This window comes from Mobula birostris, chromosome 7 (assembly GCF_030028105.1).
Source record: "Mobula birostris isolate sMobBir1 chromosome 7, sMobBir1.hap1, whole genome shotgun sequence".
Taxonomy (NCBI): domain Eukaryota; kingdom Metazoa; phylum Chordata; class Chondrichthyes; order Myliobatiformes; family Myliobatidae; genus Mobula; species Mobula birostris.
Genome location: NC_092376.1, coordinates 15,263,532 through 15,335,620, shown reverse-complemented (window position 1 = coordinate 15,335,620; position 72,089 = coordinate 15,263,532).

Sequence of the window (72,089 nt, the reverse complement as noted above, 5' to 3'; positions counted from 1 at the left end):
CCAGCAGCAAAATGAAAAGTTGATCTTTGATGTTAAATGGAGCATTAATGCAAACATTCTCCTTGCATCGCAAGAGTTTGAAATGTTATACTTACTCATTTTGAGAATCCTTGGCTGAGTATAAACTTACTGCTTTCATCACAGCTGGAGGCAGTTACCTTAATTCTGTGGTACCTCTGCATTTGATAGGCATCCCATAATTATCCTATGGTTGCTCTTCAATTGCGAACAATAGTCAGCCTTATAATCATAAGACCCATGTTTCAATCTGTTAATCAAAGCAAGATTGTGCAGTCTCAGCACATGAAACTTTTTGTGCCCTGAAATAGCTTTATTCTTATTCAAGACCCAAGATTCAAGATTGTTTAATGTCTTTTCCAGTACACAAGTTTAAAGTTCAAAGAAAATTTATTAACAAAATACATATATGCCACCAAATACAACCCAGAGATTAATTTTCTTGTGGACATACTCAATAAATCCATAATAATATAATAACCATAATAGAATCAATGAAAGTTTGCACCAACTTGGGCATTCAACCAGTGTGTGCTCATTAGGATTTTGAGGAGAGTTGGTATGTCACCAGACTCCATCAAGTTTCTATAGATGTTCTGTGGAGAGCATTCTGACTGGTTGCATCACCGAATGGTATGGAGAAATCAATGCAAAGGATCAGAAAAAAAGCTGCTGAGGGTTATAAATGCTGCCTGCTCCATCATGGGCACTAGCCTCCTTACCAATGAGGACATCTTCAGAAAGCAATGCCCCAGAAAAGCAGCACTCATCATTACGGACCCCCACCACCCAGGACAGGCCCCCTTCTCATTACTACCTTCAGGGAGGAAGTACAGGAGCCTGAAGACACACACTCAGCATTTGGATTTCTGAACGGTCCATGAACCTGTGAACACTACCTCACTCACCAGCGCACATGAAATACAGGAGGAACTCAGCATGTCAGGCAGCATCTCTAGGAAAGAGTAAACAGTCAACGCTTCAGGCAACAGGACATCTTGGCCCGAAGCATCGACTGTTTACTCTTTCCCGCAGATGCTGCCTGGCCTGCTGAGTTCCTCCAGCATTTCCCATGTGTTGCTCTGGATTTCCAGCATCTGCAGATTTTCTTATGTTCGGCACACTACCTCACTATTTTGCATTTTTCTTGCACAGCTGTTTTATTTTATACATATTTCTTATTGTAATTTATGGAATATCTTTATGTATTGCTGCCAAAAAACAACAAGTTTCACAACATCAGTCAGTGATAATGAACCCCATTCTGATTCTAAACTGAAGAGTCAAATCAGCATCTCGGGGTTGCAACTGGTCTACTTTGAACTTTGACCAAATCACTCAAAATGTTGCTCTCTTTAAATAGTGGACGGTGTAGTAAATTATCCGTAGGTCCTTCATACCTTCAAAGCATGGTTCAATCTTCAATTGAGGTTCTGTGCCCTACAGCTATTTTGCAAGCTAATTCACTTAGAATATGAGAAGCCCTAAACACATTCTAAAAATCTACCTCAAATTTGTCTCATCACATCAGGATGTGGAAAGCTCAATCTGCAGAAGATATTACAGACTTCAGGAAAAGGATTAGCTGTGGAGGCTCCAGAAACCTTTGGAGTGGATAAACAATTTGCTGAATGCCAATCAATTTGGGGAAAACTAGTTTTATTGATGGAGAGTTACAAAAATCCACAAGAGCAAAGTTCAAAAGGTCAAAGTAATTTTATTAGCAAAGAACGTATATGTTACCCTGAGATTCATTTTTATGCAGATATTCACAGTAGAACAAAGAAATGCAATAGAATCATTGAGAAACTAAACACAAACACTGACAATCAATGTGCAAAAGAAGGTAAATTGCAAATACAGAAAAAACAAGTAATAATAATTAATTAATAGCATTTATGAAACATGTCAGTTTAAAATGTCAATGTAAATATACTCACTACCAATATGAGAAATTAATAACCCAAGACAAGATTGAGGAGCTTGCCTCAGGTTGGAACAGATTTCAGAATAAGAAAAAAAAATTGAATGTTCAGAATAAGAGAGAGAGGAAAATAACAGGTCAAACTTTACTGTTAAAGAGACACACAGCTAAAGGCACTCGCAGTTATTTTTGCACAGTTGTATTGCAACTTCAAGAAAATTTGTAGGTGTAAATGTGGAAATCTGAAACTTATTTGTTACTCTACTGTGAGTTTTGTAAAAATAACGGCTTGTCGTATGAAGAGCATTTTATGGCTCTGGGCCTGTACACTGATATTCAGAAGAATGAGGGGTGACCTAATTGAAACCTATCGAATTTTGAAAGGCCTTGATAGAGTGGATGTGGGGAAGATTCCTATGGTTGGGGAGTTAAGGACCAGAGGACACAGCCTCAGAATAGAGGAGCATCCTTTTAGAATGGAGATGAAGAGGAATTTCTTCAGCCAGAGAGTGATGAATCTGTAGAATTCTTTACCACAGGCAGTTGTGGAGGCCAAGTATTTATATAGATTTAAGGTAGAGGTTGATAGATTCTTGATTGGGCAGAGCACGAAGGGATACGGGGAGAAGGCAGGAGATTGACGCTGAGAGAGAAAATGGACCAGCCTTGATGAAATGATACAAATGGCCTAATTCTGCTCCCTATATCTTATGGTCTTATAACATTACCTTTTCGCTGTCTCATTATAAGGAATTGAATAGGAATGTAATCATGACTGATTTTGAATGAGCTTGCTGTTGAAGGTTAAAGTTTGCCAGACCACCTCACAAATAGTTCCTCTCCTCATTTCATCAGACACCACCTATCCCATCTATAGAATCTGTGATTCCCACTTATCCTCCTCTGCCACTTCACAACCAATAAAATCTGAGTGAATGTAAAACAGAAACACGAGATTCTGGAGATGTTGAAAATCATGAACAACGCACACAAGATGCTGGAAGAACTCAGTAGATCGGGCAGCATCTATGGAGAGGAATGAACAGTTGACATTTCAGGCCAAGACCCTTCATCAGGACTAGAAAAGAAGGGGGAAGTAGCCAGAATAGGAAAGTGGGGGAACCTCTCTCCCTTCATTCCATAGTCTACTGTCCTCTCCTATCAGATTCATTCTTCTTCAGCCCTTTACCTCTACGAACTCTCAGCTCCCAGCTTCTCACATCATTCCCCCTCATTCCTTACCCCCAGTTACCGCCCTTCCTCTCACCTGAATTCACCTATCACCTTCCAACTTGTACTCCTTTCCTCCCCCAACCTTCTTATTCTGGTTTCTCCCCCTTCCTTTCCAGTCTCAATGAATGGTCTCGGCCCAAAACTGTACTCCATAGATGCTGCCTGACCTGCTGAGCTCCTCCAATATTTTCTATGCATGTGAATTGAATTGACTTTATTTCTTACATCCTTCACCTACATCAGGAGTCAAAATCTTTATGTTATGTCTCCAACTAAATGTGCAATGTGCTATCATAGTAATTTATAATAATTTATAATAAATAGAACAGTCAATGTAACATAGAATACACTCAAATCAGCATGAGCTCATCAGTCTGATGGCCTGGTGGAAGAAGCTGTCCCGGAGCCTGTTGGTCCTGGCTCTTATACTGCAGTACCGTTTCCCGGATGGTAGCAGCTGGAATAGATGGTGGCTGGGCTGACTTGTGTCCCCAATGATCCTACGGGCCCTTTTTACACACCTGTCTTTGTAAATGTCCTGAATCATGGGAAGTTCACAACTACAGATGCGCTGGGTTTTCCGCACCACTCTCTGTAGAGTCCTGCAATTAAGGGAGGTACAGTTCCCATAACAGGCAGTGATGCAGCCAGTCAGGATGCTCACAATTGTGCCCCTGTAGAAAGTTCTTAGAATTTAGGGGCCCATACCAAACTTCCTCAACTGTCTGAGGAACTTAAAGTTGCTTACCCTCTCAACCCCGGATCCACTAAAGTCAATATAGGTTAGCCTGTCTCCATTCCTCCTGTAATCCAAAACCAACTCCTTTCTTTTTGCAACATTGAGAGAGGTTGTTTTCTTGACACCACTGCGTCAGAGAGATGACTTCTTCCCTGTAGGCCACCTCATTATTGTTTGAGATAGGGCCAATCAATGTAGTGTCGACAGCAAATTTAATTAGAAGATTAGAGCTGTGGGTGCTGACGTAGTCATGGGTAGAGAGGGAATAAAGGAGGGGACTTAGTACACAGTTGTGAGGGGCTCCTGTATTGAGAGTCAGAGGGGCGGAGGTGAGGGAGCTCACTCTTATCAACTACCGGCGATCTGACAGAAAGAGCAGGATCTGCTACACCAGGCAGGGTGAAGGCTGAAGTCTCTGAGCTTTTTGTTGAGCCTGTATGGAACTATGGTGTTGAGTCCAAGAAAATCATTCTTACGTAAGCATCCCTCTTCTCCAGATCTGTAAGGACGGTATGTAGAGCAGTAGCATTGTCTGTCGATCGGTTGTGTTGGTAGGCAAATTGTAGGGGGTCCAGTTTGGGTGGTAGCAAGCTGCAGATGTAATCCTTGACCAGCCTCTCAAAGCATTTGCTTATTATTGAGGTGAGTGCGACAGGTCGCCAGTCGTTCAGGCAGGTTACCTTGGTCGTTTTTGGTACAAGGACAATGGTGGATAATTTGACGTTTCTTCCCTTGGGATTGTAATCATGCAGCGACTTCTCCTATGATCATCTCTCCTGTCCCATCAGATTCAGTTTTCAGCCCTTTACCTTTTCCACCTATCACCTCCCAGTTTGTCACTCCCCCACCAAACTACTTTCCTCCTCACCTGGTTTCATCTGTCATTTCATAACTTGTACTCCTTCCTCCTCCCCCCTTCTGATTCTATATTTATTTACTTAGAGATACAAAGTAGTACAGGCCTTTCCAGTCCAAAGAGCTGTGTCACCCAGTAACCCTAGCCTAATCATTTATTGTAGATCAAGATTATTTGATATCATTTCTTTTACACAAATGTGGGAGAAAACCACAGCACACAGTGGAAACCTGGTCATAGGGAGAATGTACAAACTCCTTACAGACAGTGCCGAAGATGAACTCCGAACACCGACATCCCAGACTGTAACAACGTTACGCTAACTGCTACACTGCCATGGATGAGTCAATTGGCCTGCACCGTGGTCACTGGTCTGATTCTAGCTTCTTCCCCTTTTTTTCCACTCTTGATGAAGGGTTTTGGTCTAAAACTTCTTCTTGGGCCCTTAACTCCCAAAGGCTAACCCTACGTCGCCGTCGTGAAAGGTAGAAAAGGGTAAGGTTGGCCAACAGGCATATCCCTTCATAAACCAGAGAAAATCTGCAGATGCTGAAAATCCAAGCAACACACACAAAATGCTGGAGGAACTCAGCAGGCCAGGCAGCATCAATGGAAAGGAGTACAGTTGATGTTTGGGCCGAGACCCTTCGGCGGGACTGGAGAACAAAAAACTGAGGAGTAGATTTAAAAGGTGGTGGGGAGGAGGAGAGAGAAAGAAACACAAGATGATTGGTGAAACCTGAAGGAGGAGGGATGAAGTGAAGAGCGATGATTGTACTTTTTTCCATAGATGCTGACTGGCCCGCTGAGTTCTTCTAGCATTTTGTGTGTGTTGCTAGGCATATCCCCTGTGGAGTGGATACAATGGATGACAGAAACATTGATGAACTCCAACCATATCATTGACTTTGGACGATGGAGACGGGAGGTCATCAATGGCCTGTGCTTGGCCCAAAACGTCAACTGTTTATTCCCCACTGTAGATGCTGCCTGACCTGATGAGATCCTCCAGCATTTTGTGTGCCTTGCTATGAAAATCAATAATTTCCCTGGGTTACTATGTACTATGTGTTGTTGCGTGAATGAAGTCACTGGAGAAAAGTATTGTTGAAAGTACTTTATTCGCCAAAGTGAGAGACAACAGGCAACAGATGGAGACCCTCTCGGTTGGAAAAAGGTCTGCCTGGCCCAACATCACACGACATTTTATGTGCTAAAGATCAAATAAAAATCAGGACAATTTAACCAAATCCGTTTTTGAGCTACACCTGTGACAATTTCAAATGCCTGGATCTTCCCACCATCACATCCAAAATAAAGTGTTAATTACTGTTGCATCCATGCAGTGGGATGTTGATTGGAATCATGCATATGTGGACAATCAGTTAAGTGTACAGTATGTTTCCTGGTCTGTCTGCTCTGCATTTTAAATGTAATCTTCAATACATATTCGAATCTGAAGGCTAGTGGTTGAAGGCGGTTAAATTAATTGCCGCACGTGCTAACCACAAAAATTGTTCGAACAATATGTATTGTCATGGTGACGATAAATACAACTCACTCTACAGTTCAATTTGGAAAGTACCAACCATGTTACATAATATAGAACAAATATTTATTTAGTACAGTGTTGTTTCATGTCAATGTGAAGTCATTTCTGTTGACGGTAAGTTGGACTTCCTAAGATAAACATCATTATATGCAATGTACCTACTTGATAATAATTGGCTCCAGAGCCAAACACTTCAGGTTAAATTACTTAAATTACTTCTAACACAGAAACCTATAAGTCATTGAGTTGGGTTTCCCAATCCGTATTTCAAATTAGCGCCCACATCCACAAGGATTTCCCTTGCCTTCTTCATCCTTCGAGCCTGCCAGCTATTGTGTGTGTGCTTTGCTCCCTGGTTAGTCCTCTCTGCTTACTGCTAATTGGAATGTCTCACGAGCAGAAGAGATGACTGTGTAAAACAGGAATAATGACTGACTTGGGTATTTAAAATCTTTTCTATTATTGAGTGGCGACACAGATGGCTAAGAATGTTTATGGTATGCTTGCCTTTATCAGTCGAGGCATTGACTTCAAAAGTCAGACAGTTACGCTGCACCTTTACAAAACTCTAGTTAGGCGGCATCTGGAATATTGCATAGAGTTCTGGTTTCCCTGCAGTTGGTGAGCCTGCAGTTCGAGCCTGGAGTTTAGATTATGAGGACACTCAGTCCTCGTTTATTGTCATTTAGAAATGCATGCATTAAAAATGATACAATGTTTCTCCAGTATGATATCACAGAAACACAAGACAGACCAAGACTAAAACTGACAAGAACCACATAATTAGAACATATAGTTACAACAGCGAAAAGCAATACCGTAATTTGATAAGAGCAGACCATGGGCACGGTAAAAAAAAAAGGTCTCGAAGTCCCGATAGTCCCATCATCTCATGCAGACGGTAGAAGGGAGAAACTCTCCCTGCCATGAGCTCCCAGCGCCGCAAACTTGCCGATGCAGCATCCTGGAAGCACCCGACCACAGCCGACTCTGAGTCCATCCGAAAACTTCGAGCCTCCGACCAGCCCACCAACACCGAGCACCGAGCACCATCTCTGCCGAGCGCTTCAACCCTGACCCCAGCCGCCAAGCAACAGGCAAAGCTGAGGATTCGGGGCCTTCCCCTCCGGAGATTTTGGATCACATGGTAGTGGCGGCAGCGAAACAGGCATTTCAGAAGTTTCACCAGATGTTCCTCCGTGCTCTCACGACTGCCTCCATCAAATCAGAATTGTGCATGACCTCCTACTTGACAGATAACAAATATCATCACCGGAGAGGCCACGTGCCCTGCGTTGCGCTGCTATCTTCTCCCGCCGATTGTTTATGGTAAAATCATGGGTTAGTCTAAGGATCGATACTGAAGATCAAAGTCTGAAAGTCAACCAGAAGTTTAGAAACACACACAAAAAATGCTGGTGAACGCAGCAGGCCAGGCAACATCTATAGGAAGAAGTACAGTCGACGTTTCGGGCCAAGACCCTTCGACAGGGCTTAATTCTTTCAGTTAGCCCTGATGAAGGGTCTCGGCCCGAAACGTGGAATGTACCTTTTCCTATAGATGCTGCCTGGCCTGCTGCATTTACCAGCATTTTTTGTGTGTGTTGCTTGAATTTCCAGCATCTGCAGATTTCCTCATGTTTGCAGAAGTTTAGGAATCAAAGTTGGGTGGCCAAAGCCTGGAGAATAGAGACTGAAGGCCTGTGCTGGAGAGGGAGGACTGTCCTTGTGTGTGGGATGGGAAGAAAGGGTCTTGCTTTGCTGTTGTTGTTTTGTTGCTTGTTGTGTTCAGCTTCGTGGTGTTCTGTGTTGTTCTGCCGAGCATTCTGGGTATTCTATGTTGGGACCTGAATGTGTGACGACACCAGTGGGCTGCCCCAAGCATACCTTTAAGCATGTTGGTTGTAAACACAAATGATAAGTTTCAATTTACATATGATAAATAAATCTGAAATTGAATCTGAATGGACATCATTGTCAGGTTCATGGTGAATGACATTCCAAATCCTTGAATGGGCATCATCACCCACCAGTGTTCTGTTTCCCAGGGAAGCTTGCATTTGTATGGGTACAACTTCAAGGCTGCTCATGATGACCATGGTCAGTAATAGGATAAGGGACTAGTTATAGAACTGGTGAGCAACAATGAAAAGATTTTATTACCATTGTAGATCAGCCTAGATCTACGCACTGAAAGTGGAAACAAGAACTCACCATCCTTCTTGGGCAGGGTCTCACAACATGGGGTCGACGGACCCCGAGGTTAATGGTAGAGGTCCAAGGCATAAAGAAGGTTGGGAACACCTGCGCTCGGGGGAATTCCTGCCAGAACCAAATTGGAATCAATGGGATGAACGGAAGGCTGATCTGCCTAACCTAAGCGGAAAGGTAGAACATTGAATATAGAGCAGTACAGCGCTGGAATGGCTCTGGCCATTAAACTAAATCTCTTCTGCCTGAACATCCATATTCCTCCATTCCCTGGATGTACAAAAGTAGATTTATTATCAAAGTACATACATATCCCTGAGTTTTGCTTTCTCATGGGCCTGATCAGTAAATCCAAGAAATATAATAGAAACAATGAAAGACTGCACCCAACAAGGTGGACAAACAACCAATGTGCAAAATTCAACAAATTATGCAAATACAAAAGGAAAAAAAAAGCAATAAATATTGAGAGCATGAGATGAAGAATACTTGAAAGTGTATTCATAGTCTGTGGGAAGATTTCAGAGACGGGGCAAGTGAAATTGCGTGGAATTTTCTCCTTTGGTTCAAGTGCATAATGGTTGAGGGGTAATAACTGTTCCTGAACCTGGTGTGTGAATTCCTGAGACTCCTATATCCTCTTTCTGATTGCAGCAGCAAGAAGAAAGCAAAGCCTGGGTGGTGGGGGTCCTAGACCATGGATGCAGTTTTCCATCTGGCTAACAGCCTGTCAAACTCCACTGTTGTATCTGCCTCTACCACTACCCCTGGCAACACATTCCAGGCTTCCTTCAGTTTTTGTATTAAAAACCTGCTCCGCACATTCTAAACATTCCCACTTTCACCATAACTGTGTGTCTTCTAGTGATCAAGAGGTCTACCCTGGGAAAGAGATCCTGACTGTCTACCCTACTTAATGCCCCTCATAATATTATGAAATACTTTCAGGTCTCTTCTCAGCTTCTGGTGGTTCCAGAAAAAACAATTCTAGGCAATTAGGGATGGCTATAGATGCCTATATTTGTACAAATAAAAACTCAATTCTGGAAGCCAGATTTGAGGTGAGGTGAGGAGATGAGGAGGAATTCTTTAGACAAAAGGTAAAGGGAGAGGAGGAGAAATTTCTTTAGCCAGAGGGTGGTGAATCCATGGAATTCTTTGCCACCAGCGGCTGTGGAGGCCAGGTCATTTGGTATATTTAAAGCAGAGGTTGATAGAGTCTTGATTAGTAAGAGCAACAAAAGTTATTGGAGAAGACTGGAGAATGGGATTGAGAAGGAAAATGAAACAACCATGACTGAATGGCGGAGCAGACTCGAAAGGACTGAAGACTAAATTCTGCTCCTACGTCTGATGGTCTTACATGTGACAATAGGTTTCAATAGATATCAGAGACTTCAATTTAATGTCAGAGAAATGTATACAATATACGAGGGGGTGATTGATAAGTTTGTGGTCTAAGGTAGAAGGAGTCAATTTTAGAAAACCTAGCACATTTATTTTTCAACATAGTCCCCTCCTACATTTACACACTTAGTCCAGTGGTCGTGGAGCATACCGATCCTTTCTTTGTAGAAGTTGGCGTCTTGGACCTCCAGAAAATGGTCCACAGCAGGGGTGATTGATACGTTTGTGGCCTAAGGTAGAAGGAGATGAGTTATCAACTTCAAACTAGGTTTTCTAAAATTGACTCCTCCTACCTTAGGCCACGAACATATCAACCACCCTTCGTACATCCTGAAATTTTTTTTCTTCGCAAACTTCTGCAGAAACTGAGGGGTGCCCCAAAGAATGAATGACAGTTAAACTTTAGAATCCCCCAACTCCCCCCCCCCACACACAAGCAGCAACAAGGCAACGACCCCCCCACCTTTCCCAGCAGCAAAAAAGCATCTGCACCCTCCTCCAAGCACTCAAACGTGCAGCAAAGCATCAATAAAGACACAGACTTGCAGTACCCCAAAAACTACTTGTTCACCCAGTAATTTGACATACTACAGACTCTCTCTACCTACACACATCAAAGTTGCTGGTGAATGCAGCAGGCCAGGCAGCATCTCTAGGAAGAGGTACAGTTGACTAGGTGTCTTGACGAAGGGTCTCGGCCTGAAACGTCGACTGTACCTCTTCCTAGAGATGCTGCCTGGCCTGCTGCGTTCACTAGCAACTTTGATGTGTGTTGCTTGAATTTCCAGCATCTGAAGAATTCCTGTTGTTTGCCTCTCTCTACCTAATAAGGGAAAAAGAGATGTCCCTGTTTCACAGTGAGAGGGGAGACATAACAAACAACTCACTGGTTTATGACGTTAAAAGTCTGTTGCATTGCTTTTTCTGAGTTCTGCGCCCAGAGAGTTGGCACCAGAAAGGCACAGCTCTCTGGACACAGAGCTCATGGCAGCTAACCCACTGCTCCTGACGTTCCATGTTCTCCCATGATGCCTCATTCAGGGACACCGGCCTGTATCAGCCTGTCTCCAGAGCCACGAAAATCCGGCACTCTGAAGGCACGCTAGTCTTCCAGGCCGCGCCCTTGGGATATCAAAAAGTGGCCTGTTGTGAAGCCCTGAGAGCGGGTCCCATTCCCACAAGGAACCAAAGTCAACATGTAACTCCAGGTCAGGGTCTTCTTGAAAAGGAAAAAAAGAGATATCAAAGATGGAAATAGAGCTGTTCTGAAGATGCAAGCAAAGGAGTCGCCATTTAGCGCCATCATCACTTCACTCCGCCCCTTTGCATTAGTAAACCCACTTCAATACCAATGTCAACTAGTTTTCTCTCCTCTAGCATTCACTTCAGGGCTAGAAGTGAAACATAGGGCCAAACATAGGCAGATAGGACAAGCTCACTGGGCAACCTGGTCAGGTTGGATGGGTTAGGCCGAAACATCTGTTTCCATCCATTGCATGATTAAAACTTAAGTTATGGAGAGAAGAGGCACACAAGATTCTGCAAATGCTGGAACTCTGGAGAAACACACATAAAATGCTGGAGGAACTCAGCAGGTCAACACCTTCCGAGGGAAATAAACAGGTAATATTTTGGGCCTCCTCCAAGAGGACCACAACTTTGTCAGTGGGTTTGTAGGCATGTATGCCTTGATGACCCGGAGAGCTATGTATGTTGGCTGGAGTCAGGGCCTTGTGCTTTTGCTCTTGGTAGGGTCACCCATGCCAAACAGGTTAAACACTTGAGGACAGACTAAGAGTAATCCACTGGTCTACCAGTTTGAGGGGTTCCCCTCAGGGCTAACAAACCTGACTGGCCAAAAAACAATTGTTATGGTAACAGCAATGAAGAATACTTCTATACAGACAGAGATGGAGGACATTCATTGCTGTCCTAAACGCCAGTGACATAAAGGGCAGTAGGTAAGTGTGGGGAGAATGCAAGAGAATGGGGTTGAGAAGAATCATAAATCAACCACGATGGAATGGCAGAACAATTCAATGGGCCAAATAGTCCATTTCTGCTCCTACGTCTTACAACCTTATGGTCTTATTTTCTGCAATCTTATTGAAAGGACAAGTAATAAGAGAACATAATATCCCTTAATGGTCAGTGTAGCTGTCAGATGGTGTTTACTTGGAATTATTATATCAGCAAAAAAAAAATGCTTTTAGGAGAAATCAGGAAGGATAGGGAAGCCCTCAGTGGAAAAGGTTAAAAATAGAATTTTTAACAGCAACCTTCAAAGACGGAAGTGGCAAAGCAAACAATCCCAGTGAAAGCTTCAGTTCAAACCATTCATGCTGCAAATGAGTGTTCAGGCTGACTGGTGTTCCTGGCCAAGTTATTAGCTTTGTTCAGTCTTCCGTCCACTCACCAAATCAATGCCTCTTTGTCCGGTACTGTTTGCAGTGGGGTTCATTTGAAGCATTTATTGATGTCAACAGGAGTTCATTTGTTCAAGAGTGAGTGAACTCAGCCATTCACTTTCTGCCCGATGACAAATGGATTTGAAAGACTTTTTTTGTCCATTGTTGATGAACTTGTTCTTAACATTTAAAGGGATTCTCTTCCTCCTGCACTGACTATGCCTGGCACAGAGTTCCAAGTTTTTGCAAATACCAGGTTACAAGTGGACTAAAACAGGATTAATATGCAGTGGAGTAACACACAGAAAATGCTGGTGGAACTCAGTGGTTCAGGTAGCATCTATGGACATGACTAAACAGTCAATGTTCTGGATTGAGGCTCCTTTCATGTCTGGAAAGGAAGAGTGAAGACACTAGAATAAAATGGTGGGGGGAGGAGAAAGAGGATAGCGAGAAGGTGATAGGCAAAGCTCCGTGGGCAGAAAAGGTAAAGGTCTGGAAAGGAACTTTGAAGTGGATGGGCTACTGCAACAGAACACCACTAATGGCTGATGTTCTATACTTGGATTTTTCAGAAGGCCTTTGACAAGGTCCCACACATGAGGGTGCTTAATAAGCTATGAGTCCATGGTATGACAGGAAAGATTCTATCCTGGATAAAGCAGTAGCTGATTGGCAGGAGGCAAAGAGTGGGAATAAAGAGAGCATTTTCTGTTTGGCTGCCAGTGACTAGTGGTGTTCCACAGGGGTTTGTATTGGGAATGATTCTTTTTACGTTATATTTCAATGATTTGGATGATGGAATTGATGGCTTTGTTGCCAAGTTTGGAGACAATACAAAGGTAGGTAGAGGGACAGGTAGTTTTGAGGAAGTAGAGAGGCTACAGAAGAACTTAAACAGATTAGAAGGATGGGCAAATATATGGCAGATGGTATACAGTACCGGGAAGTGTATGGTCATGCATTTTGGTAGCTGAAATGAAAGGGATGACTGTTTTCCACATGGAGAGAAAATACAAAAAAGCTGAGACACAAAGGGACTTGGGAGCCCTTGTGCAGGATTCCCTAAAGGTTAATTTGCAGGTTGAGTCTGTGGTGCAATGTTAGCACTCATTTCAAGAGGACTAGAATATAAAAGCAAGGATATAATGTTGAGACTTTATAAAGCTGTAGTGAGGCCTCACTTGGAGTATTGTGAACAGTTTTTGGCACCTTTTCTTAAAAATGATGTGTTGAAACTGGAGAGGATTCAAAGAAGCTTCACAAAAATGATTCCAGGATTGAACGGCTTGTCATATGAAGATGTCTGATGTCTCTGGATTTGCATTCACTGGAATTCAGAAAAATGAGGGGTGACCACATTGAAACCTATCGAATGTTTTTTTTTAGCGTGTCGCACCAGACAGTCAGCCATCCTTGTCTGGCGTGTGGTGTCAGGATCGGTCTCCTTTCAGATTTACTGGGTCACGATATGAACGTTCCTGACTCGACCCCTTTTTTTTTATGAGTCCGAGTGGCTAGCTGGACGCTCAACCCGGCATGGATGGAAAGCGTGCTCGGGGGGTGGCCCGACTTGGATTCGAACTCGGGAGCCTTTGCTCCGGAGTCCGGCACTGATGCCATTGAATGGTGAAAGGCCTCGATAGAGTTGATGCGGAGAGGATGTCTTCTGTAGTGGGAGAGTCTAAGACAAGAGGACATAGCCTCAGAATAGAGGGGCATCCTTTTAGAATGGAGTTAAGGAGGAATTTCTTTAGTGAATCTATGGAACTCTTTGCCACAGGCAACTGTGGAGGCCAAGTCTTTAAGGCAGAGGTTGATAGATTCTTGATCGGTCGGGGCATGAAAGGATTTGGGGAGAAGGCAAATGATTGGGGATGAGAGGAAAACTGGATCAGCCATGATGAAATGGAGAAGCAAACTTGTTGGGCCAAATGGCTTAATTCTGCTCCTATATCCTATGGTCTTATGGTCTTTATTAGGTACAAAAGACACTTAATAATGTGGCCACTGAGTATAAGTGACTTGGATTGTACACAGGAAATTAAACACTCCCCAGCACTTTTAGAAGATAGTATTTTCTAGCAAGAGTTAGGCAGGTGAGGAGATACAGCAGTCCTGATGATGGATCTTATGTCATGGTCCGGTCAGTGAAGTCCGCATTCCGGTTCACGGTCAGGACTCCGGGTCTTCCAGCTGTTCCTTGTTTGAGTTAATTATTGGCACCTGATTCCCATCTTTGGGCTTGCAATATAAGTAGCCTTGGGATTAAGTATGGGCTGCTGGTTTGTCTTGTTAGTCCCCCTTGGAGCAATCTGCTGCTGCTGGAAGGCTAGTGAAACCATTTGTGATCTCTAGGCCTGGTTGGAAGACCACTGCTTCATGGAACCTTGTTGCCACTTGCTGGAGTGGTCTTTGCAGTATGGATTTGGCTGTTTCCTGGGCCAGCTGAGTGGCTACCAGCCACTCTGAGCTAGGTAGGGATCTGGCTGTTTCTGTAGCCAGCTGAGGTACTGGCTGAACTGAGACTTGGAAGTTCCCTGGAGCAGAGATAGAACTGTCTGTTGTTTTCTGGTGTTTGTCTCTTCTTGTCCTTGCCTCTATGGGGTAAGTCAGGCTGTCTTGCCATTGCCCTCTGGGGGGTTCCCAAGCCAAGCTCAAGTCCCAAGACCCCAGCCTGCAGCCAAGCTCCAGGCTCAGGACCCCAGACCCCGAGGACGCCAAGCTCCAGGCTCAGGACCCCAGACCCCGAGGACGCCAAGCTCCAGGCTCAGGACCCCAGACCCCGAGGACGCCAAGCTCCAGGCTCAGGACCCCAGACCCCGAGGACGCCAAGCTCCAGGCTCAGGACCCCAGACCCCGAGCCCTGAGGATCCCAAGCCAACTCAGGACCCCAGACCCGAAGCCTCAATCCATGTCATGTCCTTGCCTGGTGTTGGGGTCTGAGCCCGAGGCAAGACCCAGCTTCTGGGTCCTTGTCCAGTCTCGGGCTTGGAGTCTGTGCCTTGTCTTGTCTCCAAGCTCAGGCCTCTAGACCCCAGCCACATCCTGTCCTGAAGCCATGTCATGTCCTTGCCTGGTTCTGGGGTCTGAGCCCAAGGCAAGACCTAGGTTCTGGGTCCTTGTCCAGTCTTGGGCTCAGTCCAAGTCTTGTCTCCTAGTCCATGATTCCTAGTCCTGGTCCCACTTTCCCTCGCCCAAGTCTGCGTTCTTGTCCCTGCTCCTTGCCTGAATCCTGTCACGTTCCTACTCTAGTCAAGTCCTGTTCCTTGTACTTCAGTGTCTGTGTCTTGTATTTGGGTCCATTCTCAGCATCCCATTGTGACATCTTAGCTTGTAACTTTGACTCTTTACTTCCTTCATAGATGCTGCCTGACCAACTGAGCTCCTCCAGCATTTTGAGTTTGTTACTCTGGATTTCCAACATCTATAGAAACTCATGAGTTTATTGGTTTACAGCATCATCTTGAAATCTTCAAGGGGTGGTTCTTCATGAAGCCAGCATCCATCTCTGAGAACCCTCACCATCTGGACATGTCCTCTTCTTGTGACTACAATCAGCAAAGAGGTACAGGAAGACCCACATTCAACAATCCTGAAGCAGCTTCCTCCCCCCGCCATCAAATTTTTGACTGGTTCGCAAAACCATGAACACAACCTTGTTATTTCTTCTTTTAACACTTTTCTGGTTGGGCTGATAGGTTCTCCGATCTTGGCAATATACTTGCAAATGTGTCGTCGTTGTTGGTGGTGGTCTGGAACTTTGCACTAAGTTTGCCACACAGCCAATCAGTGACGAGGTTTCATCCCCACATCACAAGTGAGTCTCTGAAGTGATGTCCAATCAACTGACTGTAAAGTGTATAAAGGCTGAACATTCAGAGGGCACACCACAATCAACAGTGCACTGATGTCTCCTGACATGGTGACCAAACATTTGCAAGTAAATTGCCAAGATTGGAGAATTCAACCCAACCGTCAACCATTCGAGCTACAGTAAACATCTTCCAAATTATTTCCAACTATTTATTTCTTTTGTAACTTGTAGTAATTTTACATTCAGTGGCCACTTTATTAGTTACCTCCACTACCTAATAACGTGGCCACTGAATGGATCTCTTTGCACTGTGTGGCTGCCACAGAACAAGTTTCATGCCATTTAATGCCAATACTTCTGATTCTATTTTTATTTCTGATCTTTGACTTTAGCAACAGTGTACATGTATTTTCATTGGTGGGTGGAATGGGTGGAGATTTTTTCAGCCCATCGGAACTGGTAATTATTTTATTATTGTCACATATACTGAGATACGTTGAAAAACTTTTGCTTTGCATGTCATCCAGACAGATCATGCTGATGTAACGATAAATGGCATGATCTGTAACTATACAAGCAGAATATAGTGTTGTAGTTACAGGAAAAAATGCAGTCCAGATAGACAAATTAAGTGCAAGTATCACAAGTATGTGTTGGAAACCACTTTTTTGTTGAATAGTACTTTTTATAAGATTTGTACTTTTTAACAATCTCATGTATTTTTCACCATATGTTGCAGTTCACCACTCACTGACAGGAAGTGGTAAACCAGCTAAACTAACAGTTTATCACCTTTCTTATTTTCATTGGCTAAGTATAAGCACATTTCTCATGTCATGTAATAGTTTCAATTATGTAATTTATTAACTAGTTTATTCCTATCTAAGGAATTTCTTATTTTACGTATAGAAGTGATGGATTTTTCAGAGGCACCTTCTTATTCTTGTCAATCTTTTGACTTTGCATTCTTAGCATCACCTCTCAGTTCTTTATTTAGTTTGCTTAGTATTTGTATGTGTGTACTCTGAAATAAACAATTATAAGAATTATGACTGCCTCTCGTTCTTGACTCGTGGAAAAACCCCAAGGATCAGAAAATGAACAGAGATCCAACAGAGGTAAACTGAGATGTTCAAAGTAAATTTATTATTCAAGTACGTATACCACATACAACACTGAAATTCATTTTCTGAGACACCCATGGGAAAATGGATTCCACTGCATTTCTTCATTTTTTAAATAAAAACCAAAAAAAATCACACATACAGAGGCAGAATCCCTGAAGGTGAGTCAAGAGTTTATCATTTTGTGTATGAGAGGTCTCTTCAGGGGGTTGAGGCTCATAACAGTGGGATAGAAACTGTCCTTGAGTCTGCTGGTTCATGAACTCAAACATTTGTATTGTCTGCCTGGTGGGAGAGAGGAAAAGAAAGCATGCCTGAGGTGGGAGGGTTCCTTGGTTACGTTGGCTGTTTTCTCAGGGCAGTAAACAAGTTCAGCAGAGAAGAGGCTGGTCTGCCAGATAGGCAGGACTCTGTTCACAGCTCTGCACTTTCTTGGCCTATGGTTTGGCAGGTTAATAAAAGATTAGCTTTATTTGCCACACACATCCAAACATCGAAACATACAGTGAAATGCATTGTTCTCGTTAATGACCACTCACAGTCTGAGGATTATACTGGAGCAGCCCAGCAAGTGTGGCCACGCTTCCAATGCCAACATAGCATACCCACAAGTCACTAACCCTTATTGTAAATCCTTGGAATGTGAGAGGAAACCCACACTGTCATGAGGAGAGCATACAAACTACTCATCGACTGTGGTGGGAATCGAGGTATTAGTCTGGTAGACATCTGAATTGTTTCCAATATATTAAATAAGGAGACCAAAGTTATTCGTGTAGTCCAGATGTGGTTACATTAGAGTCCTATAAACTTGAAGCATAACCCACCTATTTCTGTATTTAATTCCCAGGCACTAAACAATAATGTTTTATTAATTTTCCTAGTTACTGGCTGTAAATTCATACCAGCCTATTGTGAATCATGCACCAGGACTCCCCAGTCCCTCTTCATCTCAGTTATTATGAGGCTGTGATGCTGCTGTATGTAAGTTTTTCATTGCATCTGTGCATACGTGGACTTGTGAATGTGACAAAAAACATCTTTGACTTTGACTTTCAGTTCTGTAGTCTTTCATAGTTCATACAGTAGGCTTTTAGAATCAAAATCAGGTTCATTATTACTGATAAATGTCACAGGAAAGCAGCATCCATTATCAGGGACCCCTACGACCCAGGTCATGCTCTCTTCTCGGTGCTGCCATCAGTAAGAAAGTACTGGAGCCTCATGTCTCACACTATCAAGTTCAGGAACAGTTATCACCCCTCAGCCTTCAGGTTCTTGAACCGAAGAGGATAACTTCACTTATCTTCACTCACCCTATCACTGAACTGTTCTCACAACCTATGGACGTCTGAAATTTTCATTTTTTTTTCCTCCAACGGCGTTCAGAGAGGCGGGACTGCGCAGTCGTGTGACGTCTGGCGGTGCAGCGCGGCAGATTTAAAAGGAACAGAGACTCATACAGTGGGCAGCGTAGTTTGCGGGCGGCGGAGTGAGCCGGGAGCAGAGTGAAGGCTTAAGAGCTTCGGTGAAACGGGCGGGGTGAGGAAGGTTTGGTATTCATTTTCTGTTGTTATTTGAGGAGAGGGGCAGTATGAGCGTGAGGGCAGTTTGTTGTTCTCGGTGTCGGATGTGGGAGGCCCTGGAGTCTCCAAGCCTCCCGGATGTCTACATCTGCGCCAAGTGCATCGAGATGCAGCTCCTAAGGGACCGCGTTACGGAACTGGAGCTGCAGCTCGGTGACCTTCGTCTGGTCAGGGAGAGTGAGGAGTTGATAGAGAGGAGTTGCAGGCAGGTGGTCACGCCGGGGCGATGGGAGGCAGACAAGTGGGTCACGGTTAGGAGGGGGAAGGGGAAGAGTCAGGTAATAGAGAGTACCCCGGTGGCTGTGCCCCTTAACAATAGGTACTCTGTTTGAGTACTGTTGGGGGGGACAGCTTACCTGGGGGAAGCGACAGTGGCCGTGCCTCTGGCACAGAATCTGGCCCTGTAGCTCAGAAGGGTAGGGCAAGGAAGAGGAGGGCAGTTGTGATAGGGGACTCGATAGTAAGGGGGTCAGATAGGCGACTCTGTGGACGCAGTCCAGAGACCCGGATGGTAGTTTGCCTCCCTGGTGCCAGGGTCCAGGATATTTCTGATCGTGTTCAAGATATCCTGAAGTGGGAGGGTGAGGAGCCAGAGGTCGTGGTACATATAGGTACCAATGACATAGGTAGGAAAAGGGATGAGGTCCTGAAAGGAGAATATAGAGAGCTAGGAAGGGAGGTGAGAAAAAGGACCGCAAAGGTAGTAATCTCGGGATTACTGCCTGTGCCACGCGACAGTGAGAGTAGGAATGTGATGAGGTGGAGGATAAATGCGTGGCTGAGGGATTGGAGCAGGAGGCAGGGATTCAAGTTTTTGGATCATTGGGACCTCTTTTGGCACAGGCGTGACCTGTATAAAAAGGATGGGTTACACTTGAATCCTAGGGGGACCAATATCCTGGCAGGGAGATCAGCGAGGGCTACTGATGTGACTTTAAACTAGAATGGTTGGGGGGTGGGAATCAAATTAAAGAGGCTAGGCGAGAGGAGGTTAGTTCACAACAGGGGGATGGGAACGAGTGCAGAGAGACAGAGGGGTGTAAAGTGATGGTAGAAGCAAAAAGTAGTAAGGAGAAAAGTAAAAGTGGCAGGCCGACAAATCCAGGGCAAGCATCAAAAAGGGCCACTTTTCAACATAATTGTATAAGGGCTAAGAGAGTTGTAAAAGAGCGCCTGAAGGTTTTGTGTGTCAATGCAAGGAGCATTTGTAACAAGGTGGATGAATTGAAAGTGCAGATTGTTATTAATGATTATGATATAGTTGGGATCACAGAGACATGGCTCCAGGGTGACCAAGGATGGGAGCTCAACATTCAGGGATATTCAATATTCAGGAGGGATAGACATGAAAGAAAAGGAGGTGGGGTGGCGTTACTGGTTAAAGATGAGATTAACGTAATAGAAAGGAAGGACATAAGCCGGGAAGATGTGGAATCGATATGGGTAGAGCTGCATAACACTAAGGAGCAGAAAACGCTGGTGGGAGTTGTGTACAGGCCACCTAACAGTAGTAGGGAGGTCAGAGATGGTATTAAACAGGAAATTAGAAATGTGTGCAATAAAGGAACAGCAGTTATAATGGGTGACTTCAATCTACATGTAGATTGGGTGAACCAAATTGGTAAAGGTGCTGAGGAAGAGGATTTCTTGGAATGTATGCGGGATGGTTTTTTGAACCAACATGTCGAGGAACCAACTAGAGAGCAGGCTATTCTAGACTGGGTTTTGAGCAATGAGGAAGGGTTAATTAGCAATCTTGTCATGAGAGGCCCCTTGGGTAAGAGTGACCATAATATGGTGGAATTCTTCATTAAAATGGAGAGTGACTTAGTTAATTCAGAAACAAAGGTTCTGAACTTAAAGAGGAGTAACTTTTGAAGGTATGAGACGTGAATTAGCTAAGATAGACTGGCAAATGACATTTAAAGGATTGACAGTGGATATGCAATGGCAAGCATTTAAGGATTGCATGGATGAACTACAACAATTGTTCATCCCAGTTTGGCAAAAGAATAAATCAAGGAAGGTAGTGCACCCGTGGCCGACAAGAGAAATTAGGGATAGTATCAATTCCAAAGAAGAAGCATACAAATTAGCCGGAAAAAGTGGCTCACCTGAGGACTGGGAGAAATTCAGTGTTCAGCAGAGGAGGACAAAGGGCTTAATTAGGAAGGGGAAAAAAGATTGAGAGAAAACTGGCAGGGAACTTAAAAACTGACTGTAAGAGCTTTCATAGATATGTAAAAAGGAAAAGACTGGTAAAGACAAATGTAGGTCCCCTGCAGACAGAAACAGGTGAATTGATTATGGGGAGCGAGGACATGGCAGACCAATTGAATAATTACTTTGGTTCTGTCTTCACTAAGGAGGACATAAATAATCTTCCAGAAATAGTAGGGGACAGAGGGTCCAGTGAGATGGAGGAACTGAGCGAAATACATGTTAGTAGGGAAGAGGTGTTGGGTAAATTGAAGGGATTAAAGGCAGATAAATCCCCAGGGCCAGATGGTCTGCATCCCAGAGTGCTTAAGGAAGTGGCCCAAGAAATAGTGGATGCATTAGTGATAATTTTTCAAAACTCGTTAGATTCTGGACTAGTTCCTGAGGATTGGAGGGTGGCTAATGTAACCCCACTTTTTAAAAAAAGGAGAAAGAGAGAAACCGGGGAATTATAGACCGGTTAGCCTAACGTCGGTGGTGGGGAAACTGCTGGAGTCAATTATCAAAGATGTGATAACAGCACATTTGGAAAGTGGTGAAATCATCGGACAAAGCCAGCATGGATTTGTGAAAGGAAAATCATGTCTGACGAATCTCATAGAATTTTTTGAGGATGTAACTAGTAGAGTGGATAGGGGAGAACCAGTGGTATATTTGGATTTTCAAAAGGCTTTTGACAAGGTCCCACACAGGAGATTAAGTGTGAAAACTTAAAGCACGTGGTATTGGGGGTAAGGTATTGATGTGGATAGAGAATTGGTTAGCAGACAGGAAGCAAAGAGTGGGAATAAATGGGACCTTTTCAGAATGGCAGGCAGTGACTAGTGGGGTACCGCAAGGCTCAGTGCTGGGACCCCAGTTGTTTACAATATATATTAATGACTTGGATGAGGGAATTAAATGCAGCATCTCCAAGTTTGCGGATGACACGAAGCTGGGCGGCAGTGTTAGCTGTGAGGAGGATGCTAAGAGGATGCAGGGTGACTTAGATAGGTTGGGTGAGTGGGCAAATTCATGGCAGATGCAATTTAATGTGGATAAATGTGAAGTTATCCACTTTGGTGGCAAAAATAGGAAAACAGATTATTTTCTGAATGGTGGCCGATTAGGAAAAGGGGAGGTGCAACGAAACCTGGGTGTTATTATACACCAGTCATTAAAAGTGGGCATGTAGGTACAGCAGGCGGTGAAAAAGGCGAATGGTATGCTGGCATTCATAGCAAGAGGATTCGAGTACAGGAGCAGGGAGGTACTACTGCAGTTGTACAAGGCCTTGGTGAGACCACTCCTGGAGTATTGTGTGCAGTTTTGGTCCCCTAATCTGAGGAAAGACATCCTTGCCATAGAGGGAGTACAAAGAAGGTTCACCAGATTGATTCCTGGGATGGCAGGACTTTCATATGAAGAATGACTGGATGAACTGGGCTTGTACTTGTTGGAATTTAGAAGATTGAGGGGGGATCTGATTGAAACGTATAAAATCCTAAAGGGATTGGACAGGCTAGATGCAGGAAGATTGTTCCTGATGTTGGGAAAGTCCAGAACGAGGGGTCACAGTTTGAGGATAAAGGGGAAGCCTTTTAGGACCGAGATTAGGAAAAACTTCACACAGAGAGTGGTGAATCTGTGGAATTCTCTGCCACAGGAAACAGTTGAGGCCAGTTCATTGGCTATATTTAAGAGGGAGTTAGATATGGCCCTTTTGGCTACAGGGATCAGGGGGTATGGAGGGAAGGCTGGTGCAGGGTTCTGAGTTGGATGATCAGCCATGATCATAATAAATGGCGGTGCAGGCTGGAAGGGCCGAATGGCCTACTCCTGCACCTATTTTCTATGTTTTCTATGTATTTTCTATGACTCAATTTCAAGGATTTTTATATTCTCAATATTTGTTGCTTATTTGTTTTTGTTTCTTTTGTATTTGCACAGTCTTGCACATGCGCTGCTTCTCTTCCTTGTTGGGCGTGGTCTTTCATTGTTTCTGTTATGGATTTTGGATTTACTGAGTCTGTCTGCAAGAAACCGAATGTCAGTATATGGTGATGTATATGTACCTGGATAATAAATTTATTTTGAACTTGGAACTTTTATGTAGTGAAATGTGTTGTTTGTGGCAAGTATACTGCAACACATAAAAAGTTAATACATTTTTGCAAAAGAAGGATAGTGAGGTAGTGTTGATGGGTTCTTGCACCATTCAGAAATCTAATGGCAGAAGGGAAGATGCTGTTCTTAAAATGCTCTTTAAGTTCTTATACTCCTTCCTGGATGAGAGGAGGGCATGTCCAGGATTTTGAGGATACTTCTATACTTTATACTTTATTGTCGCCAAAGAATTGGTACTAGAACTTACCAATAATGGACTTAACAATGGACGTCGCCATCTTGAGGGACTGCCTTTTGAAGAATCCTTCAATGTCTGGGAGCATTTTTCCTGTGATGGAGCTGACTGAATTTAGAACCCTCTGCAGCTTTTTGGCAATCCTGTGCACTGGCTCCCCAATGGCAGAGTGATGTAACCAGCCATAATGCTCTCCACCACAGAGCTCAGATTCAGTTTCAAATTTTTATTTATCATGTGTACATCGAAACAAGCAGTGAAATGTATAGTTCCATTAGCAACCATCACAACCTAAGGATGTGCTGTGGGCTGCCTGCAAGTGTCACAACAAATTCTGGCATACTGGTGGCCACCTCCACCACTGCTAGGTTTCCCTCTCCAAGTCCAGGTTGCAGAGAATGTTCCACTCAGAGGAGAAGATCATTTGCTGTCAGCTACCAACATTAAAAGAAAAGAGCTGGAAAAATTACTGCTGATTCCACTCACCATACCAGTCACCGAATTATCAAGTTGCCATCAGGGAGACTCTATAAGTCCACCACCTGGACTACACATCAGCTCCGAAGTTTCTTTCCTGTAACTATCCAACTTCTCAATACAGGTATAAATTGCTCAGATGTAATGCCCATAACTGTCCCTGGACAACATCTGTTCAATGGTCTTTCCTGCTCTCCATGTTCTGCTGATTATTATTGAGTCTGTTTGTATGCTCACATTTATTTAAGTATGATTATTGATGGTTGCCCTAACAGTTGGTTGCTACTGTGTTGTCTGTTATGGCATTATCCTGTGTTTTATGCCTGGTATCAAACTATAATCAATTGTTATGTTTCATATACTGGCAATAAAGTGATTTTGATTTCCCACCCTTCTACTCATCTACCCAGTCACACACACACTTTCACACACAAACTTCCTGAAGAAATTTGCAAGTCTCCAGTGACATGTCAAATCTCCTAATGTGGTAGAGTGCCTTCTTTGTGTTGCTCTAGGATAGGTCCTCAGAGTTGGTGGCATCCAGGAATGTAATTCTTCTACTTTCCATTGCTGACCCCTCTTGAGGACGGGTGTGTGTTCTCCTGACTTACCTTTCCTAAAGTCCACAGTCAACTCCTTGAGTGGTAGCTAATCTATCTCAATCCTGTAAACCTCCTCATTACCTTCTGAGATTTTGCTGAAAACAGTGGTGTGACTGGTGAATTTATAGATGGTGTTTGAGCTGTACCTAACATTTTCCCAACTTCTCCCGTGAGTTATTTAGAAATACAACTTGGAACAGGCTCTTACACCCCAACAAACCACACCACTCAGCAACCCACCCTTTTCACCGTAGCCTAATCACAGGACAGTTTATAATAACCAATTAACCAATTAACTGGTGTGTTTTTGACTTTGTGAGGAAACTGGAGCACTGGAGGAAATCCGTGCATTCATGAGGAGGACGTACAAGCTCATTACAGATGGCGCCAAAATTAAACTTGAACCCTGACTTCCTGAGCTGTAATAGTGTTGTGTTATTACTTGTGTGGAGGAGGGGTTATGTTTTGAGGGTCGATGTTCTTGTTACCCTTTGTGTGGGGGAGGGGGGGAGGGGTTTTTGGGGGTTGATGACTGGGATGCCATTCTTTTTAGTACCGGGGTAGGTTTGATGTTTCTCTCTGACCAACTTTCATGTTATTTCTTTGTTTTGTTGCTATCTGGAGAAGACAAATTTCAGAGTTGTATATAGACATATGGTTTCATAATAAATGAACCTTTGAACCTTTAATCACTGCACTACCGTGGCACCCATTCACTTAATTAGATTAGATTAGATTCAACTTTATTGTCATTGGGCCGAGTACAGATACAAAGCCAATGAAATGCAGTTAGCATCTAACCAGAAATGCAAAGAATAGTGTTATTTACAAAATAACTGCGAATAAGAAGTAAGTGCTACAGCACACAAATATAAATGTACTGAGACAGTACAATATGGGTGCAATACTGCTTAGTGTTGTGATGTGAGGTTCAGCAGGGTCACAGCCTCGGGGAAGAAGCTCTTCCTGTGCCTGCTGGTGCGGGAGCGGAGGCTCCTGTAGCGCCTATGGATGGGAGGAGAGTAAAAGGTCCATGGTTAGAGTGAGATGCATCTTTGATAATGCCTTTCACCCTGCCCAGGCAACATTTATTGTAGATGTTCTCAGTGGTGGGCAATTAAGTGCGGATAAATCCGCTGGGCAGTTTTCACCACACGCTGGAGTGCTTTGCGGTCCGATACGGGACAATTGCCATACCACACTGAGATGCAGTTGGTGGGTATGCTCTCAATGGTACAGCGGTAAAAGTCTGCCAGTATACTGGGACAGAAGTGAGCTTTCTTGATGCTCTGCAGGAGATAAAGGCGCTGTTGCGCCTTTTTGATCAGGATGGAGGAATTCAGGGACCAGGTGAGATCCTCGGAAATGTGGACACCAAGGAATTTGAAGCATGATACATGCTCCACTACAGATCTTCTATTAGAAGTGTTCAAGCTTTTGAAATTTCTTCCTGTAAAAGAATCAGTTGGATATTGCTCAAGTGATTTAACTAGGCTGCAGATTAATTCTGTTTTTATTATCCAACCGGATCGGGTTTCAGTGTGAAAATTGCTCTCCTACCACTTGCATTAAAATAACAAGTGTAACAATGTACACCCGGGTGCTTGCCGGGAGCATTGTTGGAAACGTTAATTGGCAGTCTGTTGATTTGATAAGTATTTCCAGCACATTCCTGCTTTTAATTGTTAATTAGATTGGTCTTTGCATGTTCGAGCTTCCACCTAATTTTGCACAGAGCTGCTGAACATAGGATCTGATGATGACAAATTGAGGGGAAACAGACTAATGCAAACAAAACCAACTAAAGGGTAACTCCCTAACCAGTCGGATTACTAGATTGAGAAATAAATGCTGAAAACAATGAAAACTATTTGAATATTAGTCAGCAAATTAAAGTTCAAAGTAAATTTATTATCAAAGTTTGCAACATTCTTACGTAGGCATATATATAGCTAGGGTGCCTAAGACTTTTTTTACGCAGTCCTGTATATTTGGGTGGTGGAGTGGAGATGGGTGGAGATACGTATCTATCAAAGGAGGTTGAAGGCTCTCCTTCCCTCCACTAGCCTACAGGTCACCCTTGAGCAAGGTTTAACACCTGCCTAGCTCCCCTGGTCAGGGTAACATGAAGCCGTGGGAGCAGGTGGTGGATGGTCACAGGAGCAGCTGGTTCGTATCACAAATCCTGGTTATGCGACCACTGATAGCAGGCAGACAGTGTCTGAAGAGTGATGATAATGGTTGGGCTTGTATGGACACTGCCTTTAAGAAGGCAATTGAAAAGGTTTCACTCTCGAACAGTACGTTTAATGTATTGATGACATGTCACATGATACTGAAGAGGTTTTGTGTGATAACTGAAAAACAACACCTTCTCTATCCAGGTTGATAAGTCAACATACTTTGCCAATAAATGTCATGGTGTAGCATTTGTAAGATTTGTAAATGATGTCAAAGTTCAAGAAAACTTTTGCTGTTGCAAAGAGCCGTCCAAAACAAACAAAGGCCAAGATATATTTAATGTTTTGTCTTCATATCTGGAAACAAAACATCTGTCTTGGAGGAACTGTGTTGGCATCTGTACTGATGGTGCCCCATCAATGGTTGGCTCCATGAGAGGTTTGCTTCTCTTGCGTATATATAAAAAAAAGTCTAGACATTGTCACAACACACTGCTTTCTTCACAGAGGTGCTGATGTCAAAAACACTTGGAGATGAAAAAAGTTCTGGATGATGCTACCAAAATGGTTAACTTTAATGAAGAAAGACCAGTTCACTCAAGAATGTTTAAAAACTGTATGAAAACCTGGACAAAGAGCACACCAAACTCCTGTTACATACAGAAATCCGGTGGCTTAGCAGAGGAAGAGTTCTCAACAGGATCTTTGAGCTGAAGAGTGAATTGCAGGAGTACTTTCAAGAAAATAGTAGGCCAGATTTTGCTGAGTGCTTTGAAGATGAAGAATGGCTGTAGGAACTAGCCTACTTTTTCATCATATAAACCAGTTGAAAAAGTCTCTGCAAGGCCCTGGAGAAAATGTTTTGACTTCAAATGACAAGATTCTTGGATTTAAAAGGAAACTGAAATTTTGGAAAATTCATATTGCAAAAAGAAACCTTGAAATGTTTCCCCCGCTGTTTGGGTTTGAGAGTGAGGAAGGATATCAGAAAGTCTTGAGTCTTATTGAAACCCACCCAGAAAAATTGCAGAAGTAAATTGACCAGTCATTTTCTTTCCTTTCAACACATGTATGACTGGGTGAGAGACCCTTTCTCTGAATCTTCAGCTCAGCCTGAGTTCTTGACTCTGAGAGAAGAGGAAGAACTTTGTGAGCTGCACTCTTGATCATGTACTCAAAATGAGATTTCCTGACCTGCCCCTGGACAAGTTCAGGATTTCTGTGAAAGAGGTGTAACCTGCTATTCATAGGAAAACAGCTGCAGTTTTCAACTTCTTGCATGCCACAGAGTCACAGAAAGCTGCAGCACAGAAACAGGCCCTTCGACCCATCCAGTCCATGCTGAACCATTTAAGCTGTCTTGTCCCATCAACCTGCTCCCGGACCATAGGCGTCCATCTCTGCCATCCATGTACCAATCTGAACTTCTCTTACACATTGAAATCGAAATGGCATCCACTGCTTGCTCAGGCAGCTCGTTCCACACTGTAGTTTCCAGGATTATTCCTGTTTCCCGACATTTTCTGCACATTTGAACTGAACGTTGAATCTGTTTTAGTTACTTATTTGTCTATTTGGCAATAAAACATGGAGTAAGGGCTTCTGGCCCTTCAGCCACAGCACCTCACAATCCTCAACAACCCTGATTAATCCTAACCTAATCATGGGACAATTTACAATGACTGATGAACCCACCCGGTATGTCTTTGGACTGCAGGAGGAAACTGGAGAACCTGGGGAAAACCCATGCATTCCATGGGGAGGACAGACAGAGACTCCTTACAGATGATGCTGGAATTGAACTCTGAACTCCGATACCCTGAGCGCTAACTACTATGTTATCATGGCGACCATTAATTTATCCCGCTAATTGGTGAAAGATGATATCTGCAGACTCCCCCAACTCCCTGGGGATTTCCCCACTACTGAAATGAGTCTGGGGTCATTGAAACTCCTCCAGGTCATATCCAGAATGGGGTCAGTGGGCAGGTCAGTTCTGTAAACCAATTCCAGGAAGTTGGCACTCCTCCACCGGACTCCATGACGATACAGGACCGTAAAGCGATCTGAGTGACCGTGGGGAGACCTCTCAGGGAGATGGAGTTCTGCACCTATGCTAGGGGCCTCTGAAGAGATTCGGGTCATCAGTCTGATGCTCCCCAAAAATAACCCAGCCCCACTGATGTAAACACTGACCCTACCGTTTAACCAGCCTGGATTCTCCCCGGAGCAGGGACTTGTGGAACGACCGTCCCAGAGATCTTCCATCCTCCGGAACTGTTAAATCTGTGTGAGGAAGCTTTTTCTTATTTAACAAGCATCAAGAGCAATCATCTCATTTCAATTAAAGGTGAAATCTGTGTGTGCTAATCTCAAGTTTGCCCCAGAAATGAGTATTCATTCAGCAAAAAACAGGCACAGCTTTCACATGCTAGGCCTATAGGCCTATACTGGAGCCTGATCATCACTTAGTAAGAAAATGTTTTTTTCAAAATCTTGTGTAAAATTGTTCTTAAGGTATATTTTTATTCATATTGCTTCAGCTTATGGCTTTTAGTAAATTTACTATTCAACATTCTCAATAAATTTTCATGGTGTAAATAGCATTAATTAAAATCAATTTACAACCTTTATTTAAATTAAATCTACCAAACCTACGTTTAGAAATAATAAATCCCATTTTGGCTTAAGCTAGTTATTTAACAGAAATTAGTTATGTTTGCCTTACGGATTTTACAGTTTATGAAAGGAAAAGCAAGAGATTAAATTCAAGACAGGTAAGCTTAACTACCTTTTTCTCAAGAAAGGTTTGCTAAAAATTCATTCTCTGTTCCAAAGAGCTTTGACAATTATTTTTGGATTATTCTATCTACAGTTTACTGATGACAATAATGTACTGTGAGCTATAGACATAATAAATTTTACTAGGGGTTCATTGAGACCTGAAAATTATTTCAAGGGCTCCTCTGGGGCAAAAAGGTTGAGAAAAGCTGCTCTAGAGGCTCCTGTACCTTCTACCGGGTGGTAGAAGTGAGTTGAGAGTGTGGCCTAGATGGTGACCATCCTTTATGATGGATGCTGGTTTCCTGTGACAGAGCTCCATGTAGATGTGCTCAATGGTGGGGAGGGCTTTACCCACGATGGACTGGGTTGCATCCACTACTTTTTGTACTGTATCCATTACTCTGCACCGAGATACAGTGAAAAACATTCTTCTTCATGCCATCCATTCAAAGCAATTCATCAATTTCAAGTTCAAGTGTATAGTCATTCAACCATACACATGTATACAGCTAAACGAAACATTATTCTTCTGGGACCGAGGTGCAAGAAATCAGTACATCATGGTAGTACAAAGGGGAAACTATGAAAGAACGCAGAATATGATGTTATAGTTACAGGCACAGTGTAGTCAGACAGTAAGGTTTAAGGCCACGAGGAGCTAGACTGTGAGGTCAAAATGCCATGTTAATGTATAAGAGATCTGTAATAGTTTTATAACAGCAGGATAGAAGCTCTCCTTGAACCTGGTGGTGCATGCTTTCAGGTTTTCAACCATTCAGTGTCCACTTTGTTAGATACCGACTGTGTGCATGTACTTCCTGTACCTAATAAGGTGGCCACTGAGTGTATGTTCATGGTCTTCTGCTGTTGCAGTTCATCCACTTTAAGTTTCACTGTGTTGTGCATTAACATACACTCTCCTGCACACCACTGTTGTAACATGTGGTTATTTGAGTTCCTGTCGCCTTCCTGTCTGCATGAACCAATGTGGCCATTCTCCTCTGACTTCTCTCATTAACAAGGCATTTTTGTCCGCAGAACTGCTGCTCACTGGACGCTAGTTGTTTCTCGGACCACGTTCTGTGAACTCTAGTGACTGCTGTAAGTGACAACACCAGAAGATCAGTTGTTTCTGAGATACACAGTCCACACTGTCTGGCATCAACATTTATTCTACGGTCCAAGTCACTTAAATGACATTTCAGAATCAGAATCAGGTTTATTATCATCAGCATGTGACGTGAAACTTGTTAACTTAGCAGCAGCAGTTCAATGCAATGCATAATCTAGAAGAAAAAAACTTACAAAAAAACAAGTAAATCAAATGTGCAAAAAACATTTATATTTTAATTGTATATTTAAAAAAAGCCAGGCAGGGTCCAAGGATTCAATATCCATTTAGGAATTGGATAGCAGACGGGAAGAAATTGTTCCTGAATCACTGAGTGTGTGCCTTCAGGCTTCTGTATCTCCTACCTGATGGTAACAGTGAGAAAAGGGCATGCTCTGGGTGCTGGAGGTCCTTAATAATGGATGCTGTCTTTCTGAGACACCGCTCCCTGAAGATGTCCTGGGTGCTTTGTAGGCTGGTACCCAAGATGGGTACTATTATAACCTTCTGCAGCTTCTTTCGGTCCTGTGCAGTAGCAACCCCCCCACCCCCATACCGGACAGTGTTGCAGCCTGTCAGAATGCTCTCCACGGTGCAACTACAGAAGGTTTCGAGTGCACTTGTTGACATGCCAAATCTCTTCAAACTCCTAATGACGTATAGCCACTGTCTTGCCTTCTTTATAACTACATTGATATGCTGGGACCAGGTTCAATCCTCAGAGATCTTGACACCCAGGAACTTGAAGCTGCTCACTCTCTCTACTTATGGTCCCCCTATGAGGATTGGTATGTGTTCTTTCGTCTTACCCTTCCTGAAATCCACAATCAGCTCTTTCATCTTACTGACGTTGAGTACCAGGTTGTTGCTGTGGCACCGTTCCACTAGTTGGCATATCTCACTCCTGTACGCCCTCACGTCACCACCTGAGATTCCACCAACAATGGTTGCATCATCAGCAAATTCGTAGATGGTATTTGATTCCCCCATTCTGATGGCTGGTTTGAACAACTGAACTTTTTGATTATGTCTGCATGAAGTTTAAGAGACTACTAGACAGGTATATGGAGGAATTTAAGCTGGGGGCTTATATGGGAGGCAGGGTTTGAGGGTCGGCACAACATTGTGGGCCGAAGGGCCTGTACTGTGCTGTACTATTCTATGTTCTAATCTTTTATGCATTGAGTTGCTGCCACACGATTGGATGATTAGATATTTGCACTAATGAGCAGCTGTACCGGTGTACCTAATAAAGTGGCCACGGAGCGTACTTTCAGTCCAATGGGAGGGAGAGAAGGAGAACGTGTTAAGGGTGAGTGGGGTCTTTGATTATGCTGAATGCTTTACTAGGGCAATGAGAAGCATAGAATGGGTGCCGGGATAGGGGTTAGTGCAATGTTATTACAGTTTAGAGTTCAGTTCTGGCGTCCTCCTTAAGCTGTTGACACGTCCTCCCCGTGGAATGCGTGTGTTTCTTCCAGGTGCTCCAGTTTCTTCCCATAGTCCAAAGACGTACTGGTTAGATGGTTAATTGGTCATTGTCCCATGATTAGGCTAGGGTTAAATCAATGGATTACTGGGAGAATGGCTTGAAGAGCCAGAAGGGCGTATTCTACACTTTTTCTCCAAATAAAAACATTTATGTTTATGTTTTCTATATAAATGCATGGAGGGAAGGTTGATTCCTGTGATGTGCTGGGCTGGATCCCTAACTCTCTGCAGGTCAGGCAGCACCTATGGGAATGAATAAACAGTGGAATGTTGGGCTGAGACCCGTCATCAGGACTGGAAAGAAAGGGGCGAGAAGCCAGAATAAGAAAGTGGGGGGAAGGGAAAGGAGGACTAGCTTAATGAAGCAAGGTGTGGTGTCGCCTGGCGGGCGTTGGGGCTGGTACAGACCACCAGAGATGGCTTGCCCTAGCATACGGGCTGGAAGCTCAATTGTAGTTGGCTGTTGATTTTGATAGGCTGGGTGGTTTCTGGACTATATATATGTATACATACCCTGAGTCGCGGTATTTTATGGATACTTTATATGTGCTTGTTGTCTTGTATGTGAAGACTGGGCCTCAAGCCATGGTGTCACCCTGGGGGGGAGATGCAGGTCCACTCCACCGGGGGGCGGTATGGTGTGGCATCCAGGATGAGGTCTGTGTTACCCTAGTGTTCATTTGGCAGGAGACAGGCTCTATTGTGGTCAACTGTAGGTTGATGGCAGGAATTTTGGGACTATTTTATTGCATGATTGTGATACCATTGGAGCTTGCTGCCTTATGTATGCATTGTGCTGTGTGTGACTGTTGGTACTGTGTTTTGTACCTTGATTCCAGAACAACGCTGTCTCATTTAGCTGTGTTCATGAGTATTCACGTATGTTCACATGACAAATAAACTTGAATTGAACTGAATTGAAATGTTTTCTAGGAAAACATCCATCCCTTCAATTGAAGAATACCTGCTATCATGGATAGTCCAGATTTCCTGTGCAGTTCTACCAAAGTTCTTCTTCCCCCTAAAAAAAAAGTTAATATACCGTTTCTCTCCTTATGGGCAGCTTTTACTTTGAGGCTATTTGCAATGTGCAACTTTCCCAAAAATGTTCATAGTTCAAAGTTCAATGTACATTTATTATCAAAGTATGTATACATAATACAACCCTAAAATTTATCTCCTTACAGGCAGCCACAAAAGTAAGAAACCCAAAAGAACACATTCAGAAAAGAAGACTGTCAGACACACAATGTGCAGAGAGAAAAACAAATCGTGCAAGCAATTAAAGTAAGCAAATAGCATTCAGAACTGAGATTTACTTCAGAACTGAAGTTCACTGTAACTTTAAACCTTGCACTTGCAAGACTGAAGCTGACTACTGAGGATATTGCAGAAATCCAACGAGAAGCAGATGACCAACCGTCAGGAGGTGAAGGTGGTGCTTTCATTTGAAGATTGATGCATATTATCCTACAGCTATTTATTCTGATTATTATCACAAATGCACTTCACAATCCAATTTTCATTTCTGTCTTCATATCCCCTTACAGACTATGTTTGGAAGTCTTCCAGTCAGATTTAAGGATTAAATAGTTAGATGAAAGAATATCCCAGTTCCAACTTGTTATTAGAAAGCAGAGTTTTTTCTTGTTGCTAAATTATACCAAAACAGCAAAACAGACTCAGTGGCCTTATACCTAATAATATTAGGTATACCTATACACCTGTTCACTAATGCAAATATCTAAGCAGCCAATCATGTGGCAGCAATTCAATTCTTAAAGCTTACAGACATGGTTAAAAGTTTCGATTGTTTTTCAGACCAAGGGGGAATAAATGTGATCTAAGTGACTTGCCAACTATCAGCACATATATAATATGCAATTCTGTATAAAATTACAAGTCCAGTCAGTTTCAATCCATCCAAGTAAAATTTTCTACACTCAGTGGCTACTTGCTCATTAATGCAAATATCTAATCAGCTAAACATGTGGCAGCAATTCAATGCATTATGGGCAAGAGGTTCAGTTGTTGTTCAGACCAAACATCAGAATGATGAAGAATTGTGACGTCAGTGATTTTGACCATGGAAAGATGGTTGGTGCCAGACAGGGTGGTTCGAGTTTCTCAAAAATTGCTGATCTCCTGGGATTTTCACGCACAGCAGTCTCTAGACTTTACAGAGAATGGTGCAAAATCAAAAAAACATCCAGTTAATAGCAGTTCTGTGCATGAAAACACCTTGTTAATGAGAGAGATCAGAGGCAAATGACCTGACTGGTTCAAGCTGGTAGGAAGGCGACAGTAACTCAAATAACCACATATTACCACAGTGGTGTGCAGGAGAGCATCTCTGAATGCACATCATGTTGAACCTTGAAGTGGATGGGCTACAGCAGCAGAAGACCCCGAACATACACTCAGTGGCCACTTTATAAAGTGTGCCTTGATCCCAGGGAGGATCTAATAAAGTGGCCTCTGAGTGTGGGTTGAGTTCTTGGCCCAATATTAAAAGCATGAGATAGGGATCAGACTTAAGTGGGTGGAAGGGAGAAGCGGGGGTGGGTGGTGTTGGTGGGGGGGGAAGGTCAGTGAAGATCAGAGGCAAAGATTCCATGCCAACTATTGTAGCAGACTGTCAAAGATTTAACAGTGCATTAGCCACTGGCCAATAGCCAGTCCTAAGAGCGCTCACAGATATATTCAAACAGAAGCTCACAGCTGGGAAAAATCTATGCAGCCGATGTTTAGAAGAAGACCTCAGGACGTGATGGAGAGAATAACCATCGAGATGAGAATGCCTGCCAAGATTCGGCTGACTTTTGCAAGAGCCCCAGCAATGGTTTGATTCATATTTGCAGTAATTTCTGTCTTTAGAAGTGAGACTGAGTTGCTAGTTTTTTTGCATTTATTCATTTATTTGGGGATTTGGTGTCACTGTCAAAGACAGCATAGATTGCCCTTCCCTGCCTGCATGAGGAGCCAGTGGTGACCCGCCTTCTTGAATCAGTGTAGTCCTTCTGGTGAAGGTAGTGCACAGTGCTGTTGGGTAGGGAGGTAAGAATTTAGACCCAGTAAGAATGAAATAGAAAGTTCAAATCTCAAACTTCATTTATTATTTAAGTATACAGCCCCGAGATTTGTTTTCTCCACAGGCAACCATGCAACAAAGAAAACCATGGAACCCGTTCAAAAAAAAAAAGAAGATATATTTCCAAGGCAAGATGGTGAGTGACATAGACCAGGTATGATAGGACAGTACAGAAACAGACCCTTCAGCCCATAATAATGAAACCAATTTAAACTCATCTCAGCTGCTAGCTCATGGCTCATGCCACTGTTTTCTGCCTATTTATGTACAGTATCTGTGTAAATGCTTATTAGACATTACTACTGTGTTGGAATCAGAATCAGGCTTATTATCACTGACATATGTCATAAAACTTACAGAACTTTATAAAACTATAAAGCTCATAAAACATTTATGTCAATAAACTTGTTATTTTGTGCCAGCGCTACTGTGCAAGACATATAATACAACTGTAAATTACAATAAATTAGATTAGATTAGATTATGAGGACACGCAGTCCTCGTTTATTGTCATTTAGAAATGCATGCATTAAGAAATGATACAATGTTCCTCCAGTATGATATCACAGAAACGCAGGACAGACCAAGACTAAAATTGACAAAAACCACATAATTATAACATATAGTTACAACAGTGCAAAGCAATACCGTAATTTGATAAAGAGCAGACCATGGGCATGGTAAAAAATAGTCTCAAAGTCCCAATAGCCCCATCATCTCACGTAGACGGTAGAAGGGAGAAACTCTCCCTGCCATGAACCTCCAGCGCCGCAAACTTGCCGATGCAGCATCCTGGAAGCACCCGACCACAGCCGACTCTGAGTTCATCTGAAAACTTCGAGCCTCCGACCAGCCCTCCAACACTGAGCACTGAGCACCATCTCTGCCGAGTGCTTCGACCCCGCCCCGGCCGCTGAGCAACAGGCAAAGCCGGGGACTCAGGGCCTTCCCCTCCGGAGATTCTCGATCACACAGTAGCAGCAACAGCAAAACAGCATTTCAGAAGTTTCACCAGATGTTCATCTGTGCTCTCACGTCTGCCTCCATCAAATCAGGATTATGCACGTCAACACGAGGAATTCTGCACATGCTGGAAATTCAAGCAACACACATCAAAGTTGCTGGTGAACGTTCACCAGCAACATTGATGTGTGTTGTTATGCACGTCACCCTACTTGACAGATAACAGATATTCATCACCGGAGTGGCCGCTGCGCGCCGCATCGTGCCGCCATCTTCTCCTCTCCATAAAATAATAAAATTATAGAAATAAACAAGCAAGCAAATAAACAAATGAATAAATTATGCAAAGGAGGAACCGCTTGGTATTGTTCAAGGACCATTCAGAAACCTAATGGCACAGGGGAAGAAGCTCTTCCTAAATGTTGAGTGTGGGTCTTCTGACTCCTGTACCTCCTCCCGATGATAGTAATGAGAAAGTGCATTTCACGAGGACGGGCGCTTAATAATGGATGCCGCCTTCTGGAGATTCCACTTTACGAAGATGGTCCTCAGTGGGGGAGGCTTATGCCCGTGATGGGAATGGCTGAGTCTACAGTCATCTGCAGCCTCTTGCAATACTGTGCATTGGACCTCCAAACCAGATGGTGATGAAACTAGTCAGAATGCTCTTCATGAGACCAAAGGGTCTCCGCTCGAAACCTCGACTGTTTACTCTTTTCTGTTGATGCTGCCTACCCTGCTGAGTACCTCCAGCACTTTGGGTTTCCAACATCTGCAGATTTGCTCATGTTTATTATTCTGCCAACTCACATTGACCTCTAATTGGAGCATTGCCCTCAATACCACTCCCATCCGTGTACTTATCTAAACTTCTCTTAAAATGTGCAATCAAACCCACATTCACCACTTCGGCTGGCAGCTTGTTCCATGCTTACACCTCTGTCAGAGTGAAGAAACTCCTCCTGGTTCCCCTTAAACATTTCACCTTTTGCCCTTAACCTATGGCCTCTGGTTTTAGTCTCATCCATGCTCAGTGGCAGCCTGCTTGAACTTACCCTATGTATACCCCTGTAGTTTTCAGGACCTTAGCTTCCAGTGGAGCATAGGCCATCAATGACCTCCAGTCTCTGTCGTCCTCTGTCCTGAGCCAGTTCCTCGTGGGTGGACCAGGAGTGTTCCCACCGTCTAACTTCAGCTTCGATGCCTCTCTTCTATGTATTCTTTGGACATCCCTTTCTCCTTTTTCCTTGGGGATTCCATTTTAATGCCTGCTTGGAGATGCTATTTGTTGGCTTCCTCAAGGTGTGGCTAATCCACCTCCGTATGCCTCGATCTAATCTTCCTCCATTCTCCTACGCTCCAAGAAAAGTCCTAAGCCATCCAACATTTCCCTATAACTCAGGTCCTCAAGACCTGGCACCATCCTTGTACCTTTTCCCTGTACTCTTTCAACCTTATTGATATTCTAAAATTATAAATTTCAAAACTTTCTGCTGACCATAAAGATTGGATTATAGTGGTTAATGCTGAGTTCTTCATTCATCTGACACTAACCCGCAAAAGCATAGTAATGTTATACAATTCTGTTGCTTCAGCACAGGTTCAAATGGGTTAATGTTTCCATTCTGATAGCGATGAGAGAGCTAACATATAAGAGCATTGAATATTTGTGTCGCCATGTCATTGACTGAGAAGCTCATATTACCAGGCTTGTGAACAGAGATTAAAGCCTTAGTTAAAGCACTTGGCGTGCCTCCCAATAGACTGAAACCATCTTGCGTTGTTATACCAGATCTTGAATTTTGACGCTAAGCTGCTTAAATGTGTGCAATTGTGAATGTTGGATCCAACTCCCAGTTAAAGTGAACCCAGTGAGGATGGTTAAACTTGCAATGACACCTGGATGCTGAGAATTAAATTTTTATTTTATTTTATGTCGAGACACGACAGGCCCTTTTGGACCAGTGAGCCTGTGCCGCACAATTTACACCCATGTGCCCAATTTATCTACTAACCGTACGTCTTTGGGATGGGAGAGGAGACCGAAGAACCTAAAAGAAACACACGCAGTCATGGTGGGAATGTACAAACTCCATTCAGACAGCAGTGAGAGTTGAACCTATGTTGCTGGCACTGTAATTGGATTATACTAACCGTTACATTGAGGAGCAGTCAAACAAATGAGGTTTGCCTTCCATGGAATTTGGAAGGTTAAGAAGTGATTTGAATGAAGATTACTCAGCATTAAGGGGAACTAGACTAAGAAACACTAGATATTTACCCTAGGTCAGTTAGGATCCATCATCAAGACACCAAGGACCCACTATCCAGGTCATGCTCTCTTCTCACTGCTGCCGTCAGGAAGCAGGTACTGGAGCCTCGGGAGCCACACTATCATGTTCAGGAACGGTTATTACCCCTCAACCATCAGGGTCCTGAACCAGAGGGGATAACTTCACTCAATTTCACTCACCCCATCTCTGAACTGTTCCCACAACCTGTGGACTCACGTTGCAAAGTTTGTTGTTTTTTGCACATGGGTTGTTTGTCCGTCTTGTTATTTGCAGACATTCATTGATTCTATTGCGTTTCTTTGTATTTACTGTGAATATCCACAAGAAAATGAATCTCAGGGTTGTGTCTGGTGACATATATGTACCTTGATAATAAACTTACTTTGAATTTGTGTTGAGAGTTGGTTGGATCTGGTGCTGTATGCTGTGCTTTGTTCCTGAAAATGAAATAATTGAAATTGAAATTTACAGGCAGAGCTCAAGATACAATCACACCTTTATGTGATTTCTGGTGCTCTGTTCAGGAATGACTTTCAACGGTTCACTGATATAAGACAAGGAAGATGAGAGATGAGGAATAGACTCAGACTAAAGATTAGATGCTGATCCTTCCAGAGTACAAAGAACATCGAACAAGTACAACACATAAAAGGCACTTTGACCCACCAAGTTGTGCCAAACCAACTGAATTAGTAACCAGATGGCCAACTAAACCATTCCCCACTTCCTACACAATTTCTATATCCTTCCTTTTTCCTTTCTTTTGAAAGCCTCTAATGTATCTGCCTCCACACACTATCCCAGGCAACTTATTGCAAGCACCACAACTCTCTGTGTAGAAATCTCCTTTGAAATTACTTCCTCTTACCTTAAATGCATTCCCAATGATATTAGGCATTTCAACCCTGGGAAAAATATATTGTCTTTCTGCTCCAGGTGTTCCCAACCTTTTTTTATAGCATGGACCAATACCATTAAGCAAGGGATCCATGGACCCAGATTTGGAACTTCTGGTCTACTCTATCTCTTTTTTTTGTATGCCATACCCTGCCAGAGCCTCGGCGACCACTTTTCAAGTGGTTGTCTTGGAGGAAAGATTCTGTGAGTGGTCCCCCACGTCCTTCTCACAGCGCGGTTTTTTTTAACGAGGCCGAGTTGCGAGCTCGACACTCAACCCGGCACGGATGGAAAGCGTGCCTGGGAGCGGCCCGACTGGATTCGAACTCGGGAACCTTCGCTCCGGAGTCCGGCGCTGATGTCACTGCGCCACTAGCCAGCCCTACTCTATCTATGGCTCCCATAATCCATCAGATCCATCAGATATTCCCTCAGCCTCCACCATTCCAGAGAAAACAACCCAAGGTTGTCCAACCTCTCATTAGAGGATATGCCCTCGAATCCAGGCAAGCATCCAGGTAAAACTCGTTTATAGATTAGGAAATGCTAAACAACACACACAAAATGCTGGAGGAACTCAGCAAGTCTGCAGGCATCTACCAAGTGGAATAACCAGTCACGCTTTGGGACGAAATCCGTAAAATAGAACTGAGAAGGAAGGAACTGAAGGCAGAATATGAAGGTTGTGCATTAGGGAGGATTTGTTGTGGATTCAGAACGGACTGCAGATGCTGGGATGAATAGAGGAGTACAAATTGGCAGGTGATGAGTGAAACCAGGCAAAGGGGAACGGAGGGAGGAGAAGATGGTGGCGCGACGCAGCGCGCAGTGGCCACTCCGGTGAATGATATCTGTTATCTGTCAAGTAGGGTGCTGTGCACAATCCTGATTTGATGGAGACGGATGTGAGAGCACGGAGGAACATCTGGTGAAACCTCTGAAATGCCTGCTTCGCTGCCGCTGCCACTGTGTGGTCCAGAATCTCTGGAGGAGAAGGCCCCGAGTCCTCGGCTTTGCTTGTTGCTGGGCGGCCGGGGCGGGGTCGAAGCGCTCGGCAGAGGATGGTGCTCGGAGAGACGGTGTCGGAGGGGCTGGTCGGAGGCACGAAGTTCTCAGATGGACTCAGAGTCCGCTGTGGTCGGGTGCTTCCAATGGTGCTGCATCGGCAAGTTTGCGGTGCTTTGAGGTTCATGGCAGGGAGAGATTCTCCCTTTTACCGTCTGTGTGAGATGATGGGGCTATTGGGACTTCAAGACTTTTTTTTACCATGCCAATGGTCTGCTCTTTATCAAATTATGGTATTGCTTTGCACTGTTGTAACTATATGTTATAATTATGTGGTTTTGTCAGTTTTAGCCTTGGTTTGTCCTGTGTTTCTTGTGATATCATTCTGGAGGAACATTGTATCATTTTTTAATGCATGCATTTCTAAATGACAATAAACGAGGGCTGAGTGTCCTCATAATCTAATCTAATCTAATCTAAGTGTGTGTGTGTGTGGGGGGGGGTGCAAAATTAAGTAAAACAAAGTAGGAAACACCATCCTAGGAGAGGGTGATGAACAACTAGAATTCATTGGACTTGTCAGATATTGGTGCTGGATCAATCTGAAAATGATAAGGTTTACATTGAATTGATTTAGCTTAAGATGCACATACCACATTAGATCATAGATTAATTACCATAAGACAATAAGATCATAAGACATAGGAGCAGAACTAGGCCACGTGGGCAATTGAGTCTGCTCTGCTATTCCATCATGGCTGATTTATTATCCCTCTCAACCCCGTTCTTTTGTTTTCTCCCCTTTTTCCGTTTTTGCTAATCAAACTCTACTTTAAATACAGTATACCAATGACTTGATGTCCATAGACATCTGTGTCAATGAATTCCACAGATTCACCATGCTGTGGTTAAAGAAATCCTCCCTCCTCTCTTTTCTAAAGAGACATCCTTCTATTCTGAGTGTGTCTTTTAATCCTAGATTTGCCCATGATAGGAAACATCCTCTCTACATTTACTCTACATAGGCATTTCAATATTTGATTAAGGTCCACTATCCCCCTCCACCATTGCTGTAAACTCCAGCGAGTACAGGGCTAGAGCCATCAAACACTCCTTATATGTTAACCCTGTTATTCCTGAGATATTTCTCATGAACCTCCTCTGATGCCAGCTCATCCTTTCATGGATAAGAGACCCAAAACTGCTCACGATACTCCAAGTGTGGCCTGAATTGTGAAAAGAGAAAAGTAAGAATTAACATTTCAGATCAAAGACCACTGTCCAGCCTGAAAAATTAGCTCTATACGTCTCTCCGCAGATGCTGCCTGACCCAGCTCAGAGTTTCCAGCATCTTGTTCCTTATTTTAGACTTGAAACATTGGGCAGGTCTCTCTTCGCAGATGCTGCCTGACCAGCCGGCTATTTCCAGCAGTTTTAGATTTGGGTTGCAAATATCCTCATTGATTTTCAAGAGAAACTCACGTAAGATGCTACAGGAGCTCAGCAGATCAGGCAGTATCTATGAAGAGGAATAAAGAGTCGACATTTTGGGCAGAGACCCTTCACCAGTCCTGATGAAAGGTCTTGGCATGAAATGTCAGTTGTTTATTTCTCTCCATAAATGCTGCCTGACCTGCTCAGTTCCTTCAGCACTTGTGTGTGTTGCTCTGGATTTCCAGCATCTGCGGAATGTCTTGTGTCATTGAAGCATTAGCTTTTATTGATTTTTTCTAATGTTGATGAAAACCAGAAAAAAAGTTCAGGTGCTAAATGACCAACTTCTGTGCATGTAATCCTGGTCTCATATTCCTGAAACTCTCCATTGTATGGAAGCAACATTCCTGGGTGGTCCCTTGGTGGCCCCACTACGATTTAAATCTGAAACAGTTGCAGAGAATAGTTTCAGCCCCTCAATACACAGTGTTCCATAGTCAAAGGCTTATCTCCAGGGCATATCATATTTCACCAATATTGAGCTGAGGTCTCTGGGTTCAATATGAAGCCAGCTAAAGTATGCAATTTTGGATACATGTAAGGCTTCAGCATAGGTTTGTGACTTGTGCTGCAAGCTGGGGAAGGGTGCCTCAGGGTTTATCATGTAAGTAAAGGAGGGGGGAATTGTTTGACAAGTGGATCAAATATGAACCGAGTGCACTTTTCTGGGTAGATGATTGCAGAAGTACTTCTGCATACTTTCAGCAAAATCCAGTTGTGAAAGGGAAAATTTCCATGGAAACAATGCATAGACAGGGATAAAGCTTGAGTCTGAGGATATCAGAGAGAAGCACTGAAATAGGACAAGGCCATCAACAGCCTGACTCAATTGGAGTATTTTTTCTGTCCTGCACGGTGCTAAGATTTTGAGTGCTTTTTCAGCTGCGCTTGGAGAGCAGAGAGAATTCCATCACACTTCTGAAAGTATTAATGTATTGCCATAATGTATCTCCATTTCTACGAGGAATAACTGAAAATGGTGCGTTAGTCCCTTGTCATATATTGTGGAAGTACTAGTGGATGATATTTTGAGTGGATAATGTTGTTTTACGGGTGGTGGGTGGAGAATCGTCTTTGCCATAGGAAATGTAAGGCACTCCTTCTCGCTGCTGGCCTGCAGGTCACGCTTGGGCAAGGTGTAACACCTGCTTAACCTGCCACCAGCCCCACCTCTCCATACCGATTAGGGTCACGTGAAGCCACGGCAGCAGGTGGTGGATGGTCGTATGAGCAGCTGGTACATATCACAAGTCCAGGCTATGCCACCACTGGCAGCAGGCAGACAATCTCTGAAGGGTATTGGCAATGGCTGGGGTTTCCCATCTTCTAAAGACACAGCCCAGTAAAAGGGAATGGCAAAACACTTCAAAAGAAAAACATGCCAAAATCAATCATGGCCATGGGACCATGATTGCCCACGCCATACGACACAGCGCACAATAATGATGATGATGATTGATGGATGAATGTTATTCCATTATTCAAGAAGGGAAATAGGGATAATCCTGGAAAATATAGATTGGTGAATCTCACAGCTGTTGTAGGGAAGCTATTCAACAGGATCTTAGGGATAGGATTGACCGTCAGCTGGAAAACCATGGCCAAATTAGGAACAGTTAGTATGACTTTGTGCAGGGCAAGTCATGTCTTTCTAAGTTGATTGAATTTTTTAAGAGGGTGATTAAGGAGATTTATGAAGGTAGAGTTGTGGATGTCCATGTGGATTTTAACGTGTAACGTGTTTAACAAGGTCATCCAGAAGAATAAGATACATGAGATCCATGGTAACATGACCATTTAGATCCAGAATTGACTTGCCTTTTGAAGATGAGGGGTTAGTGATCAATGAGACTTATCTTGGCTGGAGGTCCATGATTAGTGATGTCCATACAGGAACCTCTGATGTTTGAGATATACATAAATAACCTGAATGAAAATATTGATAGGAGGGTTAATAAGCCTGCATGTGATACAAAGGTGATATCATGGATAGTGTTAAAAATTGCCGAAGGACATGGAGGAATATAGATCAGTTGTGGATAGGGGCAGAGACATGGCAGATGCAGTTTAATCTGGCTAACTATGAGGTGTTGAACTTTGTGATATCAAACGTAAAGGGAGGAGACTCTACTGATACATCTCGGGGTCCACGTTGATAACTCCCTGAAAGTGGCTACACAGGTTAATAAGATGGTAAAGAAGATGTATAGCCTGCTTGCTTTTATTAGTCAAGGCATCGAGATCAAGAGTCGTGAAGTTATGATGCAACTTTATAAAAATCTGGTTCAGCCACATCTACTGCATCAAGAAGGTGGTATCTATCATCAAGAATCCCCACCATCTGGATCATTCCCTCTTCTCACTGCTGAAATCCCATGCCTCCAGGATGAGGATTTTCCTGCAACCGTTAGGTTCTCGGACTGACCTACATAATCATACACCAACATTACCAATGAACACTGGGCCCCTGCATTTGCCTGGCTGTGTCTGAGAGTCATGTGCCAGCACAAATGATCAATTCTTGTTGTCTTTGGAAACCAGTCCTCAAAGACTAGCTAAGTGACCACTTTATTAGGTACCTCCTGTACCTAATACTATGACCATGAAGACTATGTTCATGGTCTTCTGCTGCTGTAGCCCATCCACTTCAAGATTTGATGCGTTGTGCATTCAGAGACGCACTTCTGCACACCGCTGTTGTAACGTGTGGTTACGAGTTACTGTCGCTTTCTTGCCAGCTTGAACTAGTCTGGCCATTCTGCTCTGACCAAAGTTCAAAGTGTAGCGGTGTGCTACACACAGCACTAGAATAACCACACGGAGTCGGTGAGTTGGAGTTGCGATAAAGAGATTTATTCAAACTTCGCGGCCTGCTTTAAAACCTTCCCGTTCCCGCCCTCCCTGGGGCGGGACTGCTGTGGGGAATGCATATTCCCAGACCCTTTCCCCCTGCTGGTGAAGATGGCCTGGCGCCCTTTTTGGGGCCAACCCTCTGCCTCCGCGCGCTGTTTCGTGAGCCGGTTCGTGTGTGCTAGAAAGTGGGTCGCCACAAAAGCACATTTATTATCAAATTATGTAACATTATGTAACCTTAGGATTCATCTCCTTACAGGCAGCCCAAAAGAACCCATTAAAAAAGGGATGAATGAACACCCAATGCACAGAGAAAGAAAATAAATAAATATTGTGTAAACAATAAAAGCAAGCAAAAGCATTCAGAATGTAAGTAAGTCTGTAGACATGAAGCCTGGAGCAGCCAGAGCAGGCCCACAGCTTCACTCTCAGTTCATCACACAGTGGAGCAAAACGTCATGGCAACTGCAGACACAAAGCCTGCAGCAGCCTCATCCTCAGTGCCACGGAGAGTGGAGTAAATGTCACAGAGCAGTGAGAAGGACCAGCCTGATCCTTGTCTCCAGTCCAGACACCCGGCCTTTTGAATCCATCCGGCCTGGCACTTATACCATCCAAACATGGGGTTGCTCCTCGCTCTAAGACCCAGGCCCTGCTGCATTGACACGCGCTGGGCCTGGACCCCGCTGCCATGTTTCGGCCCCCGCCTGACCTTTCCAAATTGGCGCTGTGCTTAGATCGATTAGATCTTGCTCCTGGTTCAGGTGATTGGGCTCCGAAACTCCTCTGCTCCAACTATTTTGTGCTTCACACATCCCGACTCTGTCTCGACCTCGCTCCAAAAATTCCTCCTCAAGCATGCTTTGATTTCTTTCCCAATCCATGTCGCACCCACACGCCTCAACCTTTAAGTTAGCCTCTGGTTTGCTTGCCTCTTCGTCATTTGCGGTGATTGTTTACCGTAATTATTTACAGAAAGTGGTATTAATAAAGTATTTAGTTGTGTTTCCTGCTTTGGGAACTGCCAGTAACAAGGTGTTTTCACCCATAGAACTGCTGCTCAATGGATAATTTTTGCTTTTCAGCTAGTTCTCTGTGAAGTCTAGAGACTGGTGTGCATGGAAATCCCAAGAGATCAGCTGCTTCTGAAATACACAAACCACCCTGTCTGGCACCAACAACCATTGCATGGTCAAAGTCACTAAGATCACATTTCTTCCCCATTTTGACATTTGGTTTGAACAACAACTGGACCTCTTGTCTGTGTCTGCATGCTTTTGTGCAGTGGATTGCTGCCACATGATTGGCTGATTAGATACGTGCATAATGAGCAGGTGAACAGGTGTACCTAAGAGAGTGGCCACTGGGTGTGGAACATTGGTAATTGGTTTATTAGCTTTTTTTTGGTAATTGGTTTATGCATCCAGACAAGTAGTTCTACATATAAGTACCTTGAGGTAAAATGAGGGAAAACAATAACAGAATGCATGACGTAGAGTTACTGTTACAGAGAAAGTACAGTGTGGATTGGCAATTAAGGTGCAAGGATGTCCATGATAAAGTATGTTGCAAGATCCAGAGCTCATTTTTATCAAGTTAGAGTTCTATTTAAGGGTCTTGAGGAATAGAAGCTCCCCTTGAGCATAAAATTCACAGCATATTTGTGAGCTTGAGGAAGATTGAGGAAGATAAAGCAACGTTTTGCTTTTGTTTCACCTGAAACTATTAAAAAATTTTTCGCTTACAAGTTCCTCTTCCCTTCTGTGTATTTCCAGCATTTTTAAGATTCCTTCCCCATGATCGACAATGTTATTCTTGCTTCTCTTCGGAGTTTACATACTAAACAAAGGAAAATAGTGTTTATGTGTTTCAGCAGTCCTGATTGTGAAGATGCTTGACAGACTGTTGCCTGATGGTAATTTTCATCTTACAAATATATGTATATCCTGATCCTCTATCAAATATTTCCTTCTGCAATGCAATAACCAATTTTAAGTAAGAATGACATGGTTGTGTTTGAGTGGCACAGTAGTGTGGCAGTTAGCACAATTGCTTTATATTGCCGGCGAGCACCAGTTGGGGTTCAATTCCCACCACTGCCTGTAAAGAGTTAGGGTGTTCTCCATGAAGCAGCATGGGATGCTCCAGTTTCCTTCCATATTCCCAAGACATACAGTTCGGGTGATTGAGTTGTGAGCATCATACACTGCCGCCAGAAGTGTGGTGACACTTGCGGGCTGCCCACAGCACAATCCTTGGTGTTGGTCATTGAGGCAAAATAAGACCATAAGGCCATAAGGTACAGGAACAGAAATAGGCCATTTGGCCCATCGAGTCACTCCACCATTTTACCATGGCTGATCCATTTTCCCTCTCAGCCCCAATCTCCTGCCATCTCCCATATCCCTGTATGCCTTGACTAATCAAGAATCTATCATCCCTACCTTAAATATACCCAATGACTTGACATCCACAGTGGCCTGTGCCAAAGAATTTCACAGATTCACCACTCTCTGGCTAAAGAAATTCCTCTTCATCATCTCCTGTTTAAAAAGATGTCTCTCTGAGACTGTGTCCTCTGAACTTAGACTCCCCCACTATGGGAATTATTTTCTCCACATCCACTCTATCGAGGCCTTTCAATATTTGTTGGGTTTCAATGAGGTCACCCCTCAGTCTTCTGAATTCCAGTGTGCAGAGGCCTGGAGCCATCAAATGGTCTTCATATGACAAACCTTTCAATCCCGGAATCATTTTCGTGAAACTCCTTTGAACCCTCTGCAAGGCCAGCACATATTCCCTAGATAAGGGGCTCAAAACTCAAAACAATACTCTAAGTGAGTTCTCATCAGTGCTTTAAAAAGTCTCAACATTACAACCTTGCTTTTATATTCTAGTTTTCTCAACTCACTGTGTCGAATTGAATTGAATTGACTTTATTACTTACATCCTTCATATACATGAGGAGTAAAAATTTTTATGTTACGTCTCCGTCTAAATGTGCAATGTGGAATTATAGTAATTTATAACAAATATTATGTACAACAGGATAGTCAATATAACATAGAAATACAGTTGCATCAGCATGAATTAAGCAGTCTGATGGCCTGGTGGAAGAAGCTGTCCCGGAGCCTGTTGGTCCTGGCTTTTATGCTGCGGTACCGTTTCCTGGATGGTAGCAGCTGGAACAGTTTGTGGTTGGGATGACTCGAGTCACCAATGATCCTATAGGCCCTTTTTACACACCTGTCTTTGTAAATGTCCTGAACAGTGAGAAGTTCACAACTACAGATGCGCTGGGTTGTCCGCACCACTCTCTGCAGAGTCCTGCGATTGAGGGAAGTACAGTTCCCATACAAGGCAGTGATGCAACCAGTCAAGATGCTCTCAATTGTGCCCCTGTAGAAAGTTTTTAGGATTTGGGGGCCATACCAAACTTCTTCAACTGTCTGAGTTGAGAGAAGCGCTGTTGTGTCTTTTTCACCACCTAGCAGGTATGTACAGACCACGTGAGATCCTCGGTGATGTTTCTGCCTAGGAACTTAAAGCTGTTCATCCTCTCAACCCCAAATCTATTGATGTCAATAGGGGTTAACCTGTCCCCATCCCTCCTGTAGTCCAGAACCAGCTCCTTTGTTTTTGCGACTGTATGTTCCGATGTTTTGATGTACATGTGACAGATAAAGCTAATTTTTAAAATAATAGTCTGCTTTTGCAGGGTGAAAGGAAGCAAAGTATGATGGATTGGATGAGGTAGGAATAACTCATAGCGTATATGCAAATATGTATGTGCTCATGTGTGTTTGTGTGTATTGTATGCAACTGAAAGAACAACTTTTAATCATTCTGTGGCCTCCGGTGAGAGATTTTGTGCAGTCAAAATGTCTCAGCTGATCAGAAGCCTGTGAGCATGCATATGCATGCCCAGGAAGGTGAAAGGCTCAATTTGTTCTGCTGGCTCCATGAGTGAAGTCGTGTGGCCAGAGAGGCCTCAATTCCCTGGGAGTGTGTGTGTGTTTGTGAGAGTGTGTGTGATTCTTATTTATTGACCTCAAGGGTTCAACTATGCAGCATTAAAAAATCAGTCAAAACTCCAGAGTCAGGGAGATTTTACATTCTGGCTAAGCCTCTTTTCTTTTTTTCTGGTAATTGTAACTGATATGGGTTTGGTTAGGATTTGCATTCAAATTTTATGGGAGCCATACTGAAAGTCATGTCGCAGAGTCAGGAAGGTCATGTGGATATAATTGTCCAGCCTTTGATCTCTTAAAGTCTTTCCACCTCCTTTCGGATAAGCAGCTCCCTGACCAAGTTTCTGTATCTCAGGAAGGTTATATCTTACTGCCCGCAGCAGCAGGAGTATTAATGGCACAGATCCATGTTTGGAGAGGATTAAAGGAGATCAGGCTTTGCTGTACCTTGATGAGAGGGGCCCGAAAACCAGCCAATCCTATTCAGCCAGCTGCTTTATTATACATTTTGGAGGTTCAGAGGTTAAACTGTTCAAAGTTAAGCTGTTCCAGATGTGGATATTTCTGCAAGCTTGAACAACAAGAGGCCACTTTATTTCTAGGCAGGCTAGTGCCTTATTAATTCATTAACCAACCATTCCCCGCCTCTCCTCTCCCCATCACTACTCCCCAACATCTCTCCCCATCACCTCTCCCTATCACCTCTCCCCATCACCTCTCCCCGTCACCACTCCCCATCACCTCTCCCTACCACCTCTCCCCATCATCTCTCCCTACCACCTCTCCCCATCACCTCTCCCATCACCTCTTCCCGTCACCTCTCCCCATCACCTCTCCCCATCACCTCTCCCCATCACCTCTCCCATCACACCTCTCCCATCACCTCTCCCCATCACCTCTCCCCGTCACCTCTTCCCGTCACCTCTTCCCGTCATCTCTCCCATCACCTCTCCCTGTCACCACTCCCCATCACCTCTCCCCATCACCTCTTCCATCACCTCTCCCATCACCTCTCCCCATCACTGCTCCTATCACCTCCCCCCATCACCTCTCCCCGTCACCTCTTCCCGTCACATCTCCCATCACCTCTCCCCATCACATCTCCCCATCACATCTTCTCATCACCTCTCCCCATCACCTCTCCCCATCACCTCTCCCCATCACATCTCCCATCACCTCTCCCCATCACATCTCCCATCATCTCTCCCCATCACATCTCCCCATCACATCTTCTCATCACCTCTCCCCATCACCTCTCCCCATCACCTCTCCCCATCACCTCTCCCCGTCATCTCTCCCCACCACCTCTCCCCACCACCACTACCTCCATATTTTTATCATTTCCTGTCAGAGTCACCTTATGTTTGGATATTCCTGCACCCAGTATCACACTACCACACTACGCACATACATTCAGTCTATGCACATAAGCCAATCTTTAAATACATAAACTGTCACACTCAACAATTACTCGTACATTGTTTTTTTTTACAAGTTCTTAAAATTTCCATATTGATTGCACTCTTCATACTTTACTGTATTTTGTTTGCAAATTGCGTTTTTTTAAGTTGCGTCAGATCAGGAGTAACCATCATTTTGTTCTCCTTTACACTCATGTACTGAAAAATGATAAATAACAATCTTGAATCTTGACTGGAACCTGCGATGGTCAGATGTAATTTATCTTCACTATTTAGATCTTGGCCAGCTGCAATACTGAAACGCCAGTGAAATAACATACTTTGCATGAAGCCAGGTGCAGAGTGGGGATAAAATATGGCTGTTATCTTTAAGAAGCATAAACCAGTCATGTTTCGTCTTCTGTTTCCATGGGGATGAATGTCCCACTTCATTTGTCGGTACTCCACTCAAATCTCCAAGGGTTCTCTGAAGTGCAAACAGGAATTGGCATGAACACTACTCAATCAAATCATGAAAGGCTTCTCATATGGGAGTGTATGATGGCTCTGGGCCTCTACAGAGTGGAATTCAGAAGAATGGATGGGGGGAGGATCTCATTCAAACCTATCGAATGTTGCAAGGCCTCAGTAGAGTGGACATGGAGAGGATGTTTCCTGTGGTGGGGGAGTCTAAGACCAGAGGACACTGCCTCAGAATAGTCGAACTTCCTTTTAGAATGGAGATATGGAGGAATTTCTTTCGCCAAAAGGTGGGGAAACTGTGGATTTCATTGCCCACAGGCGGCTGTGGACGCAAAGACATTGGGTATATTTAAGGCAGAAGTTGAAAGATTCTTGAAAAGTCAGGGGATGAAGGGATATGGGGAGAAGTCAAGAGTTTTGGACTGAGAGGGAAAAGGGATCAGCCATGATGAAATGGTGACGCAGACTCAATGGGCCAGATGGCCTAATTCTGCACCTATTTCTTATGGTCTTATGGTCTTATTGTAGATTAAGTACAAATTATGCTGCTTTTTCCATTGGTATTGTTACAAGACAGTCTCAATTGCGCCAGCTTCCGGGATTTAGGTGCTCTCCCTCCCCAGTGTACAGATAGCTGACAGGTCCTCTTTAATTTCTGGATTGCTGCCTGTACCACGCACCAGTGAGGGTAGAAACAGGATGATTTGGCAGTTTAATGCATGGCAGAGAAGCTGGTGCAGGGGCCAGGGCTTCAGGTTCTTGGATCATTGGGATCTCTTCTGGGGGGGATGTATGACCTGTGTAAAAATGATGGTTTGCACTCGAACCCAGGGGGCACCAAAATTCTCACAAGCAGGTTTGTTAGAGCTGTTGGGAAGGGTTTAAACTAATTCAGGAGGAGGGTGGGAACCAAATTGAAGAGACTCAATTTAGGATGGATTGTAAAAAAACAAAGATAGCGTGCAGTCAGACGGTCAGGAAGGACAGGCAGACAATAGGATAAGATTGCAGCCAGCAGGGTAAGTATCAGTGCATTAAGGATGCAGAATCAAAAAGGATAGCAGATGCAGTACCCAAAGTGTTACATCTCAATGCACGGAGTGTAAAAAATAAAGTGGATGATCTTTTTGCACTATTACAGATTGTCGGTTATGATGTTGTGGCCATCACTGAGTCGTGGCTGAAGGATGGTTGTAGTTGGGAGCGGAATGTCCAAGGTTACACATTGTATCAGAGGGATCGGAAGGTAGGCAGAGGGCATGGCATGGCTTCGCTGGTAAAGAATGGCATCAAATCAGTAGAAAGGTGTGACATAGAACCAGAAGATGTTCAAGCAACACACATAAAAGTTGCTGGTGAACGCAGCAGGCCAGGCAGCATCTCTAGGAAGAGGTGCAGTCGACGTTTCAGGCCAAGACCCTTCGTCAGGACTAACTGAAGGAAGAGTGAGTAAGGGATTTGAAAGTTGGAGGGGGAGGGGGAGATCCAAAATGATAGGAGAAGACAGGAGGGGGAGGGATGGAGCCAAGTGCTGGACAGGTGATTGGCAAAGGGGATACGAGAGGATCATGGGACAGGAGGTCCAGGAAGAAGGACGGCGGGGGGTACCCAGAGGATGGGCAAGGGGTATATTCAGAGGGACAGAGGGAGAAAAAGGAGAGTGAGAGAAAGAATGTGTGTATAAAAATAAGTAACAGATGGGGTACGAGGGGGAGGTGGGGCATTAGCGGAAGTTAGAGAAGTCAATGTTCATGCCATCAGGTTGGAGGCTACCCAGACGGAATATAAGGTGTTGTTCCTCCAACCTGAGTGTGGCTTCATCTTTACAGTAGAGGAGGCCGTGGATAGACATGTCAGAATGGGAATAGGATGTGGAATTAAAATGTGTGGCCACTGGGAGATCCTGCTTTCTCTGGCGGACAGAGCGTAGGTGTTCAGCAAAGCGGTCTCCCAGTCTGCGTCAGGTCTCGCCAATATATAAAAGGCCACATCGGGAGCACCGGACACAGTATATCACCCCAGCCGACTCACAGGTGAAGTGTTGCCTCACCTGGAAGGACTGTTTGGGGCCCTGAATGGTGGTAAGGGAGGAAGTGTAAAGGCATGTGTAGCACTTGTTCCGCTTACACGGATAAGTGCCAGGAGGGAGATCAGTGGGGAGGGATGGGGGGGACGAATGGACAAGGGAGTTGCATAGGGAGTGATCCCTGCGGAATGCAGAGGGTGGGGGGAGGGAAAGATGTGCTTAGTGGTGGGATCCCGTTGGAGGTGGTGGAAGTTACGGAGAATAATATGTTGGACCCGGAGGCTGGTCGGGTGGTAGGTGAGGACCAGGGGAACACTATTCCTAGGGGGGTGGCGGGAGGATGGAGTGAGAGCAGATGTACGTGAAATGAGGGAGATGCATTTAAGAGCAGAGTAGATAGTGAAGGAAGGGAAGCCCCTTTCTTTAAAAAAGGAAGACATCTCCCTCGTCCTAGAATGAAAAGCCTCATCCTGAGAGCAGATGCGGCGGAGACGGAGGAATTGCGAGAAGGGGATGGCATTTTTGCAAGAGACAGGGTGAGAAGAGGAATAGTCCAGATAGCTGTGAGAGTCAGTAGGCTTATAGTAGACATCAGTGGATAAGCTGTCTCCAGAGACAGAGACAGAAAGATCTAGAAAGGGGAGGGAGGTACCAGGTAAACTTGAGGGCAGGGTGAAAGTTGGAGGCAAAGTTAATAAAGTCAACGAGCTCTGCATGCGTGCAGGAAGCAGCGCCAATGCAGTCGTCGATGTAGCAAAGGAAAAGTGGGGGACAGACAACCCTTTTATGCTGAGTTAAGAAACTGCAAGGGTAAAAGAACCCTGATAGCAATTATATACAGGCCTCCCAACAGTAGCTGGGATGTAGACTACAGATTACAAAGGGAAATAGAAAGGGCATGTCAACAGGGCAATGTTATGATAGTCATGGGAGATTTCAACATGCAGCTTAATTGGGAAAATTAGGTTAGAAATGGATCTCAAGAGGGTGAGTTTGTTGAATGCTTTCAAGATGTTTTTGTAGAGCAGTTTTTCATTGAGCCTACAAGGGGGATCAGCTATACTGGATTGGGTGTTATGTAATGAACCAGAGGTGATTTGGAAGCTCAAGGTAAAAGAAACCTTAGGAGGCAGCGATCAAAATAATTGATCAGAACTTGAAATTTGATAGGGACAAAGTGAAGTCTGATATAGTAGTATTTCAGGTAGAGTAAAGGAAATTACAGTGATATGAGAGAGGAGTTGTTCAGAGAAAATTGGAAGGAGATGCTGGCAGGGATAACAGCAGTGCAGCAATGGTGTGAGTTTCTGGGAAAAATGAGGAAGATGCAAGATAAGTGTATTACAAAAATGAAGAAATACTCAAATGGCAATATAGTACAAGTGTGGCTGGAAGTCAAAGCTACTGTAATAGCAAAGGAGAGGGCATACAACAATGCAAAAATTAGTGGGAAGGTAGAGGATTGGGTAGCTTTGTAAAACCTACAGGGAGTATCTAAAAGAATCATTAAGAGGGAAAAGATGAAATATGAAAGCAAGATAGCAAGCAATATTAAAGTGGAGAGTAAAAGCTTTTTCAAGTATGTAAAACATAAAAAAGAGGTGAGAGTAGATATAGGACCACTGGAAAATGAGGGCGGAGAAATAATAATGGGGGAAAAGGAGATGGCTGATGAACTAAATGAGTATTTTGCATCAGTCTTCACTGTGGAAGCCACTAGCAGTGTGCCAGATGCTGTAGTGTGTGAGGGAAGAGGAGTGAGTGCAGTTACTATTACAAGGGAGAAGGTGCTCAAAAAGCTGAAAGACCAAAGGGTACATAAGTCACCCAGACCAGATGAACTACACCCTAAGGTTACAAAAGAGGTAGCGGTAGAGATTGTGGAGACATTGGTAATGATCTTTCAAAAATCATTGGACTTGGCATGGTGCCAAAGGACCGGAACATTGCAAATGTCACTCCATTCTTTAAGAAAGGAGGAAGGCAGCAGAAAGGAAACTATAGACCAGTTAGCCTGACCTCAGTGGTTGAGAAGATGTTGGAGCCAATTATTAAGGATGAGGTGATGGCGTACTTGGTGACACAGGACAAGATAGGACAAAGTCAGCATGGTTTCCTTAAGCGAAAATCTTGCCTGACGAATCTGCTGGAATTCTTTGAGGAGATTACACATAGGATCAGATAAAGGGGATGTAGTGGATGTTGTATATTTGAACTTTCAGGAAGCCTTTGACAAGGTGCCACACATAAGGCTGCTTACCAAGTTAAGAACCCATGGTATTACAGGAATGTTAGTAACATGGTTAGAGCATTGGCTGATTGGTAGGAGGTAGTCAGTGGGAATAAAAAGATCCAGGGATCCTTTTCTGATTGGCTGCCAGTGACTAGTGGTGTTCAGCAGGGGTCGGTGTTGGGACCGCTTCTTTTCATGCTGTATATCAATGATTTAGATGATGTAATAAATGGCTTTGTTGCCAAGTTTGCAGATGATATGAAGATTGGTGGAGGGACAAGTCGTGTTGAGGAAACAGGTAGGCTGCAGAAGGACTTAGACAGATTAGGAGAATGGGCAAGAATGTGGCAAATGAAATATAATTTTGGAAAATGCATGGTCATACAATTTTGTAGAAGAAATAAGTGCGCAGATTATTTTCTAAATAGGCAGAAAATCCAAAATTCAAAAATCTGAGATGCGAAGGGACTTGGAAGTCCTTGTGCAGAACACCCTAAAGGTTAACTTGCAGGTAGAGTCAGTGGTGAGGAAGGCAAATACAGCGTTAGCATTCATTTCAAGAGGTTGAGAATACAAGAGCAGGAGGGTGATGCTGAGGCTTTATAAGACACTGGTGAGGCCTCACTTTAAGTATTTGAAGAGTTTTGGACTCCTCATCTAAGAAAATACATGCTGGCATTGGAAAGGGTTCAGAGAAGGTTCCCAAGGATAATTTCATGAATGAAAGGATTATCATAGCTCTGGGTCTGTGCTTGCTGGAATATAGAAGGATGAGGGGGGATCTCAGTGAAAGCTTTCAAATGTTGAAAGGCCTAGAGAGAGTATATGTGGAAAGGATGTTTCCTATGGTGGGGAGTCTAGGACAAAATGGCACAAACTCAGGATTGAGGGGCATCCATTTAAAATAGAGATGCGGAGAAATTTCTTTAGCCAGAGGGTGGTGAATTTGTGGAATTTTTTACCACATGTAGCTGTGGAGATTAGGTTGTTGGGTGTATTTAAGGTAGAGGTTAATAGGTTCTTGATTGGACATGGCATCAAAGCTTATGGGGAGAAGGCTGGGGAGTGGGGCCGAGGAGGGGATGAAAGGATCAACCATAATTGAATGGCAGAGCAGGCTCGATGGGCCAAATGGTCTAATTCTGTTCCTATGTCTTCTGGTCGTTAAGGGTTCTGGACTGTCACACTAATTGGTAAGCATGTTTTGGGTGCCAAGAATTGATTATTTAAGGAACACCTGAACTACAATTCAACGGTCAATCTTAAGCCAACTAATGATATCATCTGGTGTTTGTTTTCTGCTCAGATCCAGTTTGATACTGTGTCTCGATCCTTGCTTCGGATACCCCAACATTTGGGTCTCAACTACCCTCGTCAAGGATTCTCGGCACAGTGCAATTGAGCCAACATGGAACCAGCAGGGTAACGGAGCCTTTTGTCCACTGTGGCCAGCCACAGTGAGAAAATTTCCAGACAGAGCCTGGAGATACACGACCTCTAGGTCGCTGTGTGCCAACCGTTGCAGGAGGGAAGCCAAAGCCACTTAGGTGAGGCTCTTGGTCGCTCTGCAGGGCCAATCCAACCCTGGAGAGATATGAAGGTGACTCAGGTTCTTGCCACGGCTTTCTCGTCCAATGCTCAATACTATTTGAACTCCAGCCTTCCAGGTTCCCTCCAGAGCATGGAAAGGTGGCTTTCATTATCCTTCTTCTGACTGGAAGAGCCCTGGCCTGGGCCACAGAACGTTGGGAATGTTGGTCAGAAATTTGCTCAGGTTTGGAGGGATTCATGACTGCCATGAGGAAGGTGTTTCATCATCCCACTAGAGCTAGCTGAACCTCGGACCGCCTGATGAAGATTCGACAGTGGAGATGGTCGGTGGCTGACTGCGTGATTGAATTTTGGACCTTGGCCAAGGAGAGTGGTTAGAACAGAGAGGCATTGGCTGCACTATACTGTCACGGACTCTGAGATGAACTGAAGCATGCCCTCACCGTGGGACAGCCAGCTGAGGACGTAGACATTCTGATCGACCAGTCCATCCGTCTCAATAATCGTCTGGAAGAACGAGAGTGGGATCACGTCAGGAAGTCGAAGAGAGCTGGTCTGAACCCGGTCCCTATGAACTGCTGTTCCACTCCCTAACCTCAGACCATGATTAGCCCATCACCTGCACAATCCAGTCAAGCATATGCAGGTCAGTTGCACTGGACTATCCGTTGATGAGAGACCCCAGCATTGGAGTCAAGTTCACTGCTTTTACTGCGGGGGAGAAGGTCACCTGCAGGCCGAATGTCCAAAGCTGCAGCCACCTGGGGAACTGCTAAGACCGTCCAGTGTCAGGAGGACTGTGATGGTAGCAGCCACAATGCCCAATCCGACTGACTCTGGTTTTATGCTGTTCACCTGGGGTAAGGACTTGAGGCAGGTGAGGGCTTTTGTGGATCTTGGAGCTGCCCGTCGGTTTGACATACTGGTGTGAGAGTTGAGCCAGTCCTTGCCTGCAACTTTCTTGGATGGCCGCCCGCTAAATTCCAGGCAGATCCAGCAACAAAGAACATTTTGCAGGTGAGGATAGGGGGTCACGTGGAAGACATTAGTTTCTACATTATTGACTCTCCACTCATTCCTCTGATCCTCAGGTACCCTTGGCTTTCCCAGCATAACCCATCCGTGGACTGGAGAGAGGGGAGAGCCATTGCTTGGTCCGCTCGTTGTAAGAGGGTTTGCTTGTAACGTGGTGTTCCGACGCCCAGACTCTCCCATAACCAATGACCAATAAGGGGGCAGACTTCAGTGCGAGGGAACCTGAGACCTTCTGGAGACCTAGTCCTGTCCTCAAGAGTGGAAAGGCCAGTTCCGGCCAATAGGACAGGGCAAGTCCCAACACTGTCTCATCAGGATCCCGCAGGAACTGGAGAGAGCAAATACCTGACCAGTCTGAGGTACTCGTTGCTAACCTTAAGGAATCCACCCGATAGGTCTCAAGGAAGGAAAAGACTGCTTTACGCTGATCCTTGAGCCTATTCCTGGGGGAGAAAGAACCCTCTGTAATGCCTCGCTGCCTTTGCCTGAGGATACAGACGAGGACTTGGACTCTGATTTGGCCACTGTCTCTACATGAATGAACTTTGTGAGCTTAGGGAGAGGACTTTGAGGTCTGTCGAATCATTCCTGTCACCCAAAAAGCTTCAGGAGTACTCCTCGAAGGAAGGACTGGAGAAGATAGCAACACCCAAACCGGTCAAAATCCCTTCTGTGTACAAGGTCTTGGAAGAGGTCTTCAGCAAGGGAAAGGCCTCAACTCTTCCACCTCACAGACCCTACGACTGTGCTATAGACCTGCTGCCCGGTACCTGTCCCCCGCGAGGTTGATTGTACGCAAGCTCAGGCCCAGAGAGAAGTGCAACGGAGAGGTATATAGCTCTTGACATGGGCTTCATTTGGCCTTCTGCCTCACCCACCAGTGCAGGCTTCTCCTTCATACAAAAGAGAGATGGGAGCCTGCAGCCATGCATTGATTATAAGGGATTAGACTGCATGACGACCAGGGATCACTACCTCCTTCCACTCATGAATATGGCTTTCGAGATGCTCCAAGGAGCAAGGGTATTCACAATTATAGACCTACAGAGTGCCTACAATCTGGTCCATATTAGGGAAGGCAATGAGTGAAGAACTGCATTCAATACAGCGACATGGCATCACGAGTACCTGGTTATGCCGTTTGGCCTTGCGAACGCTCCAGCCATTTTCCAAGCCTTTATGAATTACATGCTCTTGGCTGCTTTCCCTAAGTATGCCATTATCTACCTGGATCATATCCTAATCGTCTTGAAGTCCATAGAAGAGCACATTGCTCACGTCAGGGACATTTTAAAGAGGCTTCTAGACCATGGATTTTATGTCAAGTTGGAGAAGACAGAGTTTCATGTGACAACTGTTTCATTTTTGGGTTCATCATCTCCAACGGCAATCTCAAGATGAACACCACCAAGACCCAGGCAATCAGAGACTGGACACCACCATCCAGTATCAGACAAGTTCAGCGATTTCTGGGGTTTGCTAATTTATACCGGATGTTCATCAGGAACTTCAGCTCAGTGACAGCTCCGCTGATGGTGCTAACTAAGAAATCCACGGGGCCTTTTGTCTGTATGACTGAAGCGGAGGCTGCTTTTACAAAGCTTAAACTGCAGTTCACAACAGCTCCCATCTTGATTTCTGCTAACCCAGACCTTCCCTTCATCGTGGAAGTGAACACCTCAGACATTGTACAGGGGCTGTCTTGTCTCGACGACCACCTTCGGACAGTAAACTGCACCATGTGTGCATTCTTCTCCAAGCGGCTATCCCTGGCAGAGGAGAACTATAACTTCGGGAATCAGGATCTTCTTGCAGTTAAGTTAGCCTTGGAGGAATGGTGTCACTGGCTGGAGGGGGCCAAGAACCTTTTTATTGTTTGGACTGACCATAAGGACCTGGCTTATATTCAGGAGGCCAAGAGGCTGAATTCCAGGTATGCCAGGTGGTCTTTGTTCTTTAACCACTTTAAGTTCATCCTGACCTATCAACTGGGGTCAAAGAACCAGAACCCAGATTCCCTGTCCTTGCCAGTATGATGAACTGGGACGAGAGGAGCAGCTGACCACCATTTTGCTCCATGGCAGGGTGGTAGTGCCAATTCTTTCGGGAATTGATGCTCCTAATCATAAGGGCCCAAGCACAAGGGGAGATTCCTAAGAGTGGTCCTCCAGGTTGGCTGTTTGTCCCAAGATCTGTCTGGTCCAAGATACTCCAATAGGGACATTCGTTAAGAATTACTGCATAGCCGGGGATTGCCAGGACTCTCGCATTTATCAAGAGGAGTTACTGGCGGTCTGGAATGACAAAAGAGTATGTGCAGGCGTGTGAGGTGTGATCCCGGAACAAGGAACCCCATACCCAACCTCAAGGGCTCCTCCACCCCCTACTTGTTCCAGAAAGACCTTGGGCACACATCTCCATGGACCTTGTGATAGGTCCCCCACCATCCAAGGGGAAGTCAGTCATCAGGGGAATTGCTGGTCAATTTTCTGAAAGCCTGCAAGTTCATTGCCTTGGAGAAGCTACCATCTGTGGCAGAGATGGCTGAAATTGTCCTGTCCAGGTCTTCAGGATCCATGGATTACCGGTGGACGTTGCCTCGGATCATGGTCCACAGTTCACATCACATTTCTGGAGGGCATTCTATAAACTGACAGGGGCAACAGCAAGCCTTTCCTCTGGGTTTCACCCGCAGTCCAATGGCCAGACAGAGCAGACCAACCAAGATTTAGAACGTACCCAAAGATGCCTGGCCTCGGAAAGACCCGCTGACTGGTGTGACCAGTTGATGTGGGCAGACATTGCCCAAAACACTTTACAGCATTCAGCGCATGGGCTGTCACTGTTTGAGTGCCAGTTTGGATATCCACCACCTCTCTTTCCAGAACAAGAGGCCGAGGTTGGGGTCCCTGCGGTTGAGGATCTCATCCAACACTGCAAGCGAAAATGGATTAAGGCACGAGAGATTTTGGTGGACTCTACCCAGAAAGTGGAGACCAAGGCGAATTGAAGGAGAAGACAGGGACCTGTTTCACAGTCTGGGCAACAGGTCTGACTGTCCCCTCATTATTTGCCTCTCCAAGTGGAACCCAGAAAGTTGGCGTCCAAGTTCATTGGTCACTTCAAAATACTGAGGAAAGTAAACTTGGTGGTTTTGCCCCTTTCAGCTCCGCAAGACCCCGAAGACCAATCCCACCTTCCACACCTCTAAAGAAAAACCTGTCTGCATCAGCTCCTTAGCCCCACGACCATCAGACCTGCCCTCACCTAGGTTTTACAAGGGGGATCAGGTTTTCACGGTGAGAAGACTTTTGAGATGTCGCCAATACTTTGTGGACTGGGAATGATTCGGACCCAGGGAGAGGAGTTTGGTGCCTGAAAGAGATATCTTGGATCCAGCTCTTATTCACGATTACCATCACCACCTCTATGAGCAGGCAGGATCATCAGGAGTTGGCCGTGGGGGAGAGGGTCCTGTTACGAGATGCTCCCAACCATGCCAGCTTCTGGAATTTCAATGCTCTAACTCCCTGGAGTACAGATAGCTGGAGCAGCCCCTTTAAGGGTTCAGGACAGTCCCGCTAATTGGTAATCATGTTTTGGGCACCAAGAATCGAGTATTTAAGGAAAAACCTGAACTGCGGTTCAGTGCTCAATCGTAAACCTACTAGTGATATCGTCTAGCATTTGTTTTGTGCTCAGATCCAGTTTGATACCATGTCTTGAACCTTGCTTTGGATACCCCAGCATATGGGTCCAAACCTTCCTCGTCAAGGACTCTCGTCCCGGGTATAGTGTGACACACTCTGTGCTGGCTTCCTTATTATTGAGAAAAATTCACAAGAAAAAAGATGCAGACAAGAGTGAGGTGTTGCACTGTGGGAAGACAAACGTAGGTAGGACTTACAAAGTGAATGGTAGGGCACTCGAGGAGTGAGGTAAAACAAAGGGATCTGGGAATATAGACCCATAATTCCTTGAAAGTGGCATCACAGGTAGATAGGTTCATAAAACAAGGTTTTGACACATTGGCCTTCATAAATCAAAGCATTGAATATAGGAACTGAGGTGTCATGTTGAATGTATAAGACATTGGTGAGACCTAATTTGGAGTATTGTGTGCAGTTTTGATCACCTACTACCTACAAGAAAGATGCCAATAAGATTGAAGGAGTGCAGAGAAAATTTGTAAGGGCCTTACCAGGACGTGAGGACCTGAGTAATAGGGAAAGGTTAAATAGGGTAGGACTTTTTTCCCCAGAGTGTAGGAGAGTGAAGGGAGATTTGATAAAGGTATACCTAATTGTGAGGGGTATCGTTTGTTTGTAATGTGCCATGTCTACAAAGTGTATAAACAGGATAAATACAAGCAGGCATTTCCTCTGAGGTTGGATGAGACTAGAAGTAGAGGTCATGATTTAAGGGTGAAAGGTGAAATATCTAAGGGGGACATGAAGTGGAACTTCTTCACTCAGAGGGTAGTGAGAGTATGGAATGAGCCTCCAGTGGGATTGCTGAATGGGGGTTCAATTTCAACACTTAAGAGAAATTTTGATGAGAGTGATGAGAGGGCTATAGTCTGGCTGGAGGTTGATAGGACTAACCAGATAAATAGTTTGGCCTGGACTAGATGGCCCGAAGAGCCTTATTCTATGATGTAGTGTTCCTTGATTCAATGACTCTAAAGATTAATGTACTTTGAAGTACCAGTAAACTGTATCATTTGCATCAATGACCAACACAGTCCAATAACTGTTGGGGGCAGCCCACAAGTGTCGCCATGCTTTTGACGCCAAAATGACATGCTCAAAGTTTACTGACCCTGAACAGGAAAGTGTGGAGGAAATCAGATCACTGGGAGGAAACCCATGCTGATGGGAAAATGGATAAACTCCTTACAGACAGCAGCAGGAATTGAACCCTGATCACTGATCACTAGTACCGTAATAGCGATACGCTGACTACTACACTATCACGCCACCCTCCCTGTATCCCAGTCTCGAGGTACCCATTGTCCACCTATACTTTGTGACGATTGAATTGGAATCAGATTTAAGTTTATTATTACTGAAATATGTCATGAACTTTGTCGTTTTATGTCCGCAGTACAGGGCAAGGCATAAATAATTACTATCAATTGCAATAAAAAATGTAAATACACAAATAATGCTTAAGAGGAATAACGAGGTAATGTTCATGGGTTCATAGAACATTCAGAAATCTGATGGCAAAAGGGAAGAAGCTGTTCATAAATCATTGAGTGTGTGACTTCAGACTCCTGTACGTCATTCTTGATGGCAGTAATGAGAATTAGGTATATCCTGAATAGAGAGGGTCTTTAATGATGAATGGCACCTTCTTTAGGTCACATAGAAACAACACAGAAACATTGAAATCTACAGCACATCACAAGCCCTTCAGCCTACAGTGTTGTGCTGACCATCTAACCTACTCTAGAAGCTTCCTAGAATTTCCCTACAGCAAAGCCCTCTATTTATTACTATAGGTAAGTTTCATGTACCTATCTAAGAGTCTCTTAAAAGACTCTATGTATCCTCCTTTACTACTTTCGCTAGCAATGCATTCCATGCACCCACCACTCCCTGTGTGAAAAACTTACCCCTGACAGTCCCCTTGTACCTATTTCCAGGCACCTAAAAACTACGCCTCCTTGTGTAAGCCATTTCAGCCCTGGGAAAAAGCCTCTGGCTATCCACATGATCAATGCCTCTCATCATCTTATACACTTCTATCAGGTCACCTCTCATCCTTCATCACTCCAATGAGAAAAGGCTAAGTTCACTCAACCTATTCTCATAAGACATGCTCTCCAATCCAGGCAACATCCTCGTAAATCTCCTCTGCACTCTCTCTATAGTATCCAGCTCTTTCCTGTAAGAGGTGACCAGAACTGAACACAGTACTCCAAGTGGGATCTAACTAAGCTCTTATATAGCTGTAACATTACCTCACGGCTCTTGAACTCAGTCCCACAGTTGGTGAAAACCCTAGGCCTTCTTAACAACACTGTCAACCTGAGCAACTGCTTTCAGTGTCCTATGGACATGGAGCCCAAGATCTCACTGATCCTCCACACTGCCAAGAATCTTACCGTTAATATTCTGTCTTCAAATTTGACCAACCAAAATGAACCACTTCATACTTATCTGTGTTAAATTCCATCTGCCACTTTTCAGACCAGTTCTGCCTCCTATCGATGTTGCGGTGTAACGTTTGACAACCCTCCAGACGATCCACAACACCCCCAACTTTTGTGCTATCAGCAAACTTACTAACCACCTCCTCATCCAGGTCATTTAGAAAAGTCACAGAGAGGAGGGGTCCCAGAACAGATCCCTGCAGAACACCACTGGTCACCATCCTCCATGCAGAATACAAACCATCTATGACCACCCTTTGCCTTCTGTGGGCAAGCCAATTCTGGATCCACAAATCAAGGTCTCCTTGGATCCCATACCTTTACTTTCTGAAGGAGCCTTGGATGGGAATCCTTATCAAATGCCTCACTGAAACCCATATATACCACATTCACTGCTCTACCTTCATCAATGTGTTTTGTTACATCCTCAAAGACTTCAAAAGGTTTGTAAGGCATGACCTGCCCTTGACAAAGCCATGCTGACTATCCCTAATCAGATTACATCTCTCCAAATGCTCATAAATCCTGCCTCTCAAGATCTTCTCCAACAACTTCTCCACTACTGAAGTAAGACTCACTGGTCCATAATTTTCTGGGTAATCTCTACTCCCTTTCTTAAACAAGGGAACAATGTTTGCAACCTTCCAATCCTCTAGTACTTCTCCCATCCCTATTAATAATGCAAAGATCATCAGCAGAGGCTCAGCAATCTCCTCCCTTGCTTCGCACAGCAGCCTGTAGTAAATGTCGTCTGGCCCTGGTGACTTATCTGACTTAATACCCTTCAAAAGCTCCAGCACAGCCTCTTTCTTAATATCTATACACTCAACCGTTTCAGTCTGCTGTATGTCACCCCCACAATTGCCAAGGTCCTTTTCACTGGTGAACACTGAAGCAAAGTATTCATTAAGTACTTCTGCTACCTCCTTCAACTCCATGCACACGTTTCCACTATCGCACCTGATTGGTCCTTTTCTCACACGGCTCATCCTCTTGCTCTTCACATACTTGTAAAATGCCTTGGGGTTTTCCTTAATCGTGCTCACCAAGGCCTTCTCATGGCCCCTTTTAGCTCTCCTAATTTCATTAAATGTGCCTTCCTAGCACATTTGTAATTTTCTAGAGCTCTAACAGTACCTAGTTTCTTGAATTCTTCATAAGTTTTTTCTTTTCTTCTTAACTAGATTTTCTATATCCTTTGTACACCATGGTTCTTTTACCCTACCATCCTTTCTGTGACTCAATGGAATATACCTCCTGTATGCAGAATGCCATGCAAATGTTGCCTGAACATTTGCCATATTTCTGCCATGCATTTCTGAGGACATCTGCTTCCAACTTATGTTCTCAAGTTCCTGACTAATAGCGTCATATTTCCCCTACTCCGATTAAATGTTTTCCCAAATTGTCTGCTCTAATCCCTCTCTAGTGCCATGGTAAAGGAGATAGAGTTGTGATCATTACCTCCAAAATGCTCTCCATGGAAAGACCTGACACCTGATCAGGTTCGTTTCCCAATACCTTCCTGAACACATCTAACAAATTCCACATCCTTTGCTCTAAGGAGATGAGTCAATATTAGACAAGTTAAAATCACCAACTGCAACAACCTTATTATTATTGCACTGTTCCAGAATCTGCCTCCCTATCTACTCCTTGATGTCTCTGTTACTACTGGGGGATCTATAAAAAACACCCAGTAGGATTATTACCCCCTTGCTGTTTCTGACTTCCACCCACAATGACTCAGTAGACAATCTCTCCATGCCTTCCTCCTTTTCTGCAGCTGTGATACTATCCCTGATTTGCAGTACCATTCCCCCACCTCATTTGCTTCCCTCCCTGTTCTTTTTGAAATATCTGAAGCCTGGCACATTCAGCGGCCATTCCTGCACCTGAGTCATCCAAGTCTCTGCAATGGCCACAACATCATAGTTCCACGTATTGATCCATGCTCCAAGTTCAGCCACCTTGTTTATGATACTCCTTGCAATAAAATGGACACATACCAAACCATCTGGCTGAGTGCTTCTTTGCTCTATCATCTACCTATCCTTCCTCATAAACTCCCAGAAGCTGTCGCTACTTGTACACCAACCGCCCCATCCTCTGCCTATTCACTTCGGTTCCCATCCCCCTGCAAATCTAGTTTAAACCCTCCCCAACAGCATTAACAAACCTCTCTCCCAGGATATTGGTTCCCCTCCAGTTCAGGTGCAACCCGTCCCACTTGTACAGGTCACCCCTTCCCCATAAAGGATCCAATGATCCAAGAACTTGAAGCCCTGCCCCACGCACCATCTCCTCAGCCACTCATTCACCTGCACTATCTTCCTGTTCTGACATTAGCTAGCTCGTGGCACCGGGAGTAATCCAGAGATTACCACCCTGGAGGTCCTTCTCTTCAGCCTCCTTCCTAACTCCATAAACTTACTGCGCAGGACCTCTACCCCTCTCCTGCCTATGCCATTGGTACCAATGTGTATCACGATCTCCAGCTGCTCACCCTCCAAGAATATTCTGCAATCACTCAGAGACATCCTGGACCCTAGCACCCGGGAGGCAACACACTATCCTGGTGTCTCTTTTGCTGCCGCAGAATCTTCTATCTGTCCCCCTAATTACTGAGTCCTCTATGACTATTGGTCCACCTGACTTCACCCTATCCTTCTGCGGCTCAGAGCTGGCCACAGTGCTATCGGTCTGGCTGCTGCTTCCTTGCCCACATAGGTCACCCCCAACAGCAGTATCCAAAGGGGTATACCAGCTGCTGAGAGGAATGGCCACAGGAGGACCCCGCACTGATTTCCTTCTCCCTTTATTTCTCTCAGTGTTCACCCACCTACTACCTGAATTTTGCACTCTAGGTGTAACCACCTGCTCGGAAGTCGTATCTATCAATTGCTCTGTCTCCCGGATGATCCTAAGTTCATCCATCCCCAGCTCCTTAATGCAGCCTTTCATGAACTGGAGTTGGCTGCACTTCCTGCAGGTGTAGTCATCAGGGAGACCATCAGGTTCCATGAATTCCCACATCCTACAGGAGGAACATTCCACTGCCATATCTGCCATCTCGCCTGCACTGTACAATGGGCAACCAAGACCAAATGTTGACCTGTTTCTTTGGCCTCAGCCTCTTCTCGTTGAAGCCTCCTGAGTCAAAGCCTAATGCTTCTATTCTCACCACTGGCCTACTTCCAACAATGGCCTCCCCGTTTGCCCTTTCTGTACTTTTATTTAATTCGAAGTGCTCTGTTCCCAATGCTGATTGGACCTCAGGGATGTCTGAACGTCTGCAAATCTCTCCTTTTATACCAGCTTCACTGACCTGCAAGTAACCTCTTCGTAGTGCACTGCTCCTTACGCCGAATGGATCTCTGGGATGTCCGAATGCCCGTGAAGCTCTCCTTTTATACCTTTAAAGATGTACTGATGGTGAGAAGATGGTACCCATAATGGAGTCTGCAACGTTCTGTAGCTCTTTCTGATCCTGTATATTGGAACCTTCATACCTGACAGTGATGCAACCAGTCAGAGTGTTCTCTACTGTACAACGACAGAAATTTAACAGAATCTTTGGTAACATACTAAATCTCCTCAAACCCTAATGAAGTATAGCTGCTGGAATGACTTCTTCATGACTGTATCAATATGTTGGACCCAACATAGATCATTTGAGATGTTGACACCAAGTAACTTCGAGCTGCTCACTCTTTCTTTGTAATTGGAAGAGTTTCATGTATAATTCATATTCTGCGTGTTGTCTGTGTTGCTGCTGCAAGCGATTTTAGATTATACCATACCTGATTGTACTCGTGTACAGACAATAAACTTGACTTGACTTGGCAATGACTTTCTTAATTGCTGTTCCTTTTCACCCTTTGTGGTACATCAGGCACTATATTTTTTTGCCATTTTCATAGCCTTTGACAGTTTTTTACAAGTTGCTAGCTTGACACTCAACCCAGCACAGATGGAAAGCGTGCAAGGGGTCAATCGGATTAGAACTCAGGACCATTCGCCTCAAAGACCAGGGACCATTCGCCTCAAAGTCCAGTGCTGATGCGAGTACAGCACCGGCCGGCAATGTCTTTCTTAATGTTTTATCTGTATTTGTGCAGTTATTTTGGGCAAGGCGTTGGTCAAAAGGCATAGAGAATGAGCAGGTTAATAGCTTGTTCCATTTTCTCACTTTAATAGGTTAGTCATAGTCATACTTTATTGACTATGACGAAATTGGTTTTCGTTACAATTGCACCATAAATAATAAATAGTAATAGAATCATAAATAGTTAAATAGTAATATGTAAATTATGCCAGTAAATTATGAAATAAGTCCAGGACCAGCCTATTGGCTCAGGGTGTCTGACCCTCCAAGGGAGGAGTTGTAAAGTTTGATGGCCACAGGCAGGAATGACTTCCTATGACGCTCTGTGTTGCATCTCGGTGGAATGAGTCTCTGGCTGAATGTACTCCTGTGCCCAACCAGTACATTATGTAGTGGATGGGAGACATTGACCAAGATGGCAGCAACTTAGACAGCATCCTCTTTTCAGACACCACCGCGAGAGAATCCAGTTCCATCCCCACAACATCACTGGCCTTACGAATGAAGGTTGTTTATTTACAAAAAAAAAATCCTACAGCAAAACACTATACAATAATTAGGGTTTCATAAACTATTTACAGTTTTGAATTAAAATACAATTATTAGTATTTACAACACACTCTAGCCCTTTAGTGGTCCCACCATTCACAAACATCCCCCAATGTGCCCTGCTGCTTCTCCAAGAAAACCCGGGTACAGAAAACAGACTTGAACTTGCAATCTTCTGCCACACTGTCTCTTCTCCCACATTAACAGTTGCAGCATGTGTCCTGAACGGAAATGAACTCATTAGATGATTGCATGTTACGCTGGTGTAATTCTGAGTGGGAGAGAGTTGGACCTATGTGTGGAGTTTATTACAACAGACGGTGCAAAGTGCCAGGTCGTCACAACGTGTCAGCCCTTATGAATGAACTTTTGTTGAATGGAACATTACTGAGGCACAGTGAAAAATAGGCATGTGAGGCGGCTGGAAATTTTCTGTCAGTTCTTCCACCATGCCTTCCCTTTCAAAACCACTGCATTGCTTACTAAGTTTGACTTATTACCATAAGAGAACTGGTGGTGAACAAATCCAAGCTCAGAAGCTCAGAGAGTGAAATTAATGCTTGTGCATAATTTTGAGAGTAATGTTGAAAATTGATGAGAAGTATTTTAAACTCTACGATTTTCTGACAAGCAAATACTGCTTGGCCATTATTTTTAAGCAGGATAATAATTTTTTGGATTCTTTTATTGAAAAACCTCTGCAAAGATTGAGTATACACCTCATATATATCTGTTGTTATTTATATATTTAGCGATACACCACAGTAATAGGCCCTTCTGGCACAATAAGCTAGTGCCACAAGATTCCACCCATCTGACCAACCAGCTACTCAGTCTACATCTTTGGAATGCAGGAGGAAGCTGGAGAATTGGAGGAAACCAGGTCACACGAAGAGCATATAAACTCTTAACAGACGGGGGCTGAATTGAACCCAGGTCATGTGGCAGCTTTACGCTAACCTCCACGGCTCTGTGCCACCCAATTACCTGAGCTCACAGTCTGTGCAGCGGACTACAGAGTCATATTCATAGCGCAATATAGCACATTCAGCCCGACAGGTCTATGTCAACCCCAGTGACCACAAAGCTAATCCCAATTTCCAGCATTCAACCCATATCCCTCTAAGCCCAATCCCGACATGTACCAATCCAAGTGCTTCTTAAATCATAATATTGAATCTGTCTCAACCACTTCATCTTATAGGGGTTCCCGACCTTGTTTATGCCGTGGAACCTTACCATTAACTGAGGGGTTCATGGACACAAGGTTGGGAACCCCTGCAGCTCATATACTGTACTTAATACCTTCTGCAGGAAAACATTACCCCTCAGGTCCCTTTGCCCAACCACGATAAGTATATGCCCTTGGCTTTGGACTCCCCTTACCCGAGAAAAAGACTGATACCATCCACTCTATTCATACCGTACCTCTCATAATTTTAATCATTTCTATAAGATAACACACAGAAGATGCTATGGGAACTCAACAGGTCAGGCAGCATCTACAGAAATAAATAGATAGTTGACATTTTAGGCTGAGAACCTTCTTCAGGACTGAGAAGAAAGGGGGAAGATGCCAGATTGAAAAGACAGGTGGAGAGGAAAGAGACTAGCTAGAAGGTGATAGGTAAAGCCAAGTTTTTTAAATTTCTATAACCTTGCCCCATCATTCCAAGGAATAAAGACCTAACATGGGCAATCTCTCTCTGGCACTCTTGTCATAACAACAACCTCATAAATCTTTTCAGCTTTTTCTTTAGAAAGTCTTATTATACACAACCTAAGCATATTTGGGTCTGATGGGATTACAGTGGTGCTGGAAAGTTTGTGAATCCTCTACAATTTTCTCTATGTCTGCATAAATATGACCTAAAATGTGATCAGATCTTGACATAAGTCCTAAAACTAGATAAAGAGAACACAATTAAATAAGTAACACAAAAACATTAAGCAGGTTCATTTATTATTTGAGAAAAATGATCGAATATTACATATATTTGTTGGAAAAAGTATGTGAAACTTTGATTTCAGTAACTGGTGTGATCCTCTTGTACAGCAATAACTGCAGTGCTGCCAGGATAATCAAGGACACGATCCACCCAGCCAACAAACTTCTTGTCCCTCTTCCTTCCGGGGGAAGGCTCAGGAGCTTGAAGACTTGTACAGCCAGATTTGGGAATAGCTTCTTTCCAACTGTGATAAGACTGCAGAACGGATCCTGACCCGGATCTGGGCCGTACCCTCCAAATATCCGGACCTGCCTCTCGGTTTTTTTGCACTACTTTACTTTCCCTTTTCTATTTTCTATTTATGATTTATAATTTAAATTTTTAATATTTACTATCAATTTGTACTCCAGGAAGTGCAAAGCGCAGAATCAAATATCGCTGTGATGATTGTACGCTCTAGTATCAATTGTTTGGCGACAATAAAGTATAAAGTATAAACTTCAACCAAATGTAGCCAGTAGCTGTTGATCAGTCCTGCACATCGGCTTGGAGGAATTTTAGGTCATTCCTCCTTACAAAACTGCTTCAACTCTCGGATGTTGGTGGGGTTCCTTGCATGAACTGCCTGCTTCAGGTCCCTCCACAACATTTCTATAGGATTAAGGTCAGGACATTAACCCAGTCATTCCAAAACATGCATTTTCTTCTTCTTAAACCATTCTGCTGTTGATTTACTCTTGTCTTCAGGATAATTGTCTTGTTACATTATTCAACTTCTATTAAGCTTTAGGTGACAGGCTGCTACCCTGATAAACTCCTGTAAAATGTCTTGATATAATTTTGAATTCATTGTTCCCTCAACGATTGTAAGCTGTCTAGGCCCTGGGGTAGCAGAGCAGCCCCAAACCATGCTTCACAGTTGGGTTGAGGTTTTGCTATTTGTGTGCAGTGCCATTTTCCTTCTGACATAGTGGTGTGCATTTCTGCCAAAAAGTTCAACTTTTGTCTCATCTGGAACATTGTCACAGCAGCATTGTGGAACATCCAGGTGGTCTTTTGCAAACTTGAGACATGCAGCAATGTCCTTTTTTTGGAGAACAGTGGTTTCCTCCATGGTGTCCTTCTAAGAACACTACTTTTGTTCAGTGTTTTTCTTATGGTGGACATATGGACAGAGATGTTAGCAAGTTCTAGAGATCTCTGCTGGTCTTTTGCCGTTACCCTTAGGTTCTTTTTCACCTCATTCAATATTGTATGTTGTGCTCTTGTGCTCTTGGCGAGAGTAGCAACAGCATTGAGTTTCCTCCATTTGTAGATAATTTCTCTCGCTGTGGACTGATGAACATTCAGGTCTTTAGAAATGCTTTTGTAGAGACTTCCGGTAAGATGGCGATAGGTTATTCGCTTAAAATTGTCGCTCCATTTCATTTCTTACCTCCGCACTTCTTATCTTCCTTTTTCTACCCCAGACTGCTAATTTTTTTTGTTCTCCTACCTGCCTGCGAATACGACTGTCTTACAATGGCCTTCAAGCCCTCTAAAGCTGGGAAAAAAGAAGTCTCTGCGACTGCCTCCGGCTCCTCTGCTGACATTATCGCCATTCTGGACCAGCACCATCAAGAGATTATATCTGAACTTAAGTCCGAATATAAGTCTTCCTTCAGTTCGTTGGAGTTAAAATTGGATCAAATCAATTCCAAGGTGGAGGATCATGCCATTCGTCTCTCATCTTGACTTAGAAACTGAAGATTTAAAATGTCGTGTTCAGCAGCTGGAAGCCGTTTGCTCTAATTTGAGTGAGAATAACACCAAGTTATCATTGAAAATAGCTGATCTCAAAGGTTGGAGCAGAAGGCATAATCTATGAATCCCTGGTCTGCCAGAGGCTATCGAAAGCGGAGCTCCTGTTGAATTTTTTTCCTCTTTGTGAGATTTTTGGGAAAGAT